Source organism: Panthera leo, chromosome B3 (genome assembly GCF_018350215.1).
Source record: "Panthera leo isolate Ple1 chromosome B3, P.leo_Ple1_pat1.1, whole genome shotgun sequence".
Taxonomy (NCBI): domain Eukaryota; kingdom Metazoa; phylum Chordata; class Mammalia; order Carnivora; family Felidae; genus Panthera; species Panthera leo.
The window spans coordinates 32,104,074-32,174,792 of record NC_056684.1 but is presented as its reverse complement, the minus strand read 5'-3'; the positions used below and the strand labels follow the sequence as shown (position 1 = coordinate 32,174,792).

The 70,719-nt window shown below is 49.5% G+C and overlaps 1 protein-coding gene and 1 long non-coding RNA gene across 5 annotated transcripts; one reads left to right on the top strand and one right to left on the bottom strand.

The window, feature by feature from the left end:
- Window positions 1–29,244: 29,244 nt before the first annotated feature.
- LOC122221814 lies at window positions 29,245–46,295 on the bottom strand. Of its 2 annotated transcripts, XR_006203446.1 has the most exons (4): window positions 46,178–46,295; window positions 43,613–43,753; window positions 32,403–32,485; window positions 29,245–29,355 (listed from the first exon to the last, which is right to left on the bottom strand). It is a non-coding gene; the product is annotated as an uncharacterized LOC122221814 (long non-coding RNA). The 2 variants fall into 2 exon arrangements; XR_006203447.1 differs by lacking the exon at window positions 32,403–32,485.
- Window positions 44,022–59,214, top strand: TBC1D21 (TBC1 domain family member 21). 3 transcript variants are annotated; one of them, XM_042941450.1, is made up of 12 exons: window positions 44,022–44,074; window positions 44,906–45,037; window positions 52,864–52,971; window positions 53,103–53,206; window positions 54,437–54,531; window positions 55,075–55,185; window positions 55,296–55,396; window positions 56,350–56,446; window positions 56,823–56,923; window positions 57,923–58,039; window positions 58,630–58,713; window positions 59,052–59,214. In XM_042941450.1, the coding sequence occupies exons 2-12, from the start codon at window positions 45,035–45,037 to the stop codon at window positions 59,082–59,084; spliced, it is 954 nt and encodes a 317-aa protein (XP_042797384.1). In that variant the 5' UTR covers window positions 44,022–44,074; window positions 44,906–45,034; the 3' UTR covers window positions 59,085–59,214. The 3 variants fall into 3 exon arrangements, with proteins under 3 accessions (XP_042797384.1, XP_042797383.1, XP_042797382.1); XM_042941449.1 differs by lacking the exons at window positions 44,022–44,074; window positions 44,906–45,037 and adding an exon at window positions 46,393–46,590 and having other exon boundaries at window positions 55,075–55,181; window positions 55,337–55,396; XM_042941448.1 differs by lacking the exons at window positions 44,022–44,074; window positions 44,906–45,037 and adding an exon at window positions 46,393–46,590.
- The last annotated feature ends 11,505 nt before the right edge of the window (window positions 59,215–70,719 follow it).

Below are 70,719 nucleotides of genomic sequence, written 5' to 3'. Positions count from 1 at the left end.
GAGCTCAGGTGGTTGGGAAGGGCTTTGTGGAGGAAGAACCTTCTAGAAGGGAAGCTCTGGGGACAGGGGATCTCTGAGGGTCTCCAATGCCAGGCTGGGACCTTTTAAATTTTGTAGTTTACTTTGTATGGACCTGGGGGAGGGACATGATTAGATATGGATTTTAGAAAAATTACTCAGGGATTTAATATAGAGAATGGAGGAGGGAGATGGGGATACCAGATGGAATACGGAGGGGGAGGAGTGAGGAGGCTTTGCCACAATACCAGTGAAAGGTCATGATGGCTCTCAGCAGTTGACTGGCCTTTCCCTCAGCTCATGGGCAACAGAAGGTTTCTTGGGGGTTCTAATTCACTCATTCATTCAACAAATATTTATTGTTCTAAACACAGATCTAGGCACTAAGGATAGAACTGTGATAAAAACAACAAAAGCCTCTGCCTTTGTGGGGTTTACATCCTACTAGTTAGTCAACTATTGCTGTAGATTGCTTCCAGGGAGAGAAAGAAGCGGGTCCAGAGTTGCCTTTCAGGGCAGTACATCTGGGAGGTTCTCCTGGCAAGCAGTCAGCTTCCCCCGCCCCAACTCTCTCCTACAGCCCCCTTGGCTAATAAGCCATGTGCTTCTTCCATTTTATTCCATTTAATCCTGATCCCCAGCAGAGCCTAATGAGGTGGATGGTGGTGCCCATTATGCAATGAGAATGTGCTGGCAAGGACTCCCTGGGACGCCGCAGGCGATGGCTTTCCTTAGAGGGTACTGAGGCAGGGGGCAGCTGTGGGAAGATGCTGTGGTGCATCAGGCAGGGAGTTTGTGGGGAGGCCCTGTCTCAGGCAGGGGGAGGCCTCATTGATGCCTGAGTTGGTCCATGGATACCTGGAGTGGGCTGCATATCTCACCACAAACAACACTGGTAGCCCAGAATTCTAATCAGACTCAGACATCAGGATCTAAGACGATAACTGTGTTGCAGAAAACATGCAAAATAACCAGGCAGCCTTTGTAATTAACTTCCGCTCCCTTCCAGCAGTCATTTGGAGTTAATGGTTTCTTAATTCAGTGCTCATTTGGTGACTTTAATTTCCAATTAATTTTGCCGATTTTCCTTCGAGGTGCTCATGGTGTGATAGAAATTCCTGCATGGTTAAGTCCCCACCACAGGGACCTGGGGGTGGGGGTAGGTGGGTCAAGCTGTCACCAGAAGGCTGGACCCTTCCTGAATGCCAGGAGCCAGAGCCTCCTGAGTTCAGGAGTCCTTAGGAGATCCCTCCCCTAGGAGGGGGCTGGTAAGAGCTGATAATGTGGTGCAGGGGTTGGGGATGCCCTTGAATTTCTCTAGCTCTTGAATAAGAATTTTGATTTATTGCAGGGGAGTGGGGTAGGAAAGGAAGCCCAGCCTTGCTGGAGATAGAAAGGAAGAGTCAAGACCAAGGACAATGCTCTCCCTTCTATCAAGCAAAGGGGGATTTGAGAGGCCTTAGTGCTCTGAGCCAGCGCCATTGGTGCCTCGCTCGGATCCCCTGTACTGGGCCAATGGGCCCATTGCCCAACTGCAGCTAGTGTCAGCTGCTAATGGCTCACAGCCTCTCTCTTCACTAGAATTGCCTTTGGCAAGTGGAATTCGCCTCTTCTGTGACGTTCCACTCTCCTGCTGCTCAGGGAAAACTGTAGACAAGGACTGAATGGTATAAGCAAAAGGCTGCTCCCTGCTTCCTAACTCCTGCCCCTTGCCTTAGGATGAGACGGCCTCTGTGGTGCAGTTGGTATTCCTGAATTGTACAGTCAGACCCCAGCTAAGACCACATCCTTAGCTAAGTTGTACTCATGTTCTGTCTTCCTTCCCTTTCTTCTTTCTTTTCTCCTTTAAGGATCCCTTAATAAATCTCGTGCACCCGAATCTGTCTTGGGTTTGGTTTCTAGGGAACCCAGACTACAACAGTGCTTTGTATATTAAACTTTTGTCTAGCTCTTACAGTGTGTCAGACACTGTTCTAAGTCCTTTACAAAAGAAGTTCATTTCATCCTCATAGCAACGCTATGAGGTAAGTATTGTTAACATCCTTATTTTGAAATGAGAAAACAGAGACAGAGAGGTTGAGAGACTTTCCCAAGATCACCATAGGTAGCAAGTGCAGAGCAGGAACACAAACTCAGCCAGTCTGGTTTCAGACTCTGTGGCCTTAACTATTATGCTGCCCAAGATGTGACCACTAACCCCAGTAATTGCTCTGAAGTCATGGGCAATATAATTTCAGAGCCTGACCATCCAGAGGGATGAGGGGTAGCTTTTCCTGAAGTCCTTTTTCAGGGGATTAAAGAACAGGGAGATCTGAAACCCTAGAGTTCTGTTGCCATGATGTCAGGCCACTCTCATAGGGAAACACTTCCCCTTCCCCTCTGGGGATGGTACTGAAGACTCAGTGGAATAAGTGCCAGTGTGAAATCAAGCAAGCCAGACTCTACTGCTGTGTCCCTGACTCCTTTCATAACTTGTGATGAGTAATTTCCCACCAGTGGGTCAATTTCTCCATCTCTACTATGTAGATGAGAGTTAGTTAAAAGTCTTGAAAAGTTCTGGCTCTAACATTTAGACTTTAGGAGTAGAAACATGGTGCTCCCTTGGGGATCCTCCATCAGAGGGTGAAACCAGATGTCTGTGGAAACCAAAGGAGATACATCCCATGATTTGCAAACATCAAACATCAATAGCTGTGTCCCAAAGCAGTTATGGGGAGGGATCCACAAGGCCACGAAAGGACCTGGGTCTCAATGACCACTCAATGCCCATTTATGAAACACTGTTCAGCAAGCATTTATCAAGTGCCTACATTATGCCAGGGACTGTGCACATGTAATTCATGGCTCCCCAACCTAAAGCACAATGGAAGGACTTTCCCATAAATTGCTGTCAATTATTGACCCTTATTCAACTCACCATCAAAGGACCAGCCCTATGTAAAGATCCCTCCTCCTCAACACACAGAGAGTCATATTTGGAGTCTCCATAGGGTATCTCCATTGTACTTAGAGATACATATTTTCTCCTATAAAGTGGAGCCATGATCTTGCTTTCCTGCCAGAATCCCTCTCAGCAATTCCTACTACCTATGGATCCATAGGAGGGGACCCCACTGTTGCCTCCATGGCCAATGCCTTTTATGAGAAAGCCACATCTGGCTATACTCCCCAAACTGCCAATCTAAAGGGGCTGTGGAGCATGATGTTCTTTTTGATGCTCCTCAAAAGAAAAGGAGAGACTCCTTTGGTCCCCTGAGTCAGGGCTGGGGCAAGGTGAAGGTGGCAAGGGAAGGTGAACAGGAGTGGCATAAACATTCCTTCTTTCCTTCTCTCTCACCCCACAACCCCCATCCTCACCCCAGACTCCTTCTCCAGACCATAACAAGACTATATCCTAGGGCATCCTCCTCCCCACAGGCCTGGGAGGAAGGGAAGTGGCAGGTCAAGATCCCATCTGCCATCATGCCCTTCGTGGGTCCCAGTTCCCATACCACTCACCCAAGCCAACCCCCATAAGTGTCCATGGCAATAGTTGCTCCTGGGAAACAGACCCAAGGCCTGTTGGAGGGTGCTGGAGCTGTTATAGTTATTGCTGTCACAGATCCCAAAATCCCCAGCTGGCAAGAGCTGCAAAATCTAACTGGCCAGGGCTGGTTTTTCACTTTTTTAATGCTATGGGTAAAAAAATACACCTTTGCAGAGGACACCAATTCTACTCTTGGAGCCTCAAGGTAACATACTGTGCAACATGGAGCGAGGGCCTATCCTTATGGCTGTTTGTGTCAGCCCTGATGGATGCCTCCTTCTGTACTCCCAACTTCTTTTCTCCCCATCTCCATCCTACAGAAGAACAGCTCTGACCATGTGCCTCTCCTGTCAAAAACCTTCAGAGCACTTCAAAACACAAATGGATAAGATCTGAATGGGTCCCATGGCATCCAAGGGTAGCTGCGCTCTGGCTATAAACCATCTTGACTGAAACCACAGATTCCAGTTAAATCTGGAAATCCATTCTCTCACAAACTTACCCCTTACCACCTAGTCTCAGGGCCTTTCCACGTGGCATTTCCTCTGCTTTGAGTGCTCTGCTCTCCCCCATCCCACATGTGGAAATTCATGTTTTCCCTGGGGAGACTATGAGTACAAGGAGGGTCCCTGGCCATGAGGGCTTGATACCAAGTCAATATTATCCCCTCCTTTGGTACCCATGCTCTTTCCCTGACCCCGCTATCCCCTGTCTTCCTAGATCCTGATGAATGCACTAGAATTATAATTGGGGATTAGAATTATAATATAAGGATTAGAATTATGGTAGAATTAAATTACAATTATAGAATTGTAGCATAGAGATTGGAATTATAGTAGAATTATAGTATGGGAATTAGAATTATGGTGGAATTATAGATAGGGATTAGAATTGTGGTAAAATTATACTATAAGCATTACAATTACTATAGAGTTACAGTATAAGGATCAGAATTATGGTAGAATTCTAGTACAGGATTGGAATTATGGTATAATTGTAGTATGGGATGGGAATTATGGTAGAATTATAGTATGGGGATTAGAAACATGTTAGAATTATAACCAACACCACACAAATACAAAGGAGGATAAGAGAATATTATGAAAAATTATATGCCAGCAAATTGGACAACCTAGAAGAAATGGATAAATTCCTGGAAACATATAACCTCCCAAAACTGAATCAGGAAGAAACAGAAAATTTGGACAGACTGATTACTAGCAATGAAATTGAATCAATAGTAATAAAAAAAATCCTAACAAACAAAAGTCTAAGACCAGATGGCTTCACCAGTGAATTCTACCAAACACTTATGAGTTAATACCTATTCTTCTCAAACTATCCAAAATATAGAAGAGGAAGGAAAGCTTCCAAATTCATTCTATGAGGCCAGCATTACCCTGATAACAAAACAAGATAAAGACACCACACACAAAAAAGGGAACGATAGGCCAATATCTCTGATGAATATATATGTAAAAATCCTCAACAAATTATTAGCAAACTGAATCCAACAATACATTAAAAAGTCATTCACCACAATCAAGTGGGATTTATTCCTGGGATGCAAGGGTGGTTCAATGTTCTTAAAGCAATCAAAATGACACATCACTTCAATAAGAGAAAGGATAAAAACCATATGAGCATTTCAACAGATGCATAAAAAGCATTCAACAAAGTATAACATCAATCCATGGTAAAGACTGTCAACAAAGCAAGATTAGAAAACATACCTCAACATAATAAAGGCCACTTATGGAAAAACCCACAGCTCACATCATATTTAACGATGAAAAATTGAGAGCTTTTCCCTTAAGATCAGGAATAAGACAAAGATGTCCACTGTCACCACTTTTATTCAACATAGTACTGGAAGTCCTAGCCACAGCAGTCAGACAAGAAAAAGAAATAAAAGTCATCCCAATTGGTAAGGAAGAAGTAAAACTTTCACTATTTGCAGATGACATGATAGTTTATATAGAAAACCCAAAATACCCCACCAAAAAACTACTAGAACTGATAAATGAATTCAGTAAGGTCACAGGATACAAAATCTATATATAGATTTGCATTTATATACACTAATAAGTAGCAGAAAGAGAAATTAAGGAAACAATCCTATTTACAATGGCACCAAAAACAATAAAATACCTAAGAATAAACTTAACCAAAGAGGTTAGATACCTGTACTCTGAAAACTATAAAACACTGATAAAAGAAACCAAAGACAACACAAGAAAATGTAAAGATATTCCATGTTCATGGAGTGGAAGAACAAATATTGTTAAAATGTCCATACTCCCCAAAGCAAGCTACAGATTCAATATGATCCCTATCAAAACACCAACAGCATTTCTCTGAACAAATATTCCTATTTTGTATGGAACAAGAACTAGAACAAATATTCCTATTTTGTATGGAACACAAAAGACCCTGAATAGCCAAAGCAAGCTTGAAAAAGAAGAACAAAACTAGAGGTGTCACAATCTCAGATATCATGATATACTACAAAGCTATAATAATCAAAACAGTATGTTAATTGGCACAAAAATAGGCATAGTTTAATAGACCAGAATACAGAACCCAGAAAAGAAAATCCACAATTATATGGTCAATTAATCTTCAACAAAGGAGGCAAGAATATACAATGGGAAAACCATTTGTCTTTAACAAATGGTGTTGTAGAAACTGGACAGCTACATACAAAAGAATGAAACTGATTCATGTTCTTATACCATACACAAAAATAAATTCAAAATGGATTAATAGTCTAAATGTGAGACCTGAAGCCATTAAAATCCTAGAAGAGAGCACAGGCAGTAATTTCTCTAACATTGGCCATAGGAACATTTTTCTAGATATGTCTCCTGAGGCAAGAGAAATAAAAGCAAACATAAACTGTTGGGACTACATCAAAATGAAAAGTTTCTGCATAGCAAAAGAAATAATCAACCAAACTAAAAGGTAACCTATTGAATGAGAAAAGATATTTGCAAATGGTAAAGGGTTAGTATACAAAATATAAAGAAGTTATCCAACTCAACATCAAATACCCAAATAATATAATTAAAAATAGGCAGAAGACATGTACAGACATTTCTCCAAAGAAGGCATACAGATGACCAACAGACACATCAAAGGAAGTTCATTACCAAGGAAATGCAAATCAAAACCACAATGAAATATCACCTCACATCTGTCAAAACGGCTAAAATCAAAAACACAAGAAACAACAAATGTTGACAAAGATGTGGAGAAAATGGAACCCTCGTGCACTGTTGGTGGGAATGTAAACTGGTGCAGCCGCTGTGGAAAACCGTACCTCCAAAAGTTAAAAATCAAATTACCATATGATCCAGTAATTGCTCTACGGGGTATTTACCCAACAAATATGAAAGCCCTAACTTGAAAAGATACACGCACCCCTATGTTTATAGCAGTGCTATCAACAATAGCCAAACTATGGAAAGAGCCCAAATGTCCATCGACTGATGAGTGGATAAAGAAGATGTGGTGTATACATACAACGGAATATTACTCAGCCATAAAAAATGAAATCTCACCATTTGCAACAACGTGGATGGAGCTAGAGAGTATAATGCTAAGTGAAGTCAGTCAGTCAGTCAGTCAGAGAAAGACAAATACCATAGGATTTCACTCATATGTGGGATTTAAGAAACAAAACAAATGAGCAAAGGGAAAAAGAGACAAAGCCAAAACCAGGCACTTAACTATAGAGAACAAAGTTATGATTGCCAGAGGGGAGGTGGGTGAGGGGATGGGTGAAATACGTAATGGGGATTAAAGAGTACACTTATCACAATGAGCACTGAGTAATAAATGGAAATGTTGAATCACTGTATTGTACACCTGAAACTAATGTAACACTGTATGCTAATTATACCAGAATTAAAATCAATACAAACATACAAACATACATACATACATACATACATACATACATACAAATACCCCTGGTGGGAGGGTAAATCAGAGAAAGAGAGGCCAGGGTATTTCCCCCCTGAGGGAAAAGGAATAAGTATGGCAGAATTACAGTATAGGGATTAGGATTATGGTAGCATTACAGTGCAGGGATTAGAACTATGGTACAATTACAGTATGAGGATTAAATTTATGGTAGACTTATAATGTGGAGATTAGAGTTATGGTAGAATTATAGAACAGGGATGGAAGGTTCCTGAGAACTCCAAGTCCTCTCACATCCACCTAGATCAGTATTCTCACATTTAGGGTGCATTAAATCGCCCATAAGATCCTGGGCCCCACCCTCAGACTTTCTGATTCAGGAGGTCTGGAGTGGAGTTCAAGAATTTGCATTTCTAACAATCTTCCAGGTGATGCCAGTGCTTCTGGTCCAAGGTTCACACTCTGGAACCACTGACCTAGATTTTGACTCAGAAAATAACCTTCTATCTCTGTTTCCCCCAAAGGATCCGGTGCCAGCACACACACTCTGTCGGTTTGGTATTCATTGATGGCTACGGTTACTGAGAGAGAGGCAGGGCTTTCAAGCACTTGCTATTCAGAGCCCTGGGGGAAGGTTTCGGGTATCAGTACTATAATGAAGTCACTGACAAGAACATAACATTCTCTGCAGGAAAAATAATCACACTGATCCATAAAGTAGCATATTGTAACAATATCAATAGTGGCAATAATAATAGTAATAACATGATTATAATATAATGTCATTTGCCCTAATGTGCTACATCCAGATTGATCTGAGCAATAGAAAAGAATTACCGACATACACAAATGCTCACAAAGTGTAGCTTTGACATATTTGGGGCCGTTTGGATGACGGCAAGGGTGATGATGACTATAATATCAAACCACATTTGTACACAGCTTTTACATTTCTAAAGCACTTTCACTGGGTTGCTTTTAGCAGCAACACTGAAAAGTAAGCAGGCAAGTTCCCTTGGTTTATAGAAGAGGCTCACATTCTCTTGTATTTTAAGCCTTCACACGACAAACATGGATTTGAATATGTGTACAGGTCAAGTACTGAGCGGGACAGGGATCAGGTTGCAGATAAAATGCTGGACACCCAATTAAGTTCAAATTTCAGATGAACAGAGAATTGCTTTGTGCGTTACTATGCCCCAAATGTTGCATGGGACATCCTTATACTAAAACAATTATTCATTGTTCGTCTGAAATTCAAAGTTAACTGGTGTCCTGTATTTTTATTTGCCAAGTCTGGCAACCCTAGTGGAAAAGGAAGGAGGGGAGAAAAAGAATAAGAAATGTTTACGGCGCTCAGAACAAAGTCACAGTTTGGAAGAAGACCCCAGAGAGATGATCCCAACCCGTGTAATCAGTGGGTGGGAGAAGCACTTCTCAAACTTGAATGTGCGTGGGAATCACCCAGGGATGTTGTTAAACTGCATGTTCTGATTCAGGAGGTGTGGGGTGGGGCCGGAGACTACATTTCCCACAAGCTCCCAGCAGATGCTGATGCCATTCATTGCTTCCTGGCCACACTCTGAGTGGTAATAGTGGAGAGGGAAGCTTAGAGGCTGTGAAGCTTAGAGGAGGCATTTGGTCCACCTTTAGGCATCAGGGAAAAGCTTCCTGGAGGAGGTGGAACCTGGTGGGTTTGGGCTGGTAAGAATCTGAGGAGAAAAGTGGCAAAGACATGCCAGGAGAAGGAATATCCTTTGCAAAGTCCCAGAGGCGAGAGAAAGCACTGCAAATTTGGGAAGGGTCGGGTGTTGAACGTGGATGGAGGATAGGGTTTGGGCAGGCAATGCTGGGCCCTAGGAGTCAAGACAAGGCCCCTGCTACCCCAGACCCCACCCCCATCTGTGGGAGTGGCAGAGTCCTGGACAGACAGTAATGAGTGGGAGGTAAGCACTGGAATGGTGGGAAGTCAGGGAAGGCGAGGCTCACTCTACCTAAGGCTTGTTAAATGAATGAATCAAGGTGACCTGAGTGTAGGGCAAAAAGGCAGGCCTAGCAGAAGGTCCAGTGGACACAGTAGCCCAGAGCCTGTAACCCCAGGCCTTCATTCATTCACTGCATCTCCACACTGTGGTCCGAACATGAGTGGCAGAGAAACTGGTTATATCGGTAGACTTGGGCTCATGGATGGAGCTCTGGAGTCTGTAGTCGTTATGTGGTCTTGGGGCCCTTTAAAGTTAACAGTGCTGGCTTAATAGCACTCATGAGGCCTGTTCTAGCTTCTTTGGGTTTATCATAGCAGCCGAGGCAGAGTGCTAGGTTTCCTCCACGTCCATTCTTTCTCTCTTCCTTCTGTAATAGGCCGCCTGCCTTGGAGCTGACGACATGGCCCCCTAGGACAAAAGCTACACTTCCCAGCGTCCCTGGATGTAGTCTGGCCAGTAGGGTGTGGTGGACACAATCTGAAAATCTGTCTGGGTGCAGTACAGGAAACAGAAACTGTTCTTGGGTTCTAAGCAAAATGGGGCTTAATGATGGAATTGACCACAAAGTCATTGGCAGGCTAGAAGCGTGCAAGCTGTGGGGTGCTGCAAGGATTTGTGGTCACATCATGGCAGGCAGCTACAAAACAGAGGTCAGGAAGTTCCAGGAAACCACTCTAGTGTCACAGCCACCCACAGACACAAGGTGACCAGACAGCAACTGGAGATCCAGCCACAGTCAAGACTCTCTTGGGCCAGAGGCATCCACTGCCTGAGGAAGAACGGTCACAGCCTTCTTTCCACCTTCCAAATTGCACGTGAATGAAGCTCGTTGGTTGCAAATAGTCTTATCCAGAATCCTAGCAGCAAGGGAGTCTGAGAAATGTATTGGCGAGGCTTCCAGGCTCTGTGATTAAGTGAAAGGACAGCAGTGCGGGGGGAGAGAATGCTGAACACCACCGCACCCTTCCTGCCAACTAGGATAAAGGCGTGTTGCTGCAGGTGATTTCTTAGGATCTCTCCAGAGGCTTCAGAAATGCCACAGGGAACTGGGACCTTTGCATGGGTCAGAAATAAACTTCTATCTTGGTTTAGTCACTGTTTCAGCCGCAGAGCCGGTATCCTGAACCAGCACCGTCAAGTGTCAGATGAGGCCTCAGCAGTATTCCTTTCAGAATGTGTAGTGTGGATGTTCCTGGGGTGTCAAATCAGCCTGGTTATCAGGAGTGTGACAATACATACTTCATCTACAGACAAAGCACCCGGGACTGTGGCGGCTGGTGCCAAATGTAGTCTATTGAGTTTGAAGGAAGTTGGAGAGGGCTCAGAGGGGATGGGGTGTTGGGGAAGACTTCTTGGAGGAGGCAGAGCTGGAGATGGAGAGAAAAAGAAAGGCTTTGCAGTGGAGGCCACTTTTCTCTCCCTTCCCCACAGTCGCGCCAACCAGGGAGCGGCCCTCTGAGCTCAAGGAGCAAGAGGAGAGAGGCGAGATGCCCACTCCGCCAGGAGAGCTGACTTTCATCCTGGAGCAGGATGGAGATCAGGAAGGAGGGAGGACTCGGGGGTTAAGGGGCTATGCATTATTCCAAAGGGAGGGATGGTGTCTCTAAGACCTTAGCTTCAAGACTCTGAAGACAGGGATGGGGACGGACACACTCAAGACATGGCCTCGAGGTCACGAAGTGGCACCTGGTTCTGGCCTGCCCTTCCCCACTGCAGCTTCTCCCCAGGAAGGCACACTGCATTCAGCCTTCACACAGGGATGCCTATAGTCGGCCTACAGCCCAGGCACAAGGATGGATACAGGAACTTGCAAGCCCAGCACTGGAGTCGGGCCACTCCCGGTCAGCCATTCTCTCCTCACCCACCTTTGTGAAGAGTGTGTGTTTGGGGTGTGGGGACCGGCCAGGGTCAGGGCATCTTTAGAACCCAGGCCAGGACAGTTCAGGGTGGAGGAATAGTTCAGGGCCAGGATGAGAAATTAGACCGGGGAAGGGCCGATCTGTGACCAGGGTTGGGCTCAGCCTGGGGCCAGCTCACAACTTAGTTTATGCCAAGGACCACAGCCCAGTCTTAGGCCGGTGGTAGGGCTCAGTCTGGGACTGGAGTCTGGACTCAGTTTTTGATGGGGAAAGAGCATGGAGCTACCTGACCCCCTGCGTATGAGCTCAATTTCCTTAGTTCCCTGGAAAATAAACCATAATGAAAGGCTATCAGAATATAAGCATAATTTCCTCATTGATATCACACTTAGCCCTCAAAACTGTTTTACTCCTGGGTCCTCTGTTTACTTTTCCTCCAAACTTGTATAGACTCTTTTATTCCCTCTGGGAGAAGAAGGTATACAGGTACGGGGGTAAAATGAGCTGCCTCGATTCCCGGCAAGTTCAGAAAGAGATGGAATCAGGCAACAGGCCAGTTGAGCAGGTGCCCAGCCCAGGGCATCCTGGTGGACTCTCAGCTTCCTGTGGTGCTTTGGAGACAAGCCCCAGGTCACCCTGAAACCCACGGGCAGGCGGCAGGCAGGCGAGCAGGCAGCTGGCTGGAGGAGTTGTCAGCAGGGACGTCCTGGATCAGAGCCTTGGGCCACAGCCAAGGCTGTTTAGTTGGGGTGGAGGGTGAGGGCAGCGATTTTATTCAGCCTGCTCTGCAGCGAGCCCCGGGGCAGGTGCCAGCAATTTGCCTGTCCTGAGTGACGGAGCCGGGAACTGCTGAGTGGCTGGGAAGGCAGGGACACCGCCCCCGCGCCCCCCCCAACCCCTGCCAGGTCCTCGTGGGCACGCTCAGCCACTGAAGGAAATACGAAGTGACGGTAAGTGACAAAATCGAAAATGTAATTAAGACAGATGGAACCAACCGGCGGGGATGATAAAAGCCGTTCCCCAGGCCCTGAGATTTAAAGCGAGGTCACAGGATGACCCCATCCTGGCTGCACAGCCGGCAGAGAGGAAGTGAGGGAATGAGCTCAAGGATAGGAGCCAAGCTCTGTGGAGGACAGTGAGCAAACTGGGCTTCAGTTGCACTGAAAGAGATTTGGGTCAGATACAAGGATGAACTTCCTGGAGAGGAGGGTGCTTCAACACTGGCCTACATGTGACATCATCTCCTTGGCCCAAGGACACATGTATGCCTCCTGGGCAGGCTTGGATACACCTGACCTCCCTCTCCAAGATCTATAGGAATAAGAACGGCCTCATTATCACATGAGAAGTCTGTGAAGGTGGAAGGGAATGGCATTTGGGAAGAAGACAAAGGGAAGAGGGCTCAGGGTTTCCCACAGGCCAGAGCTGGGAGGGTGGAATCAGCCCACCTCCGTGGAAGTGCATGTCACAATGCTTGAACCTGACATCTCCAGGTGACCTCTTTTTCTCCTTCTGTGCTGTTGCCCCTTGGTCAAACCAGGAGTAGAGGGGGCATGGTGGCCACTCCTTGAGCCTACAGAGGAAGCAGCAGTCCACCTGGCCCCCAGCTCTGTGGATGCAGTGATAGAGGGAAGCCCAAAGGCCCTATGGGGAGAGCCTGTCTGAGCCTTTGTGGAAGGTGGGATGCTTGGGACCTATGGGGAAATTCATGCGAGAAGAATGAGGGGGGTCAGCACCAACATCTGGTGTAGGCTTGCTCTACAACCAGCCTCCGCTTGGAGGGGCTGAACTGACCAGCTTTATTGGCCTCCGTTCTCCGTACGTCTTGCACCGGTACTCTGTGCTGGGCAACAGGGTGGGCAGAGAACGTGGCTTCTTTATGCCTGATGAGCTACTAGATTGGAGGGAGAGAAGAGACTTATCCTCCAATTCAAGATATTCAGTCATTCGGTTCCCATTTATTGAGCATCTACTCTGTGCTAGGTATCGGTGGGGCAGGGACCCACGGTGAAGTTAACAAAAGTATTTTATTGGGAATTGAAACATATGAAGCAATCAAATATAAGTGAAATATTCAGGCATTAACTGGAGGTGATGGGTGGTTCATGTGGTAAGTGCACAGGAGCGAGAGGAAGGAAGAATTTGGTGCAGGCCAGAGTTGTCAGCGCAGGCTTCTTAGATGAGTCAGAGCTTGAACCTGACCTTTGCAAGACGAGAAGGGATGGCTTGGAAGATTGGAGGAAGGGCTGCATCCTGGGTGGGCTCAGTGTGGTGGGAGAGGAGGCCTGTGCCCGGAGCACTCTCCGTCCTCCAGGAGTCAGACCATGATCTCCTCTGGCTCCAAGGCAGACGTGGCTGTACTCCATTGTCAGAAAAGATGTAATGGAGACAGGTTGGTCCTGTCATTCCTGGGCCATCTTTCATTCCAGGACACATCCTTGTTATCGGTACTGAGCATGAAACAGGGCCAGCATCATGGAAGGGATTGGAGAGAGGCTGGAGTGCTCCATCATTTCAAGCACACCATCCATCCCTCCGTCACATTCCCGGCATTTACGCTTGCAGCTAGAACACTGAAATATCAGGTCAGGATTTACCGGGGTGTTAACTCATCATTTATGCTACTCTTCTTCCCTTTTAGGGACAGTCTTCCTGAAACATCTCTATCTCCCTGACTTGCCAACCAAATGGCCCTAGACGAGTGTGTCTGCCCACCTGTAGCTCTTTCTAAGTGTTTTTTCCCCATTATCTCCCCCATCCCATGGGCCAGCCTCTCACTTTGGGGCAGCCCCTGTCTGTGACCTGAGAATAAAGACCCCCAGAGTCTAAACTGTTTGATGAGGAGGAGAAAGGTTCCCTTTCCTGATTTGCTGGCTGGATTCCTGGGGCTGTGAACATTCCAGGAAAGCCCCAGTCCCTCACCCTTGATTGTAATTCTAGGTCCCAGCTGTGCGGCCTTGGGGACGTCACTCTCCGTGCTTGGAACTTGGACCTTCTCCATAAAATGAAGGGGCCAGACTGGATGAGCTCTATGCTTCTCCCCACTCTAAAACAGTGTGAGCACAGTCCTGGAGGCTTCAGCTCATTCAAGGCAAAGCCTGGCAAAGGGTGGGCATTCTACCCAGAGTTCCAGAGAGAAGTTGGAGCCAAGGACAAAGCCTGGAGCCATGAAGATAATGCTCAGCCATCCCTCAATATGGGGGATCCCAAAGGGAGTCATTCTTTCGGGGACAGGGTGCTGGGGACGTACTGCCATCCCCCCCTTCCCCGGTCTTGTCTTCTGATCACAAATTCTCTCTCCCTTTTCCTTCTCATCTGATGTGGTCTACTTCCCACAACCTACTTCTTTCAAACCACATCTTGCCAAACCAGTAATAGTCCCAAGTGTCGACCCAGACCCAAGGCAAGGTCAGAATCCGAAGCCTCCATTCCCAAACTCTGATTGGTCTTATGATATTTAATGGCATCGGAGCCTGTCTGAGTAAGAGATCCCCTTGGACAGGCAAAAATGATGGCAGAACATTCCTGAACCTGGACACTGAACATTAAATGTTCTTAGAATTGGGGGAGCATTTTCACTCTCCTTTGCTCAACCCATTTTCTACTCTTCTGAGGGTGTAGCCAGCTCTGTCCAAAGCTGCGAGTCCCAGGGACCCCTTCCCAGGGAAGCTGACCTGGGATGCTGTTGTGTGAGGTTCACAGAGGAAACTCTGTGGCTCCAAATGCCTGTCTTAATGAAACAGGTAACATGGTTGTGAGAGAGCAGTGTCTTTTGAGCAGAGATACATATAATTTAAATTTTTTGAATCTAAATATCTTCACATGGTTCAAAAAGGGAAAAATGTTAAAGCTATATAGTGAAAGGTTTCCTTTCATTCCTATCTAAGACCCCAGTTCCCACCATCTCCTCTTCTGCAACTGTTACTAATTTCTGACAAAGCCTTCCAGAGTCCCCTTACATTTATATGAGCAAAACAAATATGCATTCATATTTCCCCCTATTGATCACAAAAGTTAGTATTCTAGGGGTGTCTGGGTGGCTAGGTTGGTTAAGCATCTGACTTTTGATTTTGGCTCAGGTCATGATCTCGTGGTTTCGTGAGTTCAAGTCCTGAGTGCGACTCTGCTTTGACAGCACAGCACCTGCTTGAGATTCTCTCTCTCTCTCTCTCTCTCTCTCTCTCTCTCTCTGCCCTTCCCCTGCTCACACTCTGTCTCTCTGAAAATAAATAAACTTACCCAAAAAAGTTAGTATTCTCTCCATGCTGTTGTGTTCCTTTCTTTTTTCACCTGATGAAATATCTTTTTATTTCTTAATAAGTTCCCTCATTCATTTTCATAGCTGCTTAGTATTCCAGGACAGGCTTTATTTATTATTCAAATTCCTCCCACATCCAAGAACATTTTGAGGTGGTTTTTGGGAGAGCCTGCCTTCAGTAGACAGTGTTTGAGATAAAGCTTAATAGGATTCATTGCAGTGGGTCTCCGTCTTTGGCTTCTCTAAGAACTGACTTGGGATGCATCAGACGTTCCTCCCAACCCTATCGCACCTGCCAGGACTCCGGTCCTGTGGGGCTGAACCTGCCAGGACTCCCGGTCCTGTGGGGCTGAGATTGGGCTGTAAGGTGCACTTCAGCAAGCTGATTCTGTCCCAGGCATCTACAGATCTCCCCCTTGAGAAATTCTAGTGAATGGAAAAGGAAGCAAGAACTACATCCTACACTGAAAATATTGAGGTGTTGCAATTAATCATTAAATTTAGCTCTGAGGTTCCTGGCAGCTCAGACCAAAGTGGAACCACAAGGATATAGTGTTCTCCCTGCCAGAACAAAAGGCCAGTTTTTCAGGAGACATAAACATGTCCCCGGCATTAAATTCGAAGTGGAATTTATCACAGGAGCCATTACTTTAGGGACATTGAGCTGCACAACAGGCAGCATCTTCCCCAACAGCCATGGAAAATGCGGGAGGCATGTTCTTCACTGTTGCCCTGCAGAAGTCAAGGTCTGGCACCAAGCCCGGCTCAGGACAGTGTTTCTGCAGGAGGCTCAGCCAACACGGCCATCTGAGAAAGTCCAGAACACCCATGACACCATCGGAAGATCTGAACCGAGGGGCTCAATGTGACGAAGGAGAGAGAACAACGAAACACATCTACTTGGCTTCCGAACCCGTGGAGGAGGCCGATTCCCCCTCCCTGGGGCCATGCCCAGTATGAAGAAGGAGGCCTCTCACCTTACTCTAAGAAGCTCCCAGGACAATGTGCAGGGAGAGAGGGTAGAATGGACAGTTATTTCCCTGTTTTTCCCACCTGAAGCTTTGAGTATTTCCTGAATCTTCAGCAGTTGGTGCCACGTTCTCATTAAGCATACAGCTCAGGGAGCAGAAAAAAGTGAACACTCAAAAAATGTTGGCGTTTGGGTGCCTGGGCGGCTCAGTTGGTTGGGCATCCAACTTCAGCTCAGGTCATGATCTCACGGCTTGTGAGTTTGAGCCCCTCTGCTGTCAGCTTGGAGCTCACTTCACATTCTCTGTCTCCCTCACTCTGTCCCTCTCCCACTCATGCTCTCTCTCTCAAAAATAAATAAACATTAAATAAAAATTTTTTAATGTTGGTGCTGATGATATTGATGGAGGGGGAGGGGTGGTAACAAGTGTGTTCTCCATCCTGCTGAACCTAGGATATCTTGAAAACCTCCAGCATTTTATGAGGCAGATCTGATATCCTAAACATGGCCTCTCCACCCCCACCTTTGCCTACTTAAGCTTAGGTAGGCCCAGGCTTTGTAAAGCCAGTCCTTCCCTTCTCCCACTCTCTTTCCAAATTGGAGAATGACCTTGGTCTCACGACCACCATCAGGATGCCTAGGAAACTGTGGCAATTGAGGCTAGAGCTGAGTTGAAATGTATGAGGACACCCCTCTGGGGTGCATTCAGCTTATCAGATGAGGCCTGTGATTTAGGACAGATGCAAGAAATCATTGTTCTTATGAAATAGAAGACAGCTAAGCAATTATCGTGGGGATTGCTAGTTATATATCAAAATCTTTCCTCCTCCTCTTCCACACTGGTAGAACTGTAGTTAGCCATGTGGCAGCTCAGCTAGAGCTTACATTTCTCAACACCCCCTTGCAACTAAGTTTGGCCATGGGACCAAATTCTCACCAATGGCGGATTTAAAGCCTGGCCCACAAAGCCTTAGGGGTGTGCTCCACCATGCTTCCTTCTCATGAACCCAAACTCAGACATGTCCGTGACTCAGCTGCACCCAAGCAGGTAAGTATAATTCTCTAGAACAGTGGTTCTTAATCTTCAGTGTGCATCAGAATTACCTATAGGTATTTTTGGATTGTGGATTGCTACCCACCTCCCAAGAGTTTCTGATTCACTAAGTCCGGGGATGGGAAGTAAGAATTTGTATTTTTAAAGAGCTCCAAGGTAAATGCTGATGCTGTTGGTTCAATAAGCACACTTTGGTTTTGTTTGCTTTTAAAAAATTTTTTTTCAATGTTTATTTTTGTTTTTGAGGGAGAGGCGGGGGAGAGGCAGAGAGAGAGACACACAGAATTTGAAGCAGACTCCAGGCTCCGAGCTGTCAGCACAGAGCCGGACGCGGGACTCGAATCCACAGACCACGAGAACATGACCTGAGCTGGAGTCAGACGCTTAACCGACTGAGCCACCCAGGAGCCCCCAGAAGCACACTTTGAATACCAAGGCCCCAAGGCAAGACAGAGAAAGAATCCCAATCCCTAAATCACCACATGAAGCAGAGCCCCCATACACCTGGGATGTTCATCCTGGATTGATATATGTGGCTGTCTTTCTTAAAGCCACTGAAATACTGCTGGGTGTCTATGTTTCAGAGCCCAACTTTACACTAGTTAGTACAGCCATCGTCTAGTTCATCCTCCTTGAATATAGAAGGGTATGCTGAGGCCTGAGAGGGGAAGGGCCTGTCCAAAGCCAAACACCAGGCAGTGGGCAAGCCAGAATGAGAACCCAGGTCTCCAGCTCCCAAAGGGATCCTGAGACCTCTCCACGTCCCTATGTGTACTACACTCTCTATAAGTTGGTGTGATGGGCAGTATAATCCCATCAGCTCCCCCTGCCTCTCAAAGATGTGCATGTCTTAATCCCTGGAAACTGTGAATGTAGTATGTTAATATGGCAAAGGGGGATTAAATTTGCAGATGGAATTAAGGTTGCTAATCAGCTGGTCTTAAAATAGAGAGAGTGTCCTGGATTCTCCAAGTTGTCACAGTGTCATCACAATGGTCCTTAACAGTGGAAGTGGGAGTCAGATGAGTCAATATACCAACCAGATATATTAGAAACACACAACCAGCATTGCTGGCTTTGAAAATGGAGGCAAGGCCATGAGCCAAAGATAAGAGGCGGCCTCCAGAAATTGGAGAAGGCAAGGAAACAGATACTCCCCTAAGGCCTCCAGAAGGGACTACAGCACTGTCAACACTTTAATTTTAGCCCTGTGAGACTTCTGATCTCCAGAAATGTAAGAAAATAAATTTGTGTTGTTTTAAGCCACCAAACTCACTGCAATTTGGTATGGCAGCCATAGGAAACTAATGTTCTTGGAAAGTGTTGCTGATGTGACACTGATCTCGTCCCCTGAGCCTGGAGCCCCTTGAGAGAGGGATCTTTGCCCCTTCCACCTCCCACTGCACTGGGCCAGGGACCGGGTCCCCAGGGAGCGTGGAGAAAGAGAAGCGCTCACCATAAAGCCATGTGGATTTGGCTGTATGTCTTTTCCTGCTTTTCAAGACCAAAGAGACCAGATTTGTGTCAACGTTTGGGACACCCTCTAACCCCTAACTCCTATAACTAAGCCCTGACTCTGTCCAGAGATTGAATTTCATTTTAGGACTAGCCTGAGCCTTCACCCCGTACACATTTTAGGAAAAATGTTGACCCCTAGGGGCAAGAACAGAGTGGTTGACACAAACTAACCCTGTTCTTGTCCAGCTTGTCATGTCTTATCAAGGCCCTTGGGGACTTTGAGAGTCTTTGGGGCAAGATGCTACTGTTAGAATGTGCTCCAGTACACAGGCAAGGCCTGAGTTGTGGTGCTGGGGAAGGGGGGCGGAGAATGTGAGGATGGGATCCAGGCTCCCTCTGGAGACCTGACTTTATAAGTGGATGTGGGGGCAGCTGGTAGACCTGGCCTCTGGCGATAGAAGCACTGAGCTTGACTAGGGGCACTGGATGTCTGGAGGACTCTGTTGAGTGAGGGGCTATGGAATGGAAAGAGCAAATGTCTGCCAGAGGGGTAGACTGACATGGAATCCTCGCTGGCTCTCATAGGCCCCATCCCCAAGGAACCCATTGCCTCACTGACACTCCTCTGTGGGAGCTGGTGTCCATGCTCCAAGCCCCTTAAGACCTGCCTTGCTGCCTCTCCTTGCTCCCTCATGCACACTCCTGTCTGCCCACCCTAACATGAGCTTCCTGAGAACAAAGCCCTGTATCTTCCTGAAAATAGACACCCGTGTCCAAGCTGGAAGAGCTGGAGGCAGAGAAGAGGGCTGAGGAAGCCACTGCAGCTGGTGTTCACTGGCAGACTGTGGAGAGTTGGCAAGGGCAGGAACAGAAATTAGGAGCCCCGGGATTTACATTCAGTCTTGCCAACTGTCTCGCTGCGTGACCTTAGGCAAGTCACTTTACTATCACCTGAAGTTTCCTCATCTTTAAAATGGAACCATTGGGTGCCTGGATGGCTCAGTTGGTTAAGCCTCTGACTCTTGATTTCAGCTCAGGTTTTGATCTCAGAGTTGTGAGTTCAAGCCCCATGTTGGGCTCTGTGCTGGGTGTGAAGCCTACTTAAAAACATTTTTTAATATGGGACTATTAATCCATACGTGTTCAACCACAGGGGAGGATTTATGGGAAGGGCCTTAAAAGTGTAAAGCATTCTTTTCAGCCTTGAAATTAGGAGTGAGCAGGGGGGGATGGAGCCTGTACAACTAGTTGAATTTCCCATCCCTGCTGGGCCAGGATGGGGGGAGGATTATGTCAAACCAAGGGCATGTGGATTAAATCCAATAGCCTATACTTAAGTGGACTCCTGGGGCTAGAAAGGGGGTGGGAAGTTGGAACCTAGGGGAGAGGGAGCATAAGGGATGTACTGCCCATCCACCCGATCAAACAGCTCTGGAGGCAAGAACTGCAGAACAGCTTCTCAGAGGTCTGTATTTGGAGTCAGTAGGCCAGTCATTGTTCAGACAAGGAAGAACTTAGCTTGTCAATAATTTACACCTTAGTATGAACTCTGTGGCCGATTTACTCTTTCCCAAGGTTTTACCTATCAGCCTGAACTCTTCAAAATGCAAGATTTTATCCTAGGCATCAGCATGAAAACAATTGGCCATGGAACCTTCAGTTATGAAGCTACCACCTCACTGCTCTTTTGGCTTGACTCAGGCAAGCCTGGTTTCCAGAAGTGCTGGAATGGCCTGTTTTGCCCTTCCCAGCAGGACAAGCAGTGAATGATCATACCAGGGGAGTAGTAAGTCTCCTGTACCCTGGGAAGGGGGGCGGCGGTTCAAGCCTTGGACCCGTCCCTACCTGGAGAAGAATCAGCCTTTTGAAGCTGTATTAATGACAGTCAGGGTTTCTCACATCCCTGACAGATTTGGATTCTAGGATTCTGCGTGAGGGATAGGCACACAGGGGCTATAAATCCCTATTGCCTTTTCTCCAAAGGTGGGTGTCCCACAGCCCTCCCTGGACCCCCTGACATCTTCATGTGAGGTTACTTTGTAGGAGAACAGTGGGGCTCCAGGCCCAGCCCTTAGAGTCCACTCTTTGACACCCTGAAAAAGGGTCCCTGAGTGGCCCCCGCCCAGGCTGCTGGTTTGCACAGTCTTCCCTCGGCCCTGCCTGGCCACAGGCCTGAGGATGAGTTCAGGGGCAGAGGGATCCCCATGCCTCCTACCATGCTCAAACTCTGCAAATTGAAAAGGACACATTTTCTTTCCTTTGGAACCAGAAGGGACTGGCAGATTTTCCACTGTCCTGGCATTGTTTGGATGGCAATTCATGCCAGAAAAGCCTGGGCTGGAATGAAGAGGAAAGGAGGGAGGAACTAACATTTACAGAGTTCCATTCTGTGCTCAGAACTGAGAGGGCACTTTGCAAGCATTTGTTTATTCTTTCAACCATTTATTTGTTTATTGATTATTTCAACAAACACGAAGTGAATATCCCAGGCCTGGTCCTACCTTTGAGGAAGCTGCAGAATAGCAAACGCTATGAAAGTTATTTCATTACCTCTCACAAAAGCTCTGTGATGAAGGTATTATTCTTCCCATTTTACAGATGAGTAAACTGAAGATCAGAGAGGTTAAGCAACGGGCAAAGCTGGGAAACAGAACTATGTTTGCAATTCTGTTACTTATCTCTTGCTACTTATCTCTTGCTCATGTCTGTTCCCATGTGTAAAATGGGGGTGCAGCTCCCTGTTTACAGGGTTGCAAAGATGTTAAGTGTTATTATCATGTGGATATTCACTAAGTGGTAGCCATGGTGCATGGCTCCCAATCTTCAAGTCCAATGTTCTCCCACTTCCTCACATGATTGTTGGAGACAGACTGCCACAGAGCTGGACTTAATAGGAGCTCCGGAATTAAAGAGGCAATTCAGGGCTTGAAAAAGTCTGGGTCCTGAGGGAAACAGATATTTATCAGTCCGTCACCAAGTAATAGTTGAGCACTGGTTGTGTATCCTTAGGATCCAAGAAGGAAGTAGAAGACCCAGAAGATAAAACCCCACCCTCAGAGAACTCTCAGTATCATTGGGGAGGCAAAAGAAATACATGAAACCACATAGGACAGACACCTGGCTATGTGTTCACATTGTAAGTGCTGTAGAAACCAAGAAGTGGGCATGGGTGTTCATGAAGCTTCCTGGGGAAGAAAAAACTTGAGTTGGGCCCCCAAAGGATATACATGGGGTAAAGAAGAGACAGCTGATAAGAGGTTTTTAAGCAGGACCAGCCACTAGGTACAATGTTTTTTTTTTTTTTTAGTTAAAAATTTTTTGAAATAACTATAGGTTCCAAGAAATTGCAAAATTAGTACAAAAGTGTCCCAAGTACTCATCACCCAGCTTCCCCCAGTGATGTGAAGGAATGCGGGGATAACTTTAGCAATTTCAAAACTAGGAACTTGACATTAGCACATGTATTGTGGTAATTAACTAGACTACAGACTTTACTCAACTTTAATCAGTTTTGCATACACTCATTTTTGTATGTGTATATGTATGGCTCTATATGTTTATCACATGTATAAATCAGTATTACCACCACTACAATCAAGACACAGACTGGTTCATTATCAAAAATGAGCTCCCTTGAAGGCCCACCTTTAAACTGCTCATATTATGCTCTGCTTATAAACATGAATCAAGTGGTAGCCCTTGGGCTCTGTTTATGACTGGAAAGGTGGGTGTATCCTGTCCTGCTCTGCCCAGTGAAGCTAAGGTAGGGCCTGAGTGTCCAGGGGCAGATATCCTGGCACTGGCTGAAGCCTCCGTGCATAAACCCTACATGACAAGGCTCGTCTTGCCATTTTCTTGCAGAAGGAGAAACTGAAATTCTGCAGACTTAGTCCTCCCAAGGTGAGGCATGGAAAAGCACTCTGGGGTTCAGAACCATGGACAGATCCAGGGTGCCTGAGATGACAGAGTATTTACAAAGGCAAGAATAGAGACTGTGTATTTCTCTGGGTCACCTCTTAATCTGGAGATAAACCAACCTTGGGTGAGTAATGACTCCCTTCCCCCATGGTCACAGAGCAGGGTAGTGAGAGGACATTTCAGAAGTGCAGATCCTTGTTTTGCCTGACTCCTCTCCATTATTCAAGGCTTATCCTAAGTCTCTTCTGTTCTGAGGATCTCTCTTTGACTTTCCCACCTTGCTGGCTTCCTTCTCTGAATTAATTTACCCTAAGAGCTGGCAGAACCATCCAAGACAGCCTGGGAACACACCATGTGCTACTCTCTGCCTGCTCCCACATATGAAGCTGCACCCCCAGCCAGAATGTGAATGCCTTGAGACAGGTCCAACTTGTCCTTTACTTGTCCTTCCATTCTCTCCCTCTTTTCCTGTCACCCAGTGTAGCTCCACTCAGGGCTAGGCATGCAGGGTCTTTCTGGAGGACACGTTAGCCAAGGGGTGACTCTGTCCTCAGCTTTGATTTCCTGGGCACCTTTTCTGTCTGGCATTGTTGGCACAGGAGGCAGAGGCAAACTTCAAGGTGTTTTCCAGAACTCTTCAGCCCAGCTTCATTCCCTTTCTCTCAAGGGGACCCTTGCCCCTAGGGAATCCTCATTCCTGGTCTATATTATGTCTGATGTTTCTGTCTATCATGGAGTTGGCCTTCCCCAGCCATGTGTCTTACTGTTGTCACAGAGAAACTTTGTCAGGAATGCTGTGCTGAACACCCAGATGGCCCCTACAGGTTATTCTCCCAGCTGCTGGGAGGTGGCTGTTTGACAGCTTTCATCTGTCCACTCTCTATGGGAATTGTCTGTACTGAAGCAAGCATCCTTGTCCAAGGTCAGACCCACTTCCCAGGGCAGTCAACACCCAATGGCCAATGATAGAGAGTGAAGGTCCAGCTTCCTCACCCCAACTCATGACAGCTCTGAAGGATCATCCCAGCTTCCAGGACCCTGCAGAATCAGCTAAGTCTTGGTCTTTGCTGAGACTGTACTGGCAGGTCACTGTCTTCCACTGCCCAATTCTGTCCCTTTCCTCCCCCACAAGCATCAGCCCTGAGACTGCTCCCCAGTAAATTTTCTGCAAACTAATCATCTCAGAGTCTGCTTCCAGGTGAACCCAACCTATGATAGCTCTAAAGTCTTGGCCCCTTGGGTTAGGCATCCTGATGACATCTGCCCACCATCTGACTACATGGAAGAAGGCCAACCAAGAGTAGAGCTGCCTTGCATATCAATTTCCCTCAAGTCTCCTAAGAGACTATTCACTCTACTTTCTATGACGGTTCTCCTAGTTCTCATCTAGAAGCAAGGCTTCCCTGAGGTCTTTGGGTCACCCGGCATAGTAAAATGGGCTTTGAAGGCAGGCAGATCAGGGTTTGGGCCCCAGCTCTTCCACTAACCAGCTAAGTGACCTTGGGCAAATTATCTAATCTCTTTCCATATCCAGAAGCGGAAATGATAATAAAAACATCCCAGGCCTCTTGTGAGGATTAAATGCCACAACATAAGGGAAACTATTTAGCACAGTGCCTGGCATGTAAATATTAATTCCCTTCCCTTCTTTTTTTGGGTCTGGGGGCACTTTCCAACTAATTGCCAATTAATATTTTTAAATTAACCCAGCACTGAGCGTCACGAGCACAGATGTGGTATTAATCTGTAGAAGAAGTTTCAAGTTTCCCATGTAATGGAGCAGGGACATGAGGTGGTGGTCATGCCACTCAGCTATCCTGTATGCTAGTCTTGATTTCATGCTGCTGGAAAATTCTTGACATCTAACAAAAATTCCTCATGGCATGGGGAATAGCAGGTGTGTTCATTTTATCCTAAGGGGAAATGGAGCCCGGCCAGACCTCCTTGTATAACTGGCCGGAGCAGAGGCTATGCTCCCTTAGGACACAGGACCAGCCCTTCTTCCGAAGCAATAGGGGAATGGGTTGGAGAGGAGGTGGTACCTTAAATTATGGCTGCTTGGGTCACACAACTGGGTGCTGGCATCTGGAAGAGAGGACATGGGCAGACAAATCAGCCTGTTAAGAGAGTTATGTGAAAGTGTAACTTGGCCCTAAGATAACAGCACTAAGTATCCAACGGTCCAACCATCATCTCTTCCCCAAATGCAAGGATCAGCCACTCCCTTCCACCCTCTCCTTGCTCCTTAGTCCAGTCCCTCTCCCTGCTCCCCGGCAGAGCAGGTGATACCCTGACCTCCCCAGAGCTGTCACCTCCCCTCAGAGCAGCATCTCTGGTCTGGGCCCGTGTACAGGATGGGAGTTAGAGGGGGTGTGGGGAGCCCAGGGCAGGAAGCCACACACTCAATACACATTCCAGCTCCAGCTGGGCCTTTTCTGACAACCTTGGCCCAGCACACACCGTCCTGTGACATCCGTGCTGGGCTCAGAGAATGCTGAATTCAGCCCCAATTAAGGGGCCAACTCAGGGCAGGCTGCCGGCACCAGCAGCTGCTATTTTGGGACTTGGTGAAGACACTATCTTCTCTCTCCTTCTCTGTCTCTGCTCAGTTTTGTTTTTCTCCTCTCTCTCCCTTCTCCATTTCCATTATCTCTAGGGTTTTATCCCTGAGTATGCATGTCTTTTCATCTCTTGGCTTCTCTCTCTATCACCCGTGTCTCTGTGACTGTATCTCACTCTAGATCTCTCTTATCAAATCAATTTGATCAACACTCATTGCCACTGGGCCAGGCTCTGGCTGTGCTCTGGAAAAGAAGCGATGTGCAGGCCCCTGCCATTAGCAGTCCCAGGTGTGCTTTGCCTTTTTCTGGTTCTCCTCTCCCTGTATCTTGACCAGCCTTGCCCCCCAACTCCCAGCAATTCCAGGGCTTGCTTCTACAGATGAAGGCGAGGATTCACACTCCAGCCACCCCCTGGTCCACATGCAGTTTCTATGTCCCCAGGTTCCCAGGCCTGCCTTCCCTGAGGCTCCCAATTCCAGCAGCAAAAGAGCTGACATTTCCTGGATGGGTCTGTAGTAGCAGGGGCTCCAAGATGTCCAAGAGGCCCTCAGCCATGCTGTTCCACCATCCCGGGCCCACGGAGACCTGGCTGGACCAGGTCCTGCAGTGTAGGACTGTTGGGTCTATCATGAGATTCAGTATTCATAAATCAAAGTCTCTTCTCCAGAGCAGAGGCTTGCCTGGAGGGCCCACGGCCAGCATCATGCTGGGACTATGAGGATACCTTACTCACTATCCTCTCAGCTGTCCAAACCTTACACCTGCTGGGCCCTGCTCACTTTCCTAATCACCAGTCCACACCACTGTCTCTCGCCCCAGCTCCCGGAGTCCTGGTTGCCTGTCTTGTGCCCTCAGCACCGAGCTCTCCCACCCTGCCACCTGCTGACCAGATTTAACCTGACCCATGTTCTTTGCTACAGGGTGTGGAATAAGAATGTTTAGTAGGACCCACTTGTGAACTCTCTGAGGTCCTTCCCCCCCTGAGCATTTTCCCTATTGGGGCTTCCCTGAGTACTAGGAATAGGGGTACATGGTAACTTCTTAAGAACATATTGAATTTTTAATTTTTGAAAAATTAGCACCTACTGGGGCGCCTGGGTGGCTCAGTCAGTTGAGTGTCCGACTTCGGCTCAGGTCATGATCACACAGTCCGTGAGTTCGAACCCCGCGTCGGGCTCTGTGCTGACAGCTCGGAGCCTGGAGCCTGCTTTGCATTCTGTGTCTCCCTCTCTCTCTGCTCCTCCCCTGCTCACACCCTATCTCTCTCTCAAAAATAAATAAAGATTAAAAAAAAGAAGAAGAAAAAAATTAGCACCTACTATGTGCTAGGCACTATTAAACATTTTCAGATGCATTACCTTATTCAATTCATAGACCAGCCTTTGTGGCCCCATTTTAGAGTTGAAGCCCAAAGAGGTTTCCCAAAGTCAAATTACAGGAATCCAGGTCTCCTGATTACACAGCCAGGCATTGCTCTGAAACTCAGCTCCTGCCTGTAAATAAAAGAAGGAAAGAAAAGACTTAGGGAGTCTTTTCCCACCAAGGAGTTCTTAATTTCAGATCCAGGGGCCTCTCTGCCTTCAGTAGCTGCTCTAAGAGGCAGACCCAACTCTTCAGGAAAGAGAGGCTTGGTGGCTGGCATACTGAGCCAGACTCAAGGCTGACGAGGACCCGAGCGCTTGGCAGAGGGGAGAAGCCCTTGCTCTGGGACAGGGTGGGCATAGCTGGTGACAAGTTCTGACAAGGAGCCCAGGGTCAAGAGGACACCTTAGGGGAGGGGGTCAGGAATGTCAGTCAGCCAGAGGCTCAGAGGAGAGGGTGACAAAGGTTCCCAGATGGGACCGAGACCTCTGTCTTTGAAGCTCCCCAGGGGAGGGACAGGTGACTTGGGGCTTCCCTGGTGATCAGTCGGTCCCCCAGGCCTGTGATGTGAGTGGGGTGTCTGAAGCAGGCTTTGGAGCTGGGGAGAGAGGTCAGGTCTAGGAAGGCACTTTGATGCCTCCTTTCCTTGGTGGCTTGTTCAGATCGCTCTGCTCTCTGTCAGCAGCACTGTTGTGTCAGGATGTGCCAGATGAAGAAGCAGGCGGGGGCGCACAGGCTGTGCCAGGCTGCTGGGGAGGGAAGAGCAGTGTCACTCTGGAACTGGGGGCCTCAGGCAAGTGCCGTGCGGAGTCAGGGCCCCGAAGCCTGTGTGCGGCCCAGGCCCAGCCCAGGAATGCATAACCCTGACCTCTGGGGACACTGGCTCCCAAGCTGTCCTGGCCCATGTCTTGCTGCCTTCTAACCAGCAGATGGTCTCCCAGTGCCAGCACTGCTCACCCTCAGGCTTCAGGCGATGCCCCTGCCCTAAGCTCCAGCCCCTGAACCCTGGGACCAGGTCATCTTTGCCTTGGGGGTCCCATTTCGCGGTCACTACATCCCACGGATTCTAAATCATTTCTCTTGGTTCCACTCCCTCTGCCTGATTCAGACCTTCCTCATCTCCCCCCACCTTGTCGCACACTGTCTTCTGACCTCTGGTCTGCCCTGTGCACTCCTGCTTTCTAACTCGGCTTCCCTGCATCCCTCATTCCAACGTGTGGTGACAAGTCTCTGTCGACCTCTCCAGGCTTGTCCCCGTTCTCTCCAACGTACACGCTCAGCCCCAGCCATTCCTTAAATGTGTGCATCAGTTCTCACCATTAGGCCTTTGCCATGCTATTCCCTCCACAGGGGACGGATTCCCCCATCCCTTCCAAGATGCACTGGTCTGTTCTTACTCCTCTGCTCAGTTTCTAGACTCCATTCAAGCTTCACTTTCTTTGGAAAGCCTCTCCTGGCTGCCAGGCTGGGCCCAGGGCTGCCCTGGTCTCTCTTTGTGTCCTGTGCTCTTGTGTCCTGGTCTTTGCCAGGTTGGGTTGTCACTGCTGGCGGGAGTGTCTTCCACAGAAAACTGGGTCTCCTGGAGGCCCTGGGACCTGTCTGATTCACTTCTGTGCTCCGCGGCCCAGCACAGCGGAGATGATAAAGAAACAGGCAGCCGCCGTTCCCTTCCCACCATCTGGTTTGAGCAGCAACACACACAAACGCACCCACACATGCATGCACACCTACAACTTCTACTCCTGCATTCACACGACCACACAGTCCCATATACACACACAGACGCACACCAACAGACGCTCACACAATACATCCCGTTCTCCACACACACGCACACACGTGCAACCACCTGACCCTTCACAGTTGAGCTAGTCTGAGAGTCAGGCCATCAAGGAGGGTTCCCCTGAGAAGGCAGGATCTGACCCAGGTCCTGGAGGCTTGTGCTGCACCTCTGCAGGGCGGTGGGTGCAGATGACTGTGCTAAGGCTGGGCAGAAATGACTGCAGCGGGGCGCCTGGGTGGCTCAGTCGGTGAAGCGGCCGACTTCAGCTCAGGTCACGATCTCGCGGTCCGTGAGTTCGAGCCCCGCGTCGGGCTCTGGGCTGATGGCTCAGAGCCTGGAGCCTGCTTCGGATTCTGTGTCTCCCTCTCTCTCTGCCCCTCCCCCGTTCATGCTCTGTCTCTCTCTGTCTCAAAAATAAAATAAAATAAAAAATAAAATAAAAGAAAAGAAATGACTGCAGCGGTCACATCCATGGGTCGGTGCTCTTTACCTTGCAACTTTGTATTGCCCTTTCCCACCCGCCCCGCCCCTCAACGCTGGGCCCACCCACGTGACTTGCCTTGGCCAATGGGATGTTAGCAGACATGTTTGCGCAGAAGCTTAAAATGGGCTTTCACACTGGAACCGGTCTTCTGGTGCTCCGCCATCCGGGTGAGACCGTGCCCAAGCTAGCCTGCTGGAGGATAAGCGACATCTGGAGCGCCCTCCACCCAGCCAAGGCTAGCCTAGGTAGCCAAGAGCCAGTTCACCTCCAGGGATGTGAGCAAGCCCCACTGAGGCCCGAAGAACCACCTAGCAGAGCCCAGCTGAAATAGCTGACCCACAGAACAGTAAGTTCCATGCTCATTTCAAACCACTGAATTCTGAGGTTTGTTAACAGAAGCATCATGAGAACACAGTGAGCCAGGCCAGAGAGATCAGCCTCTGGAGGGGCAGACTTCCCTACAAGGGCGCCCTCAGCGGACCAGCTGGCAAACAGGGAGTCTCAAGAGAGTCCACCTTCCCTGTGCATCACCCACCACCCTCCATTCTAGCCACCTTGGCTTTTGCCAGGCCCCACACGTGTCCTGTATTTTTGCACAACCTGCTCCCTCCTTCTGTAATGCCTGTTCCCATATTGTCCTCCCCTGGATCCTGTTCACTCTTCAAGGGCAAGTCCGTACCCTGGAAACCTTGGGGGACTCACAGCCTCACGGCCACCGTAAACCTTTTGGAAATGAGGTAAGGTGAAAGTAAGGAAAATCCCATTTGTCTGTCCCTCCTCCCCCATATCCCAGTGTGCTCTGCCTGTAGCTTTATTGAGGCACATTCTCCCTATAGTCATCAACCCAGACTGTGATGTCTGCAGAACAGCAAGTAGGTCCTGCCCGGCCACTGAGGGAGCAGGCCCCATAGAACCCTAGATCTCCGATGGCCTCAGCACATGGCTCAGTACCCAGAAAACACCTGGGGAGTGGGCAAGGCATAGAGATTAATAAATTTACTAGCTATCGATTTCGGAACAACCTGGCAAGATGCTTTGTATTAAATAAACAACAAACAAACAAACAAAAAAACACAAAAAAAACCTAAGTTGAAATCCAAACATCGATTTTCAGTCCCTGGTCTTGCTTTGGAACATTTGGCAGGGCCCTGTCCCCCTCTGAGCCTCAGTTTCCCCATCTGCATAATAAGGGATGGTGCTAACTCATCACCCTGCCCCCTGTCAATGCTGAGTATCTGAGAAGTTTGCCTATGTGTCCAGCACTCTGGCTCCTGCTCTGGCCTGGTTCCTCCCACCACGCTTCACTGGCTCCGAGTGGCATGTCAGAGCTTCCCATCTGCTAGCAGCTCTGGCCAAGCCTTTGGATGGTCGTGGCTAACAGCCTGGCTTCCTTTGACTGCAACATCCTCCGCTTCCTGAACTTGCCAGTGCGACTGATGAGGCCTTGATGTTAGGAGTCCTCACTCCTAAAAGATCTGTTGGGCAAGGCTGGTCCCTGCCTGTCTGATAGGGGAGGACTGGCCTGTCTTCAAGAAATTCTCTCAACAACTCTCCCTCCTTATCCCCCTCTCCCTCCCTCTATTTCTCTGTCTCTGTCTCTCTCTGTCCCTTTGGCTCTCTCTATCCCTCTTTCTCTCTCTCTTGTGCACAGGCGCACACATCCACTCAAGGTTCCTCTCTCGGCAACTTCTTCTGGGCCAGTTAGAAGGAATGCTGACTGGCCATATTTCCCTGCTAGAGTCAGGTGAGAAGAGAGAGGAGGAAAATGGACCAGTGCAGTTATCCAGAGACAGGAAGACCTTTTCACTCCAGCTTACCAAAAACTAGGATGAGAGATTTTGGAAGCCAGAGAGCCAGCCTGGCGTGTGCTTAGAGAGCAACCTGGGATACGGTGCAGGAAGGGAGGCAAGGGACGTGGAGACCATAGGCTCTAGCCAATGTCACTACTTGCTCCAACCTTTCTTCTAGGCTCTTTTCTGGAGGTGGGGAAGCTCCAGAGATGCTCAGATCATGTGTCTCCTTGGGATACCAGGAAGGAGCATGGGATGGGAGTTCATGGGGTGTCTGAGGCCAGGACTGGGTCTGCAGGGTGGAGGAACACCAGGCCTGCCCTCACATCTGCCCAGCCCCCCAGATCTTCCAGGTACAGGTGATGAGAGTGGACCCGATGCAGTCTCCAGCTTTGCTTGTCCGCTCTGCCTCCTTCCTTGTTTGCCCCTCCCTCTAGCAGAGAAGTCTTTGAAGTAAGCACAGAGAGGCTGGGGGTGGGTGTTCACTCACTGCTCTGTTCCCACCCCACCTCCCACCCCACCTCTGTGAAAGTCAGAGACAGAGATTAAGAGGCTGGAAGTTGGAACTGGAGCTTCTAGTCGGGGTGTTACATTAGGTACTTCTGTGCCTTTGGGAATTCCTCTTTTGAACATCTGGATACCTGTCTATCTCTTCTGCAGGTAAGAAGTAGTCAGGTCTGTTTTGTCAAATAGCTGCAAGGGTGGGGGAGATCTTCTAAATCCATGAGGCCCTCTACACATAGGAGATGTTTGCATTACTGAGACCAGAGAGTGGTCCCAACATGCTTTGGGCCTCACTGTGGGGCATGCCCCTCCTTTGCAGCTTCTTTGCTGCCTGGGTTCTGAGGAGCACAGCCAGGACCTGCTCTCTGCCCCTCCCCCCACTCTCCACTTCATGTCCCAGCAGTCTTAGAGGTCCCCTGGACCATCCCAGAACACGGCTGTCAGCAAGGTAGAGGAGGAGGTGTTCTGGCTCCTCCCTTCCGAAGCCCTCCACCTGGGATATTGATAAGTGACAGAACCACTCAGAGAATAGTAAGGGTCCAAGGCAGGACAGAGTATGAGCAGGAGCTGGCTTGGACTCTCTGGGAAGGTAGGGGTGGTGTGAGTTGGAGGGGCTGGGAGGGCTTCCTGGAGGAAGCAGGGGGCTTGATGTGACCTCATAGGATCCAGTTGCTGCTGCAGTAAGCATTAGCATGGCTGACAGAGGTCACGATGCCCAGAGACAAGTGAACCAAACGCCAGGGGATGTTCTCACTGCCCGTCCCAGATCTCGGGAACAGACCTCATGCATAGAAGCCCAGCAGCAAGGGAGCCAATGGTGGCTACACGGGGTTTGAGCAGAGACAGGGTGGCACAGATGCCCCAAGAGTGCCCCTTCTCATCCTGCCGTAGCAATTTCTGCTTTGAAGGAGGCTGATGTACAAGTGACCCAGAACTCAAGCTCACCAGTGGCTGCCTGCTACCAACCTCCAGCTTGGCCAGAATGGAAGCCAATTATCAGCCCTCAGAAGCACAGGGCATCCAACTTCCTGCCAGGGTAAGAAGAGACCAAGAATTATGCTCTGTCATAGATCTCCTAAGTTTGTCAAGGCAAATCACCCCTCAGAACTAAGCCCTCTGCATCCACAGGACCTCTAAGCCACATGAGTCCAGTGGGGGCAGAATGGAGACTGTCATACCCAATCTAAAGATGAGAAAACTGAGTCCCAGGAAGGAGAAGGGTTTGACCTAAGTGTCAAGGCCCAAGACGAGAACATGGGCTTCCTGCTCCTCAGTTGAGTCAATGTAGACAAGCTAATCAGATAATCCAGGTCAGCATAGACAAATAGCTTGCCTGCAGCCAAAGAATCCACTTTGGAATAAAACTTACATGGTAAAGATGAAAGCTAAGCACCATGTGTGTATACAAGCTTCCCACATGCTGGGCATCGTGCTGGACACAGCACAGGAACCCATTTAAGACCTAAATCCACCCTATGAGTTCATGATCCTCAGCTCTGCACCACGGAAAGGTGAAGGAACAGAGCCTTGGAGAGTCTGGGCAGCTTTTCCAAACCAACCAGGAGGACAGGCAGAGCTGGGATCTGAACACAGGACTTCCTGAGGCCAAAGCTCTGCATCTTTTAACCACCCCCTGGTACCTCAGACAACTGTCTGCGTCATCAAGAATGACTCCTGGAGCTTTCTGTGCAGAGCACTTCACATACAGATACACATGTACTTTGCCTACATCATCTTACTTCACCTCCAAAACAAACCTTTGAAGGAGGTTCTTTTTCATTCTCATTTTGCAGATAAGGAAACTGAGTCCCAGAGGAGTAAATTAATTCACCAGTCTGTCTTCAAAGGCTTGTACTGTCTATGATGCCCACGGATTTCAGGTAGAAAGATGGACATTGTTCCAACAGCGGGAGTTGCCTGAGAGTGACACGGCTGTCTCTGGAGGAGGTGAGCCCCCATCAGTGAAGCTTTCTTGGTGTGCATGTTGCGGGGGCGGGGGGGGGGGAGGGAGATGGGGAGTATATAAAATACTATCTATAGTTACATTTTTAAAATTAATATTCAATTTAGTAAGGACACACATTTAAAAACAGAGCTTTTCTTAAGGATTAAGTTCCACTTACCAATCTTATTGTTCTATTTATAAATGTAATAAAATAAGAACAAGACCTTCACTTTTTCTTCAATTAAGGTTTGATTAACTCAAGTTGAAACACTAACTCCCTTAAACAGCCAGTGCCATTTACAACTTAATTAAATTTGCTTAAACAATTCCAACTACATTTGGACATTTCATATATTTAACTTTCCTAAGTAACTTAAATGTCTAATTACACAAGCAAAACCTTTGGATCATGTACTTGAAAAACTGTTGTAACTCTAATAAATTAAATTTACAAATATACTTTGAATTTCTCTTAAATATTGCCATATTGTTGACAAAATTAGTCAAATTATCCCTTGAAATTACTTGTCTACAGGCCTCTGGTTACTGCTAAGACAGAGTAACCACACTTTACCCTCTCTCTCCCACTGAGTGCAAACAAAAACCCTGCAATAGATACATACAGCACTGTCAATGGACTCTGAAAAATAAAAGCAGGTAGATTGGGGGAATAAATAAACACTAAAGATTGACCAATATGGCAATGTGGTTCCTGAGTTTCTTCCCTCCCATACCTCCCAGATTGGACTCTAGAGGGCCTAAATCCCAGATCTGTGCAGTGGGCACAAACAGAAAAAGCTCAAAGAGAACCCTTCTCTTTCCAGCCAGAGGAATGGGGACAGGGACCCGCAGGATAGAGAGTGGGGTGGAGAGAATAATCTCAGTTGCTTCTCTTTTACTCTCCAGGGTGTGCCCCAAGGAAAGCCCCAATCTTGAAGCTATACTCTGGCAATGTTTGGGGTGCAAAACCTAAAATTCTGAGAACAAATCATTCTTTCTGACTGGAAAAACTGAGAAACAAGGCCCCTGTGGGGAGTGTAGGGAAGTTCTGTTCCCTTTTTTTCTCTTTTATCTTACTGCTTCACCCTGAAGGTGGATGCAGTCAAAGGAAATGTATGACAGTATGGAGAGGCCCAAATCCCAGATTCTAGCCTAGAGACCAGGAGGTGGGAGTCAGGGAGTATGAAGGCACTTATGGAGAGCTGGAGAATCTATGTATGAAGTCCTACACCCACCCTTGAGCTGTGAATGTGTAGAATTGACTCAAAGCAAAAGGCAGGTGAGGACTTGTGGTCTGAAAAAAAAATGAGGCTGATTACATAATATTCAAATGCCGTAAATTACAAACAAAGAACCAGGAAGATCATAATTACTCTCAAAGGAAGAGACAATTAATAAATGCTGGCCTCAAGATGACCAGATGATGGCATTATCACAGACATACTTTAAAGTAGCTATTATAACTATAATCCACGAAGTAAGGAAAAATGATCTTGAAATGAATGGAAAGATGGAAACCGTCAGGAACAAAATAAAAACTACCAAAAAGAACCAAAGGGAAATCTTGTAACTTATTTTATATAATTAAATTTTATAACATAAAAATTCAATAACTGATATAAAAAATTCACTCTATAGGCTCAATAGCAAAATGGAGATAACAGAGAGAAGAGTCAGTGAGCTTGAAAATAGATTCATAGAAATTATTGAATCCGAACAGCAGAGGCTAAAAAAATTGGAAAAATAATGAATATAGTTTGAGGGACTTATGGGACAACATTAGAAAGTCTAACATTCATGTCATTGGAGTTTCAGGTAGAAATGAAAAAAAACTCGGTGTAGAAAAAAAAGAATTGAAGAAACCATGGCTGAAAACCTTCCAAATTTGGTGAAGAGACATAAATTTGTAGATTCAGGACTCTCAGTAAACCCTCCCAAAAGGATAAATTCAAAGAAAACCTGACCCAAATACATCTTTTTTTTTTCTTTTTGAGACAGAGAGAGACAGAGCATGAGCAGGGGAGGGGCAGAGAGAGAGAGGGAGACACAGAATCCGGAGCAGGCTCCAAGCTCTGAGCTGTCAGCACAGAGCCCGACATAGGGCTCGAACTCACAGACTGTGAGATCATGACCTGGGCTGAAGTCGGACGCCCAGCCAACTGAGCCACCCAGGTGCCCCTGACCCAAATACATCTTAATCAAACTAATGAAAATCAAGGATAAAGAAAATTTTTTTTTTGAAAACAAGCAGAGGAAAGTCATACATTATATACAAGGGAACAACAATTAAGAAGACTACAGATTTCCCATCAGAATCCATGGAGGCCAGAGGACAGTGGAACAGTATCTCTAAAGTGCTGAAGGGAAAGAAATGTCAACCCAGAATTCTATATCCAGTGAAAATATCTTTTTTTAAGCTCCTTCCCCAAAACAGATATTATCAGAGGAAGGGAATTCATTGACAGCATTTCAGCTCTAAAAGAAATGTTAGAAGAAATTCATGAAGAAGAGAAGTGGGGTTGGGGTGACTGGGTGGCTCAATCGGTTAAGTGTCTGACTTCGGCTCAGGTCACAATCTCACAGTTTGTGAGTTTGAGCCCCATGTTGGGCTCTGTGCTGACAGCTCAGAGCCTGGAGCCTGCTTTGGATTTTGTCTCTGTCTCTCTGCCCCTCCCCTACTCGCTCTCTGTCTCTCTCTCAAATATAAAACATAAGAAAAAAATTTAAAAAAAGAAAATGAGTGGGGTGCCTGACTGGCTCAATTGGAAAAGTGTGCAAATCTTGGTCTCGGGGTCATGAGTTTGAGCCCCACATTGGGTGTAGAGATTATTTAAATAAATAAAAACTTAGAAAAGAAAAGAAAAAGATGAGTGCTACCAGAAAGAAATTTGGGACTTTAGAATAAAAGAAGAGAAAAAAGAGGCACCTGGGTGGCTCAGGCAGTTAAGTGTCCAACTTCAGCTCAGGTCATGATCTCACGGTTCATCAGTTCAAGCCCCACATCGGGCTCTGTGCTGACAGCTCGGAGCCTGGAGCCTGCTTCAGATTCTGTGTCTCCCTCTCTCTCTGCCCCACCCCCACTTGTGCTCTGTCTTTCTCTGTCTCTCAAAAATGAATAAGTGTCAAAAAATTTTTTAATAAAAATAAATTAAAAATAGAAATAAAAATGAAAATAGTTGGGTAAATATAATAGACTATTTTCCTGCATACAGCAGCTACAGTGATGGGAGGAGGGGAGCCTACATGGGTGCAGGAGTCATATATACCACATGAAGTGGTAAAATATTAACCCTAAATAGATCACGATGCTGAATTGGGTACATGTATCATAATCCCTAGAACAACCACATAAACAAAAGATGTAGTCAAAAAGCCAACAGAAAAATAAAAATGGAACACTAAGACAATATTCAAATAATTCAAGAGGAAGCAGAAAAAAGGAAACCAGGGAATGAAAAATAGAGAGGACAAACCAAAACCAAATAATAAAATGGGACACCTAAATCCAACCTTATCAATAAATATATCACATGTAAATGGTTTGAACATACCAATTAAAAGACAGAGATTGTCAGATTAGATTTTTAAAACGCAAGACCTACTATATGCTGTCTGTAAGAAACTCACTTTAAATATAATGACATAGATAGGTTAAAAGCAAAAGGATGAAAGAAATATAGCCTGGAACATTAATTTTTTTTAAAAAAGCTGGAATGACTATCTTAATATCAGACAAAGCAGACTCCTGAAGAAGAAAACTTAGAGATAAAGAGGAATATTCCATAATGATAAAAAGATTAATTCATTCGGAAGACGTAACAATCCAAAATGTGTATGCCCCAAACAACAGACCTTCAAAATACACAAAGCAAAAAACCAATACAACTAAGAGGAGAAATGGACAAATCCAGTTTTGCTTAGGGACTCATTGCTCAGTAACTGGTAGAAAATAGAGAGAAAATCAGCAAGGATATAGAAGACCTGAACAACACTCTCAGTCAACTTGAACTAATTGACATTTATAGAACACTCCACCAACAATAGCAGAATGTACCTCTTTTTCAAGTTGCTCGTGGATCATCCACTATAGACCATATTCTGGTTAATAAAAGAAACCTTAACAGATGGTTAAAAATTGAAGTCATACAAACAAAATGTGTTCTCTGACCGTAATGGAATTAAATTCAAAATGAATAACAGAAAGATATCTGGAAAATCTTCCAATTACTGGAAATTAAGCAACACACTTCTAAACAATCCATGAGTCAAAATCTAGGAGGTAGAGAAGCTGGGGTGCTAGCCTGGGAGGTTTGGTCCCGGAGCCCGCACTCTTAACCTCTAGGCCATGTGGCCTCTCAAGGGTTTTTTTAGAGCCTTGAATGCCAGGCTAAAGAATTTGGAATTTGCACTGTATTAATAAATAAACATTTAAGGATTTTTATACAGAAGGCAGAACACTATTTGCAGATAAATGGCGTTGAGTAGTGTTGTGGGGGATGGGGGATGCAGAGGATGGGAAAGGGTGGGAAAAATCTGCCTTCTGTCCCACCAGAGAGACAAAGCGAAATTTAAAAATTTGGATTTTTCCAGATGTTTGAAATGAGATATTTTAGAAGCATCCTTCCTTTTTCACAGAGAATATTTTCAGTCTTTCTGGGATCTACACATGCTAGATGAACTGGCAGCTCCAGAGGGAGGAGCCCACTCCTGCCATCAGACAGGGGACTTTCTGAGGACGTAATTCTGTAAGAATGGGGGTTTCCCAACGGTTAACTAGCTCATGGCTCTGCACAAGTTACTTAACCTCTCTATGCCTCGATTTCTCATCTGTACAATGCAGATAGTATTACTTCCCACGGATCTGACCTTGGGCCGAGCTGTCTGGAGAAAAGGCTGGCGGAGCATTTGAACCCCTGGCTCCTGGTGGCTGCTGTGGGATCCAGGCTGGAAGGTTGGGGGTCTCTCTGGTTTGCAGCGAGGCTTGGAGGAAGGCCTCAGCGTAAGGACTGGGGGCCCTGCCTCCACAGGCCTGGGATGGGGGCAGGGTAGGGCACATAAAACATCCTCTGCAGAGCCTTTGATCAACAGCCATGACAGGGATGGCTTGTATTCTCTTTGAAGCAGCAGAAAGATCAATCCCCCTTCTTATCTCAGCCTCTCTGCGCAGTGGCATCACGTGCCCCTGCAGTGGCTGCTGCTACTCTAGAAGACTGGAACCGAGGAGGCAATGCCCACCCCAGGCCTGTGCCCCCACCCCCGCATCCCCGTCCACCGGGGTGAGGGTGATGAGCAGAACCCACCCCTTTCTGGCCATCGCCTGGCCCAACCACAGAGTGAGGAGAGGACAAAAGTTGCCCATGCCCCAGAAAGTAACAGCTTCCAGGACTCCTTCATTAAACTTTCGCAAGAGCCCCTCTCATCTGGGAGTTTCTCCTCTTTTCTTCAAAGCCTGGCTTTAAAACATCACCTTTTACTGAGATCTAAAGATACTATGCCAGGAGGCAAGAGACTAGATTCTAGTAATAGGTCTGTCTTTGCTTTGCTGTGTGACCTTGAGCAAGTTACTGCCCCTCTCTGAAGCTTAATTTCTCTATCTGTGAAGTAGAGTTTCTGTAAATGTTTTTTAGGCCTCGATTTAAGATTCTGTGGTCAAGACCAGTCTTGGCCAAGGTCAGGGTCAATGTGGGTTCAGGTTATAAAATTGTCTTTCTCAGATTCCGTCTCAGAAAATTGCCCCCATAACACTGACTGGCTTCATGTTCTTGGCCAGATGTTTTTCTGCAACAATCCCATTCATGGAAAGAAATGCTTTGCCAGCAGAGCAGCATCCCAAGTCTGTGGGATCTGCCCATGAGGGGCAGGAACAATTCCCATGACAGCACTGTCCCCAGCTTGGTCAAAGACTGCAAAGAGAAGCTTGCAGGGCCACTCTGGCCTGAAAGGCTGAAGGAAGGAAGAGTATGGGGCTTGGAGCGGGGTGGAGAGTGGGGTAGGAGTAGGGACAGGACGGGAAGGAGAAACGTCCTGGAACCTTCTGCCTCCAGGTGTTGCGTGCTTATGATGACACCAGATTGGTGAGTTTGGGTCAGGGTCAAGGGAGCCTCTGTGCCCTGAATGCTGGCTTACTCCAGGCAAGTGCAGCCCCTCCCCAGCTGGGTGAGTGAAAGACTTTGAGACACAGAGGAAGTAAGATCTGCCCTTCACATCCTGCCTTGCAGAGAACGTCCCCCACACAGAGGGCAGAGGCCACGGGAGTCCTGCTCCTCCTGTTCCTTTTGAGAATCCCAGTAATAAGCTGCCTGCATCTGGTCTCTGGAACACTCACAGACCTACTCAGCAGGCCAGATGTGGGGATCTCCCAGAGTCTCCTAGAGTCTGGGGGATAGTATAGTTCCAGAAACGGGAAAAAACAGGGAACAAGGTGGGAAAGAAATACTGCCCGCCTCCTTCTGCCAGGTGCTGGCGTGTGTGAGTCTGGATCCAGAACCTTCTCTGCCCTCAGGACTCGAGGGTGTTGGTGCTGATCTTCAGTACCCTTCTTTACTTCCTCAGTCCCCAGCTCAGTGTGTCCCCTTCTGTCACTCCGGGCACCTGGGGCCCTCCTGCTCTGCCCTGTCCCTCATGAACTCTGACCTCCAAGGGAGTCCCCCAGGGCCAGCCTCCCTGCCTTCGTTGGCCCCCTCAGCTTGGGCTTTCTCTGGGTTGGGAACCACTGTGAACACTGCCAATACGGATGCGGGCCCAAGGTGCCATCCCTGGCCCCCTCCCACGCATTCCCCCCTGGGGGCGGGGGCATGTTTGTGTGCACGCACTTCAGAGGGACAGTCTTGCATAGAAGTGAGGTGCTCTGGACAGGTTTTGTGCTGTGTTTGGGGAAGCACGTAAGTGCACACACGCTATAGTATATGTGTGTGTTTGTATGCACATCTTGTGGGGCTGTTTGTGTTTCCGTGGGTCTGAATATGTTGAAGAGTGGATATTGAAGCACGTGGTCCTGCATTTTAGGGGTGCTGGTGTACTCCCGGATATGAGGAGTGTTGCGTATAATTTTGGAACTTTCACGTAGGAGAATGAGTGGCCGAGAGTGTGAACCCACAAAAGGGTTGACCACGTGGCCATGGACGCTGTCGCTGCCTGTAGAGACATATGTGCCTGAGGGCAGTGTGGGTGGAGTAGCTGTGAGATCTGGAGTATCTTGGTCACCGCTTTGCCTGGAGGAGCCTCCTGCTGGCTCCCGCCCTGCTGCCTTTTCCAAGTTGGAGGGTGAGCTGGGCCCTTGACCAGACAGCCCAGCTGAGGTCAAGGGTCAGCAGCAACCTCAGTGATCACAGCTGTCCCTGTGGTCCTTGCTGGCTTGCCCAGGAGGCAAGCAGAGCTGACTGAGGCTGGGAGTTCTCAGAACAGAGTTTCTTGGGTGTGTGTGTCGAGGGGCAGAGGGGAGGGGGGCGAGGTTCAAGGTTAGCTTGGGTGTGCTCTGGGGCAAATAATAACAATGCGAACCACTGCTTGGACAATGCCAGACGCTGTGCTGGGCACTTTACAGACACTATTCAACCTTCACAGCAGTACTATGGAGCAGATATTGTTACCCCATTTTACAGGTAAGGAAACTGAGCCCTGAAAAGCAAATCACTTGCCCTGGGTCACACCACAAATAAGTTTCAAGCCTGGGATCTGAACCCAGGTCTGGTTGACTCTAAAACTCATGCTTCTCTTTTCCATTCTGATCTATAGATTACCCCCAGAAAGAGGGGAGAATGGGGCTCACTTCCTGCAAAACCCACGTGTAGCAAACAGATGCGTTTGGAACGTTAGAGGCAAGGATTTCATTTCACATGGGAAGCTTTACACCCCTGGATCTAAGATCCATGACTCCCTGGTGGGGAGAGGGGGAAAGGGGAGTGGGCAGAGGAATACCTCGGGAAGCCCTCTGGGGGCTGCAGGAGGGAAACCCGGAGCTTTGAGGCTGTGAGGACAGTTACTGGTCTTTGTCCACACTGGTGTTCCTGGAGCCTAGGGCACGTGAGGGGCACCCGGCTTGCACTGTGGCGTCATGGGCACCCTAGGGATGAGGGCTCTGGGAAGAGACACGGGTGAAGGGGGAGGCGCTGGCATGCACAGCTGCTCTGGCCTGCACTGGGAGACCGCTCAGTCCCTTCCCTCCCTGATTCAAGCAGCAGGGGAAATGCATTATTTTTGCACTAAAAATTCATCTTGGAACGGATGGCCTTCAGAGATGTAATTAGCCACATTATTTCTCTCCATTAGCAGTCCCTGGAGTTTGCTGGAATTTCTTGTCCTTTTTCCTCTCCATCTCACTCTTTCCATCACCTTTAGAAGCTACATTGTAACACTTCCGCACTCCGTCTCCCGACCATCACGGCACATTGTTTTGGGGCTGAATGACTAGTTTAGAATCTGGAAGAAGGAGCCATGGCAAACCGCCTCCTCCTCGCTGGGTTGTGGGATCACAGTCCCCTGAGCCAGCAAGGGGCGCAGAGATGCCCACTTCTGCCAAAGTGACACAGAGACGGCCCGGCTAGTGGCAAAGCTGGGTGGAGCTAGGAGGTGGCTGGCTCCCTCACTTCTTGCTGGGTGATGCCAAGCAAGTAACTTAACCTCTCTGGGCTTCTGTTGCCCTCACAGGATGGTCAGGGCCAGCACTGACATTCATAAAACTCTTTCCCAGAGGTAGAGAGCAAGCGCCCTGTGGTCTAGATGTCTGCGGACAACAGGGGACTTGTAGGGGCCAAATGATCAGTGGACATGACAGCATAAAAGACCCAGCCATGGCTTGGCGAGAGTCAGAGCTAAGTACTTGATGGTGCCCCAGGAGACTGGGATGGAGGTCAGGAGTCAGGGAGAATGAGGGTCAGGACCCCTAGGGGGCAAGGCTCCTTCAGAGCAGGAGGGAGTGCCCTGGGACTCAGCCTTACTGCCCAGGGCTGAGTTTCCCTCTTTGGCTGACTCTGGTGGCTTCTGGCCAGAGTTGCTCCTGTGGGTTATTTCCGGTGTGCATGACAGCTGGACAGGAGGTAATAGAGGTGTCATCTTCAACTGACTGGGGAGCCAGTGAGGGCTCCCCAAGACCTTGAAAACGACCCAACATGCAGGGGCGCCTGGGTGGCTCAGTCGGTTAAGCGTCTGACTTCAGCTCAGGTCATGATCTCTCGGTCTGTGGGTTCGAGCCCCGTGTCGGGCTCCGTGCTGACAGCTCAGAGCCTGGAGCCTGCTTCGGATTCTGTGTCTCCCTCTCTCTCTGTGCCTCCCCTGCTTGCTGTTTCTCTCTCTCAGACATAAATAAACAATAAAATTTTTTTTAAAAAATGACCCAATGTGCAGCAGATAACCCTTAAGCCCTCCAAAAGCTCAGGGGACTTCTTGGTGGCTGGCTATTTCTCTGGGGGATTCCAGTTTACCACAGTGCTCGGAAGACAGCCATCTGCGTCCCCGGCTCCCCGTTCCCCGCTTCCCTCATATTAGTGACACGTGATGTGCAGCTGTCTCCGGCATTGTCAGAAATACCGTGCTCCATGGGGGCGAGGGCAGGAAACCTGCTGTGGGAAATCTAAACTTATCCTGATTCCTCACAACGAGGGGCAAAGAGAAAAATACCGCTTTAGCATAAAAGATCGCTGGCACTTTGGAATGAAATAAAATCAAAATGTGTGTGATTTATTCCAAGAACTAGCGTGTCCCAGACTTCGACAGTCATGGGTAGGTGTCCTTTGAAGGGGCGAACGGGTAGTTGCTGCAGGGACACTGTCACACTGCATGTCATTGAGTTGTGTTGTATTGCACTGACCTAAGGAGCTTAAGGGAACTTAATTTCTAATACTGGCCTCAACCCACTCTTATGGTAATCCTGGTCCTTGGGCTCCCAGAGAAAGGCAGAGAAACAGAAACTGTCTGGCTCCTGGGATCTTTGAACCTTCACACTGATATTACTACAAGCCTCACAGAAGCAGGCAGCACTTCATTCAAGTCTAGTCCATAGAGATTTGTATGGACACGTCCTGGGCATCAGCAACGAAAATGGTGATGCTGAGGTTAACAATAACTGCCATGCACTGGGTGGCCCTGTGCTCCAGGCCCAGGCCAGGCTCTTCATGCACATCGCTTCACCTGCCCTTCAGTTCCGTGAGGTATTATCACACCTCTCCCCTCCCCTGCCCTCCCCGCACTCAGACGGGTAAGAGATGGTGTCTACCTTTGGGGGAGGAGTCCCGCCGCATGGAGGAGAGCAAGTAGCCCAGCAGTGCCTGCCTCCAGGCGCAGCATCTCGACATGTCAACCCACTCATGGCTTGCAGGGGTCAGCATCACCAGGAAAGACACGACTCACACAGGAGCTGGAGGGAACAAGGCTTTGCTCACATAAAGAGATAGATCAGGATCAACTTCAGCAGTGGGCGTTGGTCCGCCGTGGCCAGCGGGTCTCGTCCCACAAGCGGACACAGGGCTCTGATCTACGCGCACCCCTCTCATGCCGCAGACAAAGGACCCCATTCCCTCCCGGATGGGAAGAGATACGGCAGTGGGATTGGCCAGGCGCCATGTGACGCACACACTTAAGCAGAACAGAAGCGCGCACGTTGAATCTGGAACGGAGGCAGGCGTTCCCACAGGAGGCGATAAATCCAGCACAGGCCGTGAGGACTCCCTGTCTCTTGGTAAGGAAGTGTCCCAGGCCCAGAGCCCCCTCCTGAGTGGCCAAGCGGAAGTGGAAAGACTTCACGGCTTTCCCTAGGTGGGACCAAGATCACGTGGTTGGTTGGGCGGCATGGTCAGGAATTGAACCTGGGTTTTTCTGGCACCAAAGCCCATGGGCTTTCTTACTGCATGAGCCCTGCACTTCTGAGGATGAGAGGGTCTTCCCCCCGGCACCTTCCAAGCCTCACCACCACCCTCCTGCCTCACCGCTACAGCCATCAGCCAGTGGACAACCAGATCCTCTGGAGAAAAGATGGGCTGCAAGGTTTGCTCCCTCCCAGGACTACTTTAATGCAAATTCTAGCTCTCTCAGCCCTCGGCCCATACTCCAGTACCAAGAATAATATTTGAAAAGCCTGGGATTCTTGTGCCCTGAAGAACCCCCAAGTACAGAAATGTAAAGCAGAAAAACTGGGCTCCCATCAAGGAGGGGGGGAAATGCATAAGAGAAAAAGTGATACAGGGGAATCTAAAGAATTTGGGGGATTATGTGAATAAATGGACACAGAAAGGAACCGTTCAGCCCTGGGGAAAAAAGATTGACACTTGTAAATCCCTTGTAAGTATCAGCAAAAAGAGTCCAAGGGATCAAAAACCCTTCCTGCTTCAGCTCAGTGTCCTGCAGTTCCATTGGAATATTAAGCCTCCACGTGGTTGTTCTGAGGCTTTTGTAATATGACCAAACTATCCGGACTAATTTGGGCAAGGGTTATTACCTACAATTTACAGATGGGGAGCCAGAGGTGAAGGGAAGTTCAGTAGATGATCTGTGGCCATCACGTTCGTTTTAGAAACCACGTCGGATTTAGCGCACAGATTTTCCAACCCCCTGCCAGATCCCGAGCTTGTGGGAAAACGGCAGTCGCTTCTCAGTTGTCGACATCATTAATGTGGAGCAGCAGAGGCATAGATGATCCCAAATGGTGAGTAATGCTCACGCCATGCCTCCTGCTCTGGACGTTTGCTTTGGAAGCTTCTTGCAGGCGTCAGAATGGAGGCACCCGGCCGTGGAAGGCTGCCTCACCCTCATTCCACCCCTTGCCTGCTCAAAGCCGCCCACCCCCTCCTCCATGAAGACCTGGGGGCAGCAGATTAAGGGGAAGAGGCTATAATGCTTTGCTGGGCTGGCATGGCGTGGTGGAGGGAGGCAGAGAATAAGGTGTTTGATTTCAAAGGACCCCCGCGGTGCCACAAGCTAGCAGAACAGTAACCGTAAATGAGACAGCGAATTGTGTCCACTCGAAGACTCCTGCGTGGCTGCCGATTCATTATGCTAACAAGGATGTGAGAGCCAGAGGTTGACTGTGTTCTGATTTCGCGGCTGGGGGACCCATGGCTCAGGAGGGGGGGAGGGACATCCAAATTTAAGGTCGGAGTCCGAATTCCATCTCCCAGCCCCTGATTCCAATTTAGTTGGTCTAATTACTGCTACCTCCTAATGACTATGGATGCTTTAGGGCCAGATGCCTTTAATGGCCTGGACCTGGGTAGGCGTGCAAGCCATGCTTAAGGTCGAGAAATAGTGATGCTGAGCCAACCCCTCAGATTCATTCAAATACGGAGAACCTGCCAAGTGCCAGGCGGCAGAGATTGGCCCCGGGAGGAAAGCACAAAGGAAATCCGACATGGACCCTGGCCTGAGGAACCCAGGGTTGGAAGGGAGAGAAGACATGGAACAGAAACCTCTGTGATGCCTTCAGAGAGGACAAGGAGACGAGATCTAAGACAGATCCATTCGTTCTTCCATTCAATTAAATCCTTCATTCAGTCGCGCAGGCCCCTGTCTGAAGTGCGCTGGATGTAACGATAGGAAAAACCGGTCTCTATCCCCAGAAGCTACCATTCAAATACTGACTCTGAGTCACCAGGGAGTTTTTCAAAACACAGTACACCAGGTCCCCCACCCAGACCGCTGATTCTGAATCTCTGGAATTGACACGCAAGAAACCTGAAGCTCAGATTCTGGGTGTCATCCGGGTTTGGGTACTGATCTGTGGGACAACAAGGGAAGGGAACCCAGAGGAGGGACAGCCAGAGACAGGGAGAAAGGCTTCCTGGCCCACCTCTCCTAGGAAGCCTTCCCTGACCTGCCCAGCACATCGGTCTGCGCGTCCTGTGACCCCAACCTCCACACATCCTGTGTGTCCTGTGATTTTTCGGGCTGACTGGTCATCTTAGTTCCTGGATGTGCCTTACTTCTGAGGCTGAGTGCTCCCAGGTTCCAAGGTCACTGTGACGAGGGTTCCAGGGGCCTTGTGACACATGCTGGCTGGTTCTGTTCAGGCGTCAAGGAGGGGCCCAGTTCCCTCTGGGAATGCAACTCATCCCCCCAAAAGAAGACCGCCTTCCCCTGCATCAGTTAGGGCTCCAAGTGAGCTCTGGTCAAAAGCTGCTTTGAAGCCAGACCGCAGGGGCCATGACCACCCTCTCTCCTGAAAACAGCCTCTCTGCCAGGTGGTCAGCCTCCTTCATCCTGGTGCGTGTTCTTCATCAACTCCAAGTCCCTCCCTCCCCAACTTCTGGTTTGCATTAGGGCCACTTTCCCCTGCTGGGTGGGTAGGACTAGAACCCTGAGCTGGCCTGGAAGGTTGACCAGGGTAGGCTGTACCTTGATCTCACATCAGCACTAACCACAGGACTGAAAAACACAGGTCGTCTTTCTCCCTTTCACCCTTCTCTCTAAGCCAGTTACCTTTCCCTGTATGTGATATTCTAACTTTAATGAGTTTTGGGTTTGCAAGTTCAAACTTGTAGATGCTGATAAATTTTCCTTGGCGCTTTTGCCAACAATTTTGGTATGCTGCCACCAGGTGGCAGTAATGCTTTTGTTAGTAGGTGGTTTCAAGTCCACTTAATAAAATGTATCTATTCATTAAAAGGCAGCCTCAGTCATGAAAATTTTCCACACAGTGTATTTTTTAAAATCATAATAACTGATTATAATGACCTTAACCAATCTTGAGTTTCGTTAATCATACGGATTAAGAGAATGATACATTAAAAAAAGCAGACCTGCAAAATGAGCACCTTTCTCCCTGAGTTGTATTTTATTTTTTTATATTCCTTTTTTTGTTCCAAGTTTTTGTTTTAAATTCTAGTTAGCTAACACATAGGGTAATATCGGTCTCTCCCTGAGTTTTAAATGTTATTGCTTTATTGCAGATTACTACCAGGTCTTGATTTGGATTTTCTTTATATCTCTATTCATTTGTCTGAATGTAGAGAGTGATAATTATAAAATAACAAACTGCCACATAGCCTTTATTATGTACAATGGCTGTTCTAAATGCTTTACTTAGAGTCCCTTATTCTCACCATAACCATATAGGAGGTGTAGGATGCTATTGTCTTCATTTTATGAAAAAGTTGCAGCACAGAGACTAAGCAACTTGCCTAAAGTCACACTGTTGTGTAAAGTCACACTGTTAAGTGGCAGAGGTAGCATTCTACATCGGTGACTCTCCAAATGTGGTACCCAGAACTGCAGCATCAGCATCAATGGGGAACTTGTAAGAAATGCAGACTCTTGATCCCCAGGTGACCTGAACCAAAAACTCTGGAGGTGAGGGCCAATGATCCGTGTTTTGACAAGCACTCCGGGGGAGTGTGATCCAGAGCTAACTTTGAGAACCAGTGTTTTAAACCATTCATTTAATCGTTCTGCTATATGGATGATCCACCCCCACACCTGGGTTGCTAATAATCACCCAGGTAACTTTCAAGTTGCATATATGCTTCCCCCCACCCCAATTTTAACATTCCTTCCCTCCTTGGGCCACCCTGCTCTCCCCTGGGTGAGAATCACTGACATGATGAGCCACTCTTACTGTTGAGAGCGTGTCTTGTCCCTCAAGGGAACTGGAGTGGAAGCGGCTGGGAACCATAAGTAGCCTGTGACCCTTCCGAGGCCTACTGGGGGCTCTGTCCCTATGAGTTTTCAGAGCAACATGGCATCAGGAACCCTCCTGGAAAGTTCGCTTTATCCTCCAGTAGCTTTCGTATTTTGTAAGAATGCTAGAGAAAATCTTCAACCCAATGAAGCAGAATAGAAGGAGGGTGGGGAGATGTATGCCTACAGCCCGGGCCTCCGGCAGGAGGAGGATGTTAGAGAAACGGAGCCACTTAGGACTCCTACTTCTGGCCCCCCTCTCTAGAGGAAACGTGGCCAAGGTGTCCCCAGGTTTGCTGGTGGGGAGTTTTAACCTACTTAAGCACACCATGGAGGTGGGAGATTTTCACAACGGCTCCGTCTAGCAGTCCTCTTCCTAAGAGACCAGGAAAAAAAGCTACTGCAGAGCTAAAGGGTATCCAGCACCTCATGGACTATGTATCTCCCCTCCTGGATCACCAGGTAATTGTACCCAGATGGTGGTGCAGGGTGTTACCAGTAAGCGGAGCCGGGAATGGGCGAATGTGGGAGTAGGAAGATGAATTTGAGAGATTATTGAGTTGACAGTCTCTATTACTTCGAAGGACCCCAGATACAGATTCTGGTCTCTGATTTCCGGCATAGACAGGTGGTGTGAATATACTGGAGAAGAGAGGGAGGGGCCCCCTGTGTGGAAATTTTCCCTTTAGGCCTCTGCAGGTCAACAAGCTTCTTGTGTTTGTCCTTGGCTTGCTAGCAAATGTCTTAGATGTTCTTGTGGTTGGCCTGTAGTTTGTTTAAGTTTTGCCCACAGAAGTGGTGGACATAGAGAAATTGAGCTTCCTGGAAGGAGAAGTCAGCGACTTTTTCTTTTCTTTTTTCTTTTTTTAATGAGAGAGTGAGGGCGGGGGAGAGGGGCGAGAGAGAGAGAGAGAGAGAGAGAGAGAGAGAGAATCTTAAGCAGGCTCCGTGCTCAGCATGGAGACCTACGCAGGGCTCAATCCCACAACCCTAGGATCATGGCCTGAGCCAAAATCAAGAGTGACACTCAACTGACTGAGCCGCCCAGGCACCCCACAAGTCAGTGGCTCTTTGTAAGCAAATTCAGCCACGGCAAAGTAGGAGGATGGCCAATTGTTGCAGGTAGAGGTTTAGTAATATAAATTCACTGAGCACTCGGCAAACACCTTCTTGTGACATTTCTAATTATCTCTGCCTTATTGTGCTGATGCCATACCTCTTATTATGGTTTCTGTGCACATTACTTACTTTGCCACCCTTTCATCACATTTGACCCTTTTTTCATATCTTTGTTCATCATTTATTTTTTAATCTTTCTACGACATTAGATTTTAAGGTATGCCTTTTGTTAACAGCTTGTATCAGGTATCAGGTATGTATTTTCCATTCAAATGGAAAATCCTTGCTTTTTACTCTCCCTGGTAGCATGGGATTGGGGTTCAACTCCCTGATTCTTGCACCAAACAGCTCTGGATTCAAATCTCAGCCCCAATATTTACTGTATGACTTCAGATATACTAATCAACCCTCCTCCAGCCTCAATTCCCTGATCTGTAAAACAGTGTTATAACCACACCTACCTCACGGGTGGTTGCAAAGATTAAGTGATAAATATAAAGTGCTTAGAACAGTGCCTGGCACCTCATCAATGCTTCGTAGATGTTTACAACTAACCAGAGAATTTAATGCATTTATTTTCATAATTGATTTCTTTGGGTTTGTATCATTTTTTACATTTATGCTTTTCTTAATTCCTTGTTGTTTCCTGTATTACTTACTTTTATTTTTAAAGGGGATTAGAAGGGAAATGCCTTGTTCCTATAAATCTCTAATTTTTTGAGTAAAAAATAAAACAAACTCTTCTGACTCTATCCTTCAATCTAATAAAAAAATTAAATTTATAGTTAAAAATCTTCCTACAAAAAAATACCCTAGGCCTAGATGGCTTCATGGGTAAGTTATACCAAATATTGAAGAAAGAAATAATATCAATTCTATCCAAACTATTCTAAAAAATTTTTAAGTGAGAATACATCCCTGCTCATTCTATGAACCCAACATTACCCTGGTACCAAAATCAATGAAATTATAAGAGAAGAAACTTGTCTATATCAGGGCTGGTAAACTTTTTCTGCAGAGGTCTAGATAGTAAGTATGTTAGTCTTTGTGTATCAAATGTTTCCGTCACAACTACTTAACTCTGCTATTTTAGCATGAAAGCAGCCACAGACAATACATGAATGAATGGGCATGACTGTGTGCCAATAAAGCTTTATTTAAAAAAAAAAAAAACAGGTTGCAGGCCATATTTGGTCCATGGGTTGTAGTTTACTGATTGTTGACCTCTATAATAAATCCCATGGAATCCCACAAAAGCCACTAGGACTAATAAGGGGGCAGAATACAAGATCAATATACAAAAATCCATTGTATTTCTATATATAGCAATGAATAGTTGGGAAGTTGAAAAAAAACACCAACTTTTAAAATAACATCCCCCCCAAACCAAAATAGTTAGGGATAAATCTGACAAAATATACGAATAGCCTATATACCGAAAATTATGAAACAATGCTTAGAGACATTAAAGAAGATCTTAATAGACGAAGAAATATACCATGTTCATGGATCAGAAAGCTCAATATTATTATCATTGCTCCCCAAATTGACCTTTAAATTCAGCGCAATCCCCATCAAAATCATAGCTGTCTTTACTGTAGAAATTGACAAGTTGACTAAGATTTATATGGAAATGCATTGCTAAAGTCCATGCATTCCTTTTTATAATTAAGGATCCCAGGACACAGCCCAACTTTGCCTATTCCCTCCTGCTTCCTGCCACAGTTCATGCTGAGTGTTGCAGTCTGAGTACAGGTTTGGAGAACATGATGGCAGTTGGAGGGATGGAACCCTGGCTTTGATCTGCCCAGACAACAGTGTCTGTGCACTTGGGACATGACATCAGGACAGACCCCGCTCCCCAAGGTTAGGCCATCTCCAATGAGGGTGGGATTTTTCTGATATCTTCTTGGGCCCACATGTCCTATTTTGGTTCAGAAGACAGAGCATGTTTGAGTTAAAAAAGGTGCTCAATCCATCCCTATCGAATGTGGAGTTGGTAGAAATTATCCCAAATCTGGGCCTGTGGGCTCTTATTGTTTCATTTCCAGTGCTGAAGGGATTTCTAATAGCTTGCCTCTCTCTCGTGATCAGAGGACCAGTAGCATCAGAAACCTCCTGGGGGCGGGGCGCCTGGGTGGCTCAGTCGGTTAAGCTTCGGACTTTGGCTCAGGTCATGATCTCGCGGTCCGTGAGTTCGAGCCCCGCGTCGGGCTCTGTGCTGACCGCTCGGAGCCTGGAGCCTGTTTCGGATTCTGTGTCTCCCTCTCTCTGACCCTTCCCCGTTCATGCTCTGTCTCTGTATCAAAAATAAATAAATGTTAAAAAAAATTAAAAAAAAAGAAATCTCCTGGGGGCTTGTTAGAAATGCATCACCCTGGGCCCCAACACCCGACCTTCTGAGTCAGAATCTGCATATTATGAAGATCCTCAGGTGACTCATATGCAAATTTGAATTTGAGTCACACATGTGCATATTCAGGTGTACTCAGGAAGTTGGGAGTGTATATATCAGGCAAGTCTAGTCACCTGCCAAGCTCTGTCCATTAGCATGTCTTCATGTCTGCAGTGTGGCATTTCAAGACACGCTTCTCTCCAATAGGAGATTCCTGACAGGAGCTCTTACCTCCTGGTTACTGTCTTATGAGCATTTTTAATTACTTTGCATGCAGCACACTCTTTTCCCCCCATATCACACACACACGCGCGCGCGCGCACACACACACACATGCACACACGCACACACACACACACACACACACATCTCTTATGTAAACCAGAAACCACTCCTTATGATGAATTGTTTTACTCTTCCAAGAAAGGCAAAATGGAGCCCATGGGTGTGTTTAATTTGTGCTTATTTTATATTTTTCCATTGTCAAAGCAGTAGACATTATTGCAGAAAAGTTCAAAAATACAAGAAAAAGGAAAAAAATTATGTAGAATCCTATTTCTCGAAGACAATCACTCTTGCTTTTAGTGGGGATTTTTGGTATTGGTGGGGCTTTCTTTTCAGTTTTTTTTCTACCAGAATCTTAATCAGGTTAATTCACTCTATATTAGAGTATATGAGGTGTAGTTTTTATAATATATGACATAGGTATACAAGGAGGATAGCACATAGAGAAGATAGAGGATAGATACGGAATGTGTAATTTTGTATTCTGCTTTTTCTGTTAACATTTAAATTTTTCCAGATTATTATTCATTCCCTGTCAGCATCATTTTTTTTATGCCTCACAATATTCCATTGAGTATATAAACTATAGTTTATTTAACTATTCCCTTATTGCATAATGTTTAGAGCACGTGCGTTTTTCATTTTGGTAAGTAATGTGCAATGAAAATTATTGTGCTTTCAGCATTTTTGTATAACTTTGCAGTAATTTCTTCAGGATAGATTTCCAGAAGTGAGTCAGAGACTGGGAACTTGACTCATATTACAAACTCCAGAGTATAACATTGAAAAAAGCACACTTAGGGACACTTGGCTGGCTCAGTTGTTTGAGCATCCGACTTCGGCTCGGGTCATGATCTCATGGTTCGTGAGTTTGAGCCCCACCTTGGGCTCGCTGCTGTTAGTACAGAGCCCGCTTCAGATCCTCTGTCCCCCTCTCTTTGCCCCTTCCCTGCTTACACGCTCTCAGAAATAAATAAAACATTAAAAGAAAGGGGAAAAAAGCACACTTAAAAGAAAAGCCAAAGCTTCTTAACTAAGGCTGAAGTGATTGTCCTTGCCAGGTGAAGAGAAAACCACCCATTGACAAGACGGAATGGGATGCCTTCTTTGATGAGAACGGTCTGTTGGCCAAATCACGAGACTCCATTTGTGTTAACATCCTGGAAAGGGTACAATCCCCAAGGCCTTGCCCTGGCACTGGGGGGCATGGGTGGGCAAGAGGGCAGGCAGGTGTTTGGAGAGGCCCTTTCAGCAGGCACCCCAAGGGCCTGTGACCTCTCACCTCTCACCCACACCTCAGGGTCTGCACCCCTTCGTGAGGACAGAAGCCTGGAAGTTCCTCACGGGCTACTACTCATGGCAGAGTTCCCAGGATGAGCGGCTCACGGTGGACAGCACAAGGAGGTAGAACATTCCAGATCCTGTCAGGGGAGGGTGGATGGCAGTGCAGGTGGAATGGAGTGCCCACCCCAGCCTGGCAAGTTCAGTCTTCTTCCCTCCGATGGATTTCTTATTCTGAGAGACAAAACCCCCACGTGCTCCCGACCCAGGGCCTGAACACGGGAGGTGCCAGCACATTCCCACCCAGCTCCATTTAGCAGCCCACACACTGCCCTGCATGGGCTTCACTCCAGCAACTCCTCTGGCCCGCCACCATCCCATCCCATCCTTCCCTAGAGCCTGTGCGCCTCTCTGAGCTGAAGATTCACACACAAGAGGCCAGTGGAGAATGATCCAGGGCCGTAGGGGAACTGAGGCTCCGCCTGGAATGCTCTATTCCTGACAGCCCTGACAAGCCCCGTATTAGTTTCCTGAGGCTGCTGAAACAAGGCACCACAAACCGGGGGCTTTGCAACAGCAGAAATGTATTTTCTCGGTTCCAGAGGTCGGAGGCCCAAAAGCAAGGTGACAGCACAGCCACGTTCCCTGATGTCTCCAGGGGACAACCCTTCCATGCCTCCTCCTGCTGACTCTGGGTGTTCTTCCAGTCTCTGCCTCCATGGTCGCATGGCCTACTCGCCTTCTCTCTGTCTCTCCTTTGTGTGTTTCTGTGTGTCCTTGGAAGGACGCTCATCATTGGATTTAGGGTCCACCTGGATAATCTAGATTGATCTCATCTCGAGATCCTTAATTACATCTGCAAAGGCCCTTTTAAAAATAAGTTCATAAGCACAAGTTTCGGTGGCTAAGGCGTAGACATATCTTTTGGAGGGCCACCATTCAGCCTCCCACGTGCCCTGAGCACGTTCTGGTAATGGACACTAGACACTGCCTCATCCAATCCTTCCGATTCTAAGGCGGAAGTGCCAGTATTCTCCCCATTCTACAGAGGAGGAAACTGAGGCTTAGGTATAGTGATGTCCACAAGGCCTGACCCTAGTTGCAAACACCCAGTTATTAATTTGTGGAGCCAGGATTCAGGAGCAGCCATGGGACCCCAGAGCCACAAGATCGAACCTGCCTCCGTGCTGCCCTCCAGGAGCACATTAGAGTGTGGTTAGGGCTGGCACCGGTGGGGATGAGAGGGGGCATCACAGCGAGAGGGTGCAGCCTCCTGGAGAGTGCTCCGCAGAGTTCCCTTGATTTGCCAGGAGGGGGAGGCTGCCTCTTTCAGCCTCAGCTCTGTCTTCACAGGAAGAACTACGAGGCCTTATGCGAGATGTACGAAAAGATTCAGCCCCTTCTGGAAAACCTGCACCGGAACTTTATGAAGACTCGGAATAACATTGGTGAGCGGAGTTGGGTGGGCAGGGCGGGGTGGAGGGGGGGGCTTGAAGCCATGCCTGCCCCCTCCTCAGTCATGTCCAGGGACCGATGGGTCCCCTGGTTCCTGGGAGCTGCCTCCACAGGGGCCTGGAATTTTGCTGGGTAAACCTTGGTTAGCCCATCCCCCATCTCTGCTGGGGGCCCCTAGATGCCCAGCACCATTTTCCCCCCGGGGTGATTCCTATTCCTGCCACTTCGCCTTCATCTCTCCCCTTTGGGCCTTGAACTAGGCTAGATTTCAGTTGGACAGAACCGGTGGGGTGGGATGGGGGGACATTCCTGGCAGAGGGTACAGCCTCGTCAAAGATTTGGAGGTGGGGACACGGCCGAACAGCTCAGGGTATGGTGAGGGGTAGAGCCTCATGGGCAGATGTAGGCCGATGTACTTTTCACAGCCCCCTCCCCAGGGTGCCTTGGGTCTTACCCTTTGGGGGAATGAACTCATTCATGGCCCCCCTGCTGGAGGTGATCTGGTGCCCCCTACCTGTCTCTTTTCCGCAAGCTAGCATATGACATTCAGAAACTCTATGACAAAGACCACCTAGGCAACGTCCTTATCGACAAGAAGAGACTGGAGAAAATCCTGCTCCTGAGTTATGTCTGCAATACCCAGGCAGGTGGGCCACGGGGCTGGGCCTCCCCGCAGCCCCCTTTTCTCACTTCCTTCCTGGAATCCCTTCCCTGCCCCCACCCAGCCCCTCCTCACTGCCCTCCCCCTCCACCCCAGAGTATCAGCAGGGTTTCCACGAGATGGTGATGCTTTTCCAGCTGATGGTGGAACATGACCATGAGACCTTCTGGCTTTTCCAGTTCTTCCTGCAGAAAACGGTGAGGGCTGGGCCTGAGTTCAGGGACCACCTCCCTACCACTCCCCAAATAACCCCTTGAGGTCAGACAGGCATTGGCAGCCCGGCCGTTTCCTTCAGCCCTGAAACAGCCCTCAGGGTCCCAGAGGAGCCTGGACAGGCAACACTAACACCAGTGAGGTTTTGGGGGACAGTGCTGTGTGTGTTGTAGGCATCAGAGTTGAGGAGATGGCTAGAAAGGTGCTCTGGGTCCAGCTCTCCCCAAACTTTGAAAGAGTGTAACTGGCCAGTCCCAGTGAAAGCTTCCTCTCCTGGCATTGCCCTCCCCAAACATGGCTCTGCTCCCACAAATCCTCCATGGCTCCCCATCGCCTCCAGAATAAAATCCAATAACCTTGGCCAGGCAGTCAAGGACGATCTTTGCCCTTGTCTCTCGCTGCCCCCTTCACACGCCCTGCACTTCAGGCACAGCAGGGGACCCGGTACTCCCCAGATGTACCCCACAATGACCACGTTGAGGGCTTTTAAAGTTGCTGCTCCCTGGAACATCCTCCCTGGAAAACCTTTCCTTATGATCTGTGAGAGGCTGTTCAGCATCTACCCTCACCCCTCTCTCCATCCCTGCAGCAAGGTGCTCACTGCTCTTTCCTTGTCCCAATTGGTTCTGACCCACAGCATGTGTGTAGAGGCAGAACTGGATGCATTGCACGTGAGCCACATCTGGAACATCCCTGCATCCCCACCGCACACACACACAGGTGCATCCACATGTGCAAACAAACACCCCTACAGACACAGATCACATAGACACGCCCAGACCCAGGCATCCAGGCTCATCCAGAGGCATGAGCCCAGCCTGGAGCCAGCCCCGCGCAGGGCCTCCAGAACCAAGATGCTGTGAAGCAGGGCTGGCTCTTCCGGTGCCCCCACACGGAGAGAGGTGCCGTTTCCCTCCCTCCCACCCATCTTTCTCAGGAGCACAGCTGTGTCATCAACATCGGAGTGGGCAAGAATCTAGACATGCTCAACGACCTGATCGACTTCTTGGACCCCGTGTTTGCTGAGCACCTAAGTGAGTGGACCCTCCACCTCCTGCAACAGTACGTCGCGCCCCCCCCCCACCCACCAGGGCAGGCATGAGGGGGCACCAGGACCCAGCCCCAGGCAGCCGGGCCCACTCATGGTGGGCGGGAGCGGGTCATTTGGTCTCCCCTCCAGGCCCTGGGAGCACGGTTCACCCGGATGGCCTTGGCATCCGGACAGTTGAAAATTCACCCCAAACAGTCTCCAAAGGCGGTTGGAACAGTGAGGGCCAGGCATTTTGTGCTTCCCCAGCGTGTTGGCGTGCTGTCGTTTCGCCCTCTGTGTGCCTTTGCTCTGTCACGTGAGCTGTCCCTGTGTTCTCCGACCATGGCCTCTGGGCTGACGCCCCTGTCTCTTCTGCACAGGAGGGAAGGGTGCCGGGACCGTGCGGTCCCTCTTCCCCTGGTTCTGCTTCTGCTTCCAGCGTGCCTTCAAGTCCTTCGAAGATGTCTGGAGGCTGTGGGAGGTGAGGCCTCCTTGGACAGAAGGGCTAGGCCCCACCCCTCCAGCATGCAGCGGGCAGCCCTTTCCCTCGCCTCCCCTTTATTGCTGGCCCGGGATGGACTTCGGCAGCTTGGGGTTTACTGGGCCAGCAACCCTGCTCCCGCCTCGTGGGAGGAAGCTGGGACATCAGCTGGTCCATCTGTTCATCCAGGCCCACCAGCACCTCCTGGAGGGCAATCAGGGTGGAAGGAGGGGCCTCTGGCCAGTGTTGGGGGTGGAGGGAGCCTGGCCTGCTTTCCCGCCACCCTGCCCAGGTGGGCCGCCTTCTGCTTTGCTTCCCCAGCTGCCCCTTCCTCTGCCTTCCCCTCCATCTGAGTGCTGTTTCCCTACTGGCCCCTCACTCCTGGAGAAGGAGGGCCCCCCCACCAAAGGGCAGGTCAAAGGTGCAGTTCTCTGCTCCGAGGCCCTTGGGCCATCAGCAGATGAAGCTCCCTGGGAACGGACCCACCACCCACTTTCTGCCCTGCCCAGCCCAGCCCAGTCCTCAGCCTGGCATTCAGTGCCCCCCCGAGTCAACTCCCACCTGCCTTATCCCTCCCTCACGGCCTGCTGGTCTCCATGCCCAAGTCCATGGCCACCCCCAGACCTCTGCTGACACCCCTGGATCGTTGACTTGTCATCAACCGTTGCTTTGCCAAAGCTCCACTCAAATGCTACAGACAGTCACCGGGTCATTCCCTCACCCTCTCCTCCCTCCCTCCCTCCCTCCCTTCCTCTTCCCCTCCTTCCCTCTCTCATCCTCTCCTCCTCTTCCTTCCTCCTAGCTAATGAATTCCCTGAAGCCTTTTTCTCCAAGCCCGCAGTAGCCTCAGGACCCCCGAGGTAGCACTTGAGGGAATGAGGGAGTCAGTAGTAAGGCCCAGGAACGGCTGACCCCGGGCGGGTGCCTAGTCAGCGGGTGGCTCACCATCCTCCGTAGGCTGCTGCGGGGCCCAGGCTGACACTCACCGGCCACCTGCAGGTTCTGCTGACGGGGAAGCCCTGTAGGAACTTCCAGGTGCTGGTGGCCTACAGCATGCTGCAGATGGTGCGCGAGCAGGTGCTACAGGAGAGCATGACCAGGGATGACATCATCCTGGTGAGCGCACCCGCCCTGGGGCCAGGCCAGCCCTTCGCCCCTGGTGGGAATCTGTCATGTCCTGAGCACTGCGCTGGTGCTTCTGTAGAGCAGCTCCTTTAAGCCTCACGACAAGGCTGATGCAGTGGGACATAACCATCCCCAGCACCCCTGTTTAGCACAGGAAGAACCCGAGGCCTTGAATGCCTCTTACTGTCCGCGCTCGCTGCCTCACAGTTAATCCCTTAGCCCTAGGGTCCTCCTGCGGCAAAAGACAGAGAGTTTTCTGGCATTTCAAAAAAGCAGCTGAGGTCTACGTTCAACACGCTCTAGGGTGGCAGCCCGATTATAAAACGGGTCCTCCTTAGAAGCCCCCGCATCACTCAGTGGAACCCTGGTACTCCCTAGAGCCCAGCAGGAAAGCTACATTTACCATCTCCCCCACATATCAAGTTCCAGTGGTGAAATATCAGGCACTGTGCTGGGCTGGTTGGAGAGAGATCAGGTGGCTCCAGTGACTGCCATGGGCAGCCGCCTTGTCCCTTGAAGCGGGAGGCAGCCGCCTGTGCCCAAGGAGACCTGCTTCGTCCCAGCTTCCTCTCTCTGCACAGGCCTGCAACAACCTCATTGACCTTGATGCTGATGTGCTGATCTCTGCTGCCTGCTTGATTTACGCTGAGCTCATCCAAAGAGATGTAAGTTGCCCCGATTATTTGTCTTCCTCCTCCAAGAAGCCTTCTCTGATTTCCCAAGCCCAGCCCAAGCACCCGGCAGGCATATTCGGCTTCAGAGACACAGTTTGTGTCTGGTTCTTTGCTGCTTTCCATCTGCAGCTCCTGCCTCCCCAAGGAGACTGCACTGCCCGAGGACACGGCCCTCGCCCCTGGTTCCCTGTGTCCCTCCCAGTGGATCAGGCACAGTACTGAGCACCCAGGGGTTCTGTAGAATGTCACTAGCTGGACAAACGTGAAGAATGAGCTCAACAGAACAATTTCTGTCCACCTCAATCTGCCAGAACCCTCCTCTTCCCCAGGCTCCTCAGCCGTTAAAGGATTTCTTTCTCTGAAGACTCTCACGATGGACAGATGCCCTCAAAGGACAGAAGGAAGGTGGTGCTTCAGCCATGAAGTCTGACGGGGCGTTAGGGTGAGAGTGTAGGTAATACAACTACAATAGAAACAGGCTCTGGACTCACAGTTTGTGGTGGGCAGTGTATCTCCTGGCGACACCTGATGGCAGAGAGGATTGTCTGATAAGAAGAGAGGCCTGGGGGGTGAGAAGGGCCATCACGAGCTGGAGAGAGGGCAGGCCCACTAGGGAGACCTTGCGGGTCACAACTCTTCCACAGCTGAGGGCTTTCCAAGGCTACGGTGGTTCCACACTCGGACGCAAATGGGTAAGGATGTGACTTTGAGAGCCTCCCTGCCTCCTGTGGAAGACAAACTGAACGTGTCTAATAGGCCTGATCAATCCCCGAGACCAGGTCCCGAGAGGAAGGCCTGACCACACGGCTCTGCACACACGACCCGCGTCTTCCCCCTTCCTCCCAACACCCAAACATTAAGGTGTTTTTCCAGGGCTTTCCCCGGTTGTCTGAGGAAGGACACAGCCCAAGTCTCTGGCTAGCAGGCCATTCCCCAGGACAGGCCATTCCCCTCCTGGGTTCAAAGCCTCCCGGTCACGCGGTCCCTTCTCAGCCTGGAATGCATCCGCAAACCAAACTCTTTTCTTCAGCCTCACTCAGTTTCTCCAGAGAACTGTCCCCTGGCCCAGGCATATCGATTGCCCCCTGGGGCAGAGTCTCATGCTGGGTGCCTTCCCCAGGCCGTGCCACAGCCCTGAGCCCCCTGCCCAGCCTGCTGTGCCCTGGGGGCAGACGTGAAGATTGGCCAGAAGGGGCTGAACCTGCAGAGGGGCTGGGGCTGGCCTGGTGCCCCCATATCTGCTCTGCAAGCGTGTTCATCTGCTCGCCTGTGCACACATGCACGCACACACACACCCCTGCCCAGGGGCTACACCTTTTCAGAGGGGCTGACGGATGGGCAGGAAGGATCCACCGGTTTTGCTGTCTCCCTGGCCCTCAGGAGGAGGCATAACTATCCTCCTCACTCATCCCCAGCTTCCCCCTTCTTTCCCATCCTGTCATTCTCAGTGACCGTCACTCAAAAGGCACTACGTCCCCAACTAATGTCTGGTCTCCTTCCCTTCAAGTGACAATCCCCATCCATGGCTGGCTCTGAGTCTCTTGGCTGCTGTATGTCTTCTGGGGGTGGGGGGTGTTGCTGAAGAGTGCGGCCCTGTTCCCCCACCAGCGTCTTTTCTGCATGGCCAAAGAGCCAGTGCTTGTCGGGCAAGAAGGCACATGGCTAAGTTCATGTACTACGCTTCTTGGGTTTATGTTCCCAAGACAGCTTATTTAAGTAACGGTTCCTGCATGGAATACAGTTCTCCAGAAACAAAACTGTGTTTTCATTTTACCAAAGAACCAGAGTAAGAGACATTTCGTCGCGCGAACCGTGACCTTGGGGAGAGTCCATAAACACGGGAGATGTGCTGTTCCTAACGCGTCCTTTGGCCTGGTAGCATTAGTTGGCCTATGATTGTTGGCTCAGACGTATACACAATGCCGGACATCTATTCCAAAACCAAAATACTCAAGAAGTCACTCTCTAGGCTGATGGTTTTCAAACCTGTTTTTAAAAGCGTGTGTTTTTAAGACCACCGTTATACAATTTTCCTCAGGAGCCCAGTGTTTGAGGTTTGGGTGGGGAGTCCAGGGCCCTCCTCCCTGTGATCTCCCTCAGGCCCCTCCTCGACCCTCGCGTCATTCCCTGTGGAACCTCTGGCCTACTGGGAGCACGTTTGAAACCTCTGTTGGTGTTACACATGACCTGGATTAAGTCCCGACCCTGAATTGATCCAGGGTCAGATAAATTCCAGGCTATGTAGCGATGGGAGTAAAGATCTTAGAAGAGCGGACTTTTCTCGGCTCATCTGCAGCACCCCTGGCCGGTGGGGTGTGGATTAGAATCGGCCCACTGTGCTGCTATGCATATCACTGGGACAGCCCAGACTTCTCCTCACTTTGTTTATCACTTTATCATCCAGTGTTATGTTTTTCTTAGTAAGGTCCAGACCAGAGATAGAACTATGGGAAGCTCTGGAATCCTAGAGCCTGGGGCATCTGGCTGGCTCAGTCAGTTGAATGCCTGACTCTGGATTTTGGCTCAGGTCATAATCCCAGGGTTGTGGGATTGTGCCCTCATTGGGCTCCACGCTGAGTATGGAACCTGCTTGAGATTCTCTCTCTCTCTCTCTCTCTCTCTCTCTGTCTCCAGAGGTGGTTCGTTCTCCCTTCTCTGCCCACCTTGAGTGACCCCAAGCCCACTCTTTGTTCCTGGAGCCAGGATAGTGGCTCTTTACCCACTAAGAGCTTTGCAGAGGCAGCATGTATAAAGATCTAAGTTCTCGGGGCCGCAGAGCCTGTGTTTCAGACTCAGAGGGGGAAAGGAGGTGGAGGAGGCCCACAGAGCCTGGACCTGGGCTGCGGCTACAGACCCGTGTCCAGCGAGGGGGAAGGGCTCCCCCTAGCTGCAGGAGGAAGCATGTAGCTAGTGAGGGGGGTGCAGGGGTGGGTGGTTCCACTCCCCAGGACCCAGCCCCAGTGACCATACTGTGAAGAGGACAGTGAGAAAGAAGGAAAAGAAGGAAAAAGAGAAGTTTTAGCAAATGGAGGGAGGGAGTGAAATAGGAGGGAATATGAAGTCTCTTCCTCAGCTAACTAACGCCTGCCACTCACGTCACGGACCATCCACAGAGCCAGCAATGTAGGTGGAACATGGCAAAGTGACAAATGGCACCTGTGTAGTGATCCTCAAGGCCACTGCTGCTCACTGATGTGTCTCCCAGACCCCTCCCCCCCCCCAGACCCCATCATACACTCACACTGCAGCCTCCAGGTACCCCTGGAGATTTTGTTGTTTAACCGGATTGGGATGTGACTACGTCTGGTTTGGAAACGTCTTCTTTTTGTCTGCTTTTCAGAAAAAGGCCGTTTGGATCCATCTAGACCAAAGGAGCTCTCCTCCTCCCTGACTGCAGGCACTCGCCACCCCCCAACACACACACTTCATTCAATTCCTCACCTGAGTCCTTGCCTGTTCGCCCCTACGTGGACCAGCCGGTTCTGGAACTGCTGGGGGAGGATAGGTGACGACCTGCCCTCTGACCCTCTTCCTTCTGGGCGGATACAGGCTAGGGTCTGCAAGGCCAGAGCTCATCAGTGCCGAGGCTTGAGCCATGGTGGGAGGCCATGCCTCGGTGCCATGGCCAGAACCCCACCAAGTAGCCTGGCCCTCGAATCTGGAGCTGCAGCCCCCACCCCAGAGGACAAGGGAGCACGTCTTCCCAGATCCCACCTTCCCACTGATCCCCGAGGAGCCTGAAGCCCCAGAGGGAGGGGACCATGACAATGAGGAGTGGGCTGGAGCTCCCGGAGGTCAGGAACAGGGAGGGTGCTGTGGCCCTAACCCTCACGGTTGTCACAGCTGCACTTGCTGAGTGGTTACTATGTCCCAAGCCCCGTGCTAAGCGCGTCATAAGTCTTCTCTCCCATGGCCTCATTCAGAAGACAGACACCATCACTACCCCCTTTTTCCTGGTGAGGAACCAGAGGCGCTGGGGTGCATGGCCCACGATAGCAGAGTCAGAATATGAACGCTGGCAGGCAAACCCGGGAGCTTACACTGTTAACACCACAGTACTGGCTCTGGGGCGGTGCCCTGTGTTCACCTCCTGGGTGCCTGCTCCCAGCCTCACTCAGGTGTGCCGTCTACCCCATGGCCCACACCCGTCTCCCGTCCGGTCCTCTGCCAGACCCCCCACCTCACAGGCCACCCCTGCCCTTGGCAACTGAGGACCCACGGGGGGTAGGGGGGGTGGGGAGATGATGTAGGGCTGGACAACTGGGGAACATGCCGGAGACTCTGTGCCACTTCCCTCAGCCTGCCCATGCCTGCTATGACCCCTGGAAGTTTGGAGAAGGCCAGACCAGAGCCATGTTTCCCACATCTTGTTTTGCAACCAAGTTCAGGTTACTCCGGTCATTCCTTCTATGGGGCGAGGGCTGAGCTGGGGCTCTGGGGTTATAAGGACGTCGGTGCGCAAGGGTGAACATGAGGACCCAAGAGGGGCTGCCGAGCCTCTTTGCCAGGTGCAAAACAGTGGCGGCAAAGCCTGTGAGGCCAGAATGAGCCAGACATGTGAGTGTGGGAGAGGAGGGGTAGAGGAGAGCCGCACAGGATTAACCCACCCCACCCCAGCCCCTGCCACCCCGCTCTGGACCGGCCCTGGGCCGGAGGTGGAATGGAACGAGACCAAAGTGGAGAGTGGGGAAGTTCCAGTCATTGCCAAGTACAATGCCACCTTACCCAGCTTCCTCACCCAGGAGGGGAAAGGAGTTATTTCTGAGACCTGAAACAAAAGCACTAACAGCCACACTGTCTTGCCAGACCCTGGGGCTAGTGAGCCTATAGTGGGGAAAAGATTAGCAGCAACCAGAAATGAGGGAGGTGGGTCAAAGGGAGGCAGCAGGAGGCTGGGGGCAGGGTGGGAAGGTAAAGTCACAAGCAGTAGCTTTTAATCTTGGTGACCCAATGGAATCACCAGGAAGCTTTTAAAAACAACCCATGCCCAAGGCCCACTGATGAAATCGGAATTTCTGGGGGTGGGGCCAGGACACTGGTATTGTTTAGAAATCCCCCCCCCCTCCATGATTCCAATGTGCAGCCAGGAATGAGAACCCCGGTGCTCAGAGCAGGTGTTGGATGGAGTGGGATTCATGGTTTAATGCCCTCCTTCCACTCAGGATGGGAAGAGACTTGCCCAAGGTCACACAGCAAGTGAATCATGGCCTGGAGAGGACAGGAGTGGCGACACAGGGCACTATCCTGAACTGACACCAATACCATGGGGCAGAGCCCACAAGGTCACTGCAGCCGAGACCCCCACCACTGGTCCAACCCTGGACCACACCAAAGCCTCCGGCTGCCCCTGCCTTGCCAGCTCTTTCCCGAACTGCCCCACCTCCCCACCTTAGAGCCCTGAAGCTGAACAACTCTAGAATTAAGCATCCCACCTTCTTTTCTGCACCAGTACATTTAAAAAAAAAAAAAAAGATCTCTTTAGGGAATTAAGTGCCCAAGTCTCAAAGGCCTGACCCTCACTTGCAGTGATATGCAAATGGCACCTGAACACCCACAGTGCAGCACTCAGAAGCTGGGAGCAAATGGGATGCAAATGTATGCAATCATTATGCAAACAAGGGCAGCCCCGGATTAATGGCCTCCATCCTTCAAACAGACAGCAGCTGTCTCTTCAGGTACAGGCATGGCCGACAGGGAGGGCTGAGCTGTCTCCCGTCAGAAGCATCCCGAGGAAGGGTCAAGAGAAGCGATTGGTCTGACACTGGCCTGTTGATGATCTTCTCTGAGAAATCTGGGGGGCGGGGAGGGGTGCGGTCCGCCAGGCAGGGGGATGTTCTTTGACTGGGCTCCTTGCCCAAGTCCCAGGTTCAAGGCCAGGCAGAGCTGTGGAGGAGAGAGGTGGTGACACGGATGGCGGAGGTGGCTGAGGCAAAAGGAGAGGTGATAGTGGGAAGGGATGGGGTGGAAATAATTGAGGATAAGGCAGAGGTGAGGGGGGTGGTGTTTCTGGCGATGGTGGTGATGACGTGGTGAACATGGGCTGGGAGGGGATGGAAGCGGCAGTAGTGGTGACGATAACGGCATTGGCAATACCGCAGGCGACACTGGGGGCAAGGTGGCGATGACAGAGGTAATGTTAACAGTAGTCGTGAGGGAAAGGAATGCAGTGGGGAGGAGGAGGACAGTGATGCAGGGGTGCTGGGAGAGAGTGAAGGGCAGTGGTGGTGACGGTGGTGGGTGACCGTGGCCACGATGCCGGTAGCATAGGTGGCCCGGGTGGAGTGATGGGTGGTGACAGTCATTGTGTGACCAATATGAGCTGACCGAAGGGTGGAGACGCGACAGAGGAGGTGAAGATGGGGAGGGGGAGTTGGTGAAAACGGGCTCTCAAAACCCTTCACCTCAGCAGGGGAGGGTGTTTGAGAACCTGTCAGATGAAGGCAGGGGGACCAGGGGGGAATGTGAAGAGGACAGACAAGGTCTTCCGTGATGGGGAAGGGAGGGTCGGGGGAGGCCCCCAACGACAGACCCAGAGAAAGCTCAGAGACAACTCCTGACTTCTGTCTCCTTGGGAAAGACTCGGCTGTTACACCCCAGTTCCGCTCAGGGAAGGTGTGCAAGTGACCCCATGGTTGGAGAGATCGCAGCCCCACTGAGCTCTGTGAAGTGGGAGGAAGTGTGACCACCAAGTGAACAAGTGAGTTTGTTCTCTCCTTCCGTTCCCAGCAGAGGTGGCTGATGGCAGGGTCACGGACTCTGGAATGAAGTTGCCTTGTGGCAGCGGGGAAGAGGGGTGAGTGTCGAAAAATAGCACACGGTAACTGGGGCTTGGGAGACATTGACAAATGTCTCCTCGGGAGAACTTGGAAACTCCCAGTGTCTCTCCTACCCCATGGCCCAGATCCTCTGCACTTCTCCATCACCCTCCCCTCGTCTCGGTCCCTTCAGTGAAGGGTTCCAGAGCTGTGGGTCTGACACTATGCTCACAGCTCTATTTCCCTCCTAAAAGTCCACACCCTATAGTCCATAGGCTCCGGAATCAGATTCCAGGTAATAGCTGGGTGAGCCTGGGCAATAAGCCTCTTTGCACCTCTGTTTTCTCACTTATAAATTAGAAATAAAAATACCTACCTTATAGATAATAGTATGGATGTCTATAAATGCGTTTGGTCCAGCAAACGTCAACTTAGAGACCCCATAGCTGTCGGGAAGATACTGCAGGAGTAAGGTGCACCAGTATCACTTATTCTGTAACCCCAGAAGAAGTAGCCACAGGAGAGGGCATCTCCAGGACCCATGACTTCCCATAGCCCCAAGGTATAGCCTCTACAATAAGCCACCTCCTTCTTGTGGAACCTGCACTTGCACGTTCGTCCTGTAGAGGGCGCGCCTCCTCCACGAACCAGGATCCCACCCGGAAGGCAAGGCTGCTCCAGGGAGAAGGCAACCTGCCCAGAAATTTCCCTGCTCTGGCTGGGTGTAGGGGTTGCAGGGGAGGAAGCCTAGTCCCCTGGGCCAGAGCTGTTTTGGGGGACTGGAAGGGGAGCAGAGGGAAGGAATCTGTTGTTCTTGGCTCTCAGAAGTCCTAAGCCTTCTACTCTGGCTGCAGATTTGCCGGGAGCGGGCCGTTAGCTTGAGAGGGAGGAGCCCCTGGGATCCCCTCGGAAGCATCTCTGGACAGCCCCAGAGCCCCATGAGCAGGTGCAGGGAGCACCGTACCCTCTCTCAGGCCCCCTTTCTTGACTGGGAATTCCCTCCCTTCCCAAAACACGCACACAGTGCGTGGTCCAGCATCATTCACTGTGAGTGATGAGAATCGTCCTGATGGCCTGTGGACCATCACCACCCAGGGTGGCCTGAGGAGAGCGGGACCTAGCAGAGTCATCATCTCGGGGTAGTAATGAGGACCACCTGGAGAGGATCTGTCAGACTCCTCCCTGGGCCCGCAGGCCTTCATCCACGACCCCCGCCCCTCTCACACACCCAGGATGTGCTGTCCCCACTAGCAAAGGCCGTGCTCCAGGACACGCCCCCACAGCCAGCAGCCGCGCCAGCCCTGCCCTCCCGCTGCAGGGTGAGCCTCAGGGCCAGTGCTTGCGGCCAGTTCCAGCTGCCCGCAAGTCCCCATGTGGGGCTGGAGTGGGAGGCCGCCTCTGTTTTCTCTACCCAGTTTCTAAACATTACCTGTTTCACCGTGTGAACAACCATCCAGGGACCTCCCCTATGTTTTCTCCACCCAAGACCAGCAATGTCCAACAGAAATATAACGTGAGCCACAGAAGCATCTTTTAATATTTTGGTAGCCACATTAAAAAGTAAAAAGAAACGGGTGAGAAGATTTATTTAACCCAATATAGCCATAATATTACTGTTACAACTGTGTAATCAATATAAAGAGTATTTAAAAAAATTTTTTTAATGTTATTTTAATTTACATTTGGGGGGGGGTAGGGGCAGAGCAAGGGGGACAGAGGATCTGGAAGCGGGCTCTGTGCTGACAGTACAGCCCGATATGGGCTTGAACTCATGAACCGCGAGATCATGACCTGAGCCAAAGTTGGACGCTTAACCGACTGAGCCACCCAGGCGCCCCATCAATATAAAGATTATTCACGAGATTTTTACATTCTCTCTTTTTTCTACTAGGTCTTCGAGATCCAATGTGTATTTTACATTTTCGGCACATACGTCTTAATTGGGACGAGCCACATTAAAAGTGTGTGGTAGCCGCCTGTGGCTAGTGGCTCCTGGATGGGCCAGTGCACGTTAGTCGCTCACACTTGCTATCTTCTGGTCCCCAATCTCAATAAATGTGTGTTGACTGGCTTACAAGCTGGTGGTCTCCTGGGAATCCTGCAGCAGCGGTGACTGAAAGGCCTGATGAGCTTTAGTTTCTCTGCTTTTGGTTCTCCCAGTTAGGGGGCCCTGGGAGCCTCCTGGGGCCCTGGAAGCCACTCAGAGCCAGAAGAGCCATCAACCCTGCTGGAGGAGGCTGCCATCTGGTGCGGGCCCCACAGAGGGCACACCAGGGGCGCTCTTCAAACCCAGTCCCCAGGGCACTCAAGGCACCAAGCCACACTCCCCGAATCCTTGTCCTGGCCCATTGCCCAGCTGATGCCAGATGTCGTTCTGCCCCGCAGGAGCAGAGGGCCTTTGTGTAACACGTAAGGGATGTTAATATTTAGATGGTGGAAAGGATAAGGAAAGAGTTCCGGGAAGGCAACAGTGTGTGCAAAGGTCTGGAGGTGGGATCTGGGGGACAGGAGATGGCAGGGAGCCAAAGGGAAATGAGGGGAGAGAAAGGAGCAGCTGTTGGCCTTGGAGGGTGTGTGTGTGTGTGTGTGTGAGAAAGAGAGAGAGAGAGAGAGAGAGAGAGAGAGATGTGCACTAACCACCAGTCTAGACAAGGTGGAACCATGGAAGTTTCTGAAAGTCTGGCTTTGAGGCACAGCAATCTGGAGCTCATGCAGAGAGGACTGGGAAGGGAGAAGGGAGAGGTGAGTGGGGAAGTGACTGCTTTGGGGTAGTTAATGTGGACTTGTGCCCTTCTGTGGTTGGCAGAGAGAAGCAGTCAAAGGCTCAGAAATGGGCCACCCTGGAGTCCCCAGGCTCCCCCCACGTATCTCTGGGAGGGCCTGGGTAACACCCACAGAGGGATTCCAGTGGCTTCTGTTACTGCGACAGTGAGTTGGTAGGCATTTGCTTCTTACTTCCCTTCTAGACTCTGGATTCCAGGCTCTGAGGTCTGAGCTGTAACACGGGCCTCCCGCAAAACCAACCCATCCCTGCCCACTGAGAACCATTGCTGAACTTTTGTGACAATGTGAAAAGGCCATCCCCCCTGGGTAGATGCAGCCCCTTGGCAGATGGTGCCTTTGTGCCAAGCAAAAGGTTGAATGGCCTGCTCCACATAGCACAGCTGGCAAGAAAATGGTGAGTGACGGGAGGCAAAGTCACAGAGCAGTGAAGAAGTGCCAGGCAGACCTAGGGAGCATCTTGGCCCTGAACTTGGGCATTCGTATCACCCTTCTGAGTATCCATTTGCTCATTTGTAAGATGGGAATGCTAGCTAGGGTTCTTCCCAGGATTAATGACAGCGGTGCCTGGACGGTGCCTGGCAGCTGTAGAAACTGGGAATAGAACCCCAGTTCCCTGCTCAGGGAAAGATGTGGACACACTGTGGAGCTCCTTGGTAGGTGAAGAAGCCTAGAATGTTAGAAAGTGGTCCGGTGCCAGGCCTGCAGACCAGAGGAGGAAGGCTCAGGAGGGGGCACCTTCCAGAGCTGCGGGGATACTGAGCTGTGCCCCCAGACCCCCTTCAGGACCAGGTGAGTGTGGCCTGCAGAGGGCTCACGGTGCCTCCCCAAGAACTGCTGTCATCCAAGGCCACACCCCCCACCCGCGGCAGCCCTGTTCCGAGAGTGTGGGTCATGTGCCAAGTGCTCTTGCGTCCATCTGGAACTATCTGTGACTCCCCAGCAGTTCAGCTGCTCCCTCTACCCACCTCTGCTCCCTTCACTCCCCACAGGAGAGGGGCACTCTCTAAGAGCATGCAAATCTTCATCACTGGGTCTGCTTCCTCTGGGGCTGGAGCAAATCACGGTAAACTTGGTGACTTAAAACACACATAAAAAACACACGGTTATTCTCCTACAGTTCTGGGGACCAGAAGTCCAAAAGCAGTCTCAACTGAGCTCACATCAAGGTGTCAGTCAGTAGGGCCGGTTCCTTTTGGAGGCTCTAAGGGAGAATTTGTTTCCTTGCCTTTTTTAAAAAATTTATTTTAATGTTTTATTTATTTTTGAGACAGAGCATGAGCAGAGGAGGGGCAGAGAGAGAGGGAGACACAGAATCTGAAGCGGGCTCCAGGCTCTGAGCTGTCAGCACAGAGCCTGACACGGGGCTCAAACTCACAGACTGTGAGATCATGACCTGAGCTGAAGTCAGACGCCCAACCTACTGAGCCACCCAGGTGCCCCTCCTTGCTTTTTCTAGCTTCTGGAGGCCGCCAGCACCCTTGGCCTACCTCTGTTTCTGTTGTCATATGTCCTACCTCCTCCTTGGACCTTCTTGCCCCCCTTTTATAAGGGCCCTTGGCATTACATCGGACAAGTAATGGTCCAGGAGAATCGCCCCATCTCAAGATCCCTAACTTAATCACATCTGCCTAGTCCCTTTTGCCATATAAGGTAACAGGTTCTGGGGGTCAGGATTTGGATATTTTGCAGGGAAGGGAGGGTGTTATTATATAGCCTTTGACACCAAGAAACCGAACCCAAGCAAGCAGCCTTCTCCCCTCAAGCTGGAGGCCCAATGTGACGCTGCTCACCTCCTCCCAAGCACCCTCTTTTGGACATCTCCCAAACAAGGACAGGCTGATTCCATCCAAGGAGTGGGGGAAGGGTCTGGCTATGGAAGTAGATCCCTGGTCTTGAGGGTGTGTGATAACCAGCTACCAGGAAGGCTTAAGCAGGCTGGGGAGGCTTTGAAGTCCAGGAATGCCCACTCCTTCTTTTCTCTGCTTCTACATGTTCATCTTTCAAGGCTCAGCTGCCCCAGCCCAGGCAAAACAGCTGCCTCCTCTTGGGCCTCCACCGTGCTCGCTGGCACCCCCACTGGTGCATATGCCCCCAGCCTGCTGTGTGCATCTCATTGTTCACCTGCAACTTCCCTAGACTGTGAGGATGAGTCTTCCTCATTTCCTCTCCCCCTTCGATGCCTGGCATGGGATCTGCTTCCCTGGAGAGAAGAGGCCTCGTCTGTTTCCACTTGATCAAATAAATGCTTGCAGAACTGGGTCATGCCGTGCCTGTCCGTGGCTCCCAAGGAGAAAGATGGGGGTACAAGGTGTCAGCTCCATGCTCTGGCTGTTCTATGTGAGTCAGTGCGGGCTGGGGCTCCCTGGGGAGGGCCGACCCACCCTTCCATCCGTCTGGGGCTGCCAGCTGGTTGAGTAGTGCATTCCTGCCCCTGCGGTTCACCCGCTTGCTCTCCCTG

What these genes read in the sequence shown, in the direction of transcription:
- TBC1D21 (XM_042941448.1), top strand. Translation starts at nt 46,531, where the DNA reads ATGACCACCCTCTCTCCTGAAAACAGCCTCTCTGCCAGGTGGTCAGCC. An exon ending in AGTTCTTCCTGCAGAAAACG is followed by an intron (nt 55,397 to 56,349) that starts GTGAGGGCTGGG and finishes CATCTTTCTCAG; the next exon opens with GAGCACAGCTGTGTCATCAA. An exon ending in CCAGGGATGACATCATCCTG is followed by an intron (nt 58,040 to 58,629) that starts GTGAGCGCACCC and finishes CTCTCTGCACAG; the next exon opens with GCCTGCAACAACCTCATTGA.